Source organism: Tasmannia lanceolata, unplaced genomic scaffold, assembly GCF_043159265.1.
Source record: "Tasmannia lanceolata isolate RefF3 unplaced genomic scaffold, GAP_Taslan_0.1 ptg000019l, whole genome shotgun sequence".
Lineage (NCBI taxonomy): Eukaryota > Viridiplantae > Streptophyta > Magnoliopsida > Canellales > Winteraceae > Tasmannia > Tasmannia lanceolata.
Window position 1 is genome coordinate 15,105,634 of NW_027518696.1, and position 72,089 is coordinate 15,177,722.

General features: G+C 38.4%; 3 protein-coding genes across 7 annotated transcripts; all 3 read left to right on the forward strand.

Moving 5' to 3' along the window:
* The first annotated feature begins 17,524 nt into the window (after positions 1-17,524).
* Positions 17,525-19,160, forward strand: LOC143853337 (putative glutathione S-transferase). The gene is made up of 2 exons (XM_077363074.1): positions 17,525-17,904; positions 18,673-19,160. The coding sequence occupies exons 1-2, from the start codon at positions 17,596-17,598 to the stop codon at positions 19,033-19,035; spliced, it is 672 nt and encodes a 223-aa protein (XP_077219189.1). The 5' UTR covers positions 17,525-17,595; the 3' UTR covers positions 19,036-19,160.
* A 4,802-nt stretch (positions 19,161-23,962) lies between these two features.
* LOC143853557 (uncharacterized) lies at positions 23,963-36,555 on the forward strand. 5 transcript variants are annotated; one of them, XM_077363371.1, is made up of 7 exons: positions 24,001-24,116; positions 26,514-26,827; positions 28,136-28,190; positions 28,551-28,890; positions 33,244-33,346; positions 35,873-36,065; positions 36,190-36,555. In XM_077363371.1, the coding sequence occupies exons 4-7, from the start codon at positions 28,801-28,803 to the stop codon at positions 36,194-36,196; spliced, it is 393 nt and encodes a 130-aa protein (XP_077219486.1). In that variant the 5' UTR covers positions 24,001-24,116; positions 26,514-26,827; positions 28,136-28,190; positions 28,551-28,800; the 3' UTR covers positions 36,197-36,555. The 5 variants fall into 5 exon arrangements, with proteins under 5 accessions (XP_077219484.1, XP_077219485.1, XP_077219486.1 ...); XM_077363369.1 differs by lacking the exon at positions 28,136-28,190 and having other exon boundaries at positions 23,963-24,116; positions 26,567-26,827; XM_077363368.1 differs by lacking the exon at positions 28,136-28,190.
* Positions 36,556-41,099: 4,544 nt separating this feature from the next.
* LOC143853019 (uncharacterized) lies at positions 41,100-49,890 on the forward strand. The gene is made up of 3 exons (XM_077362715.1): positions 41,100-41,852; positions 48,340-48,528; positions 48,742-49,890. Exons 1-3 carry the CDS (start codon positions 41,673-41,675, stop codon positions 49,132-49,134), a joined length of 762 nt encoding a protein of 253 aa, XP_077218830.1. The 5' UTR covers positions 41,100-41,672; the 3' UTR covers positions 49,135-49,890.
* The last annotated feature ends 22,199 nt before the right edge of the window (positions 49,891-72,089 follow it).

Here is a 72,089-nt window from a genome sequence, read left to right on the forward strand (position 1 = left end):
AAAGAGAGCAACCATCGCTCCATCAAAAGATAACCAGTCCAAACCTACCTGTTCTAGACCTTCCTCTGTCTCTAGACTTGTCTGTCATTTTGACTCACCTATAGCATCCAGATAATCTTTATCCCCTACACTTGAGTTACCTAACTCATCTGAGTCTGACCTAATGGCTGATTTAACTGATCCCATGGTGGTTATACAAGAAATGCTGAGAAACATGTCTCGAGATATCTCGGGATTGAAAGATGAAATGGCCGTGTTAAAATCCCAGAATACTCCCAAGACCTCTAATTCTAGAGCACCTGTCATCCAACCTACTCCTGCTACATTTCCTAACCTCAATAGACCTCATATTCCTCCAGTGGAGACTGACCTCGATGAGGATCAGTATGCCGAAAAGTACGGTGCTCCACAGACGAATAAGGGAAATGAGTTATTCAGTATGTGTCAGAAGATGGCTAGGGACATTGAAAGCATGAAGTTCCAAGGGCCAAAGAGGTTCGATATTTCTGAATATTTTGAGACCCCTAGTGTCACTTTAACGCCAAAGTTCAAGGCACCAGATTATGATAGGAATATGGAACTGGGTGCCCTAGAAATCATGTCAGATGGTTTATTACGCTATCTCAGCAACATGGGTTGAGTCGTGAACAAATGGCCCAGCTATTTCCTATGTCTCTCATAGGGATAGCTAAAAAGTGGTTTCTGAAATTGAAGCCTGAGGAAACCAGAACTTTGGACGATATATCAAACTTGTTTGTTGAACAGTTTTCAACGGAGGGGATTGAAATAACAAAGAGAGACCTGAAGCAGTTAAAGCAAGGTCCCCAAGAAACTTTCACGTTGCTTATCAGGCGCAAGTCTGCACAGTTGAGTCTGAGGATGCCAGAAGAAGATCAAATCAAGTTAGTGATCAAAAGTCTATCCCCGCAGTACTTTCATTTCATAGCACCACAGCATTATTCGAGTTTCGATCACTTAATAAAAACTGGCACCCAGACAGATGACGCTATAGCTAAGGGCCTCAGAGCAAAGACATTGTCTGATGTGTGAGAAGGCAAGAGGCCTATGGCCCCACCTAAAGAGGTCCATACAGTGAATTATTTTAAGCCAGCTTTTAGACCAGAGGTCAAGGCTGTTACTGAGGTGGCCAGACCAGTAAGGAAAAATGTTTTTAGGCAATTCGATCCACTCCCTTATCCTTTACCCATGATATTGAAAAAGATGATAAGGGACAAAAAGAAAAAACTGTCGGATCTGAAACCTGTGCCAAATTCATTACCACCATACTAGAGGCTAGATCAACATTGTGAATATCACAGGAATTCAGGTCATTTGACTGAAAACTGTCTCGCCTTGAAGCATGCAATTCAAAATATGATTGATAAGGATGAGCTCGCAGTTAAAGGGCCAAATATTACTCAGAATCTTCTCCCAAATCATCGTGCTGCTCCTCCTCCTGCAACCAATGCCATCTTTCTGGATGAGCTCGTCCTTGATCCCTCTACTCTTATATGTGCTATCATGTTAGATAACACATATGTTTTGGAGTTTGATAAGGAAGAACTTGAGGATGTGAAAGGGAAACAGCTGTATGTATTGTTGTGGACCCCGATCCGAGAGAGGTGGGGGACGAGCCCCCACGAGAAGGAAGTCTCTCTCTAGAATCATCCACGTGAAGGAGAGCTCTACCAAGGAACTCTCGAAAGAAGTGCCTCTCACAGCATGAGTGGCGATACAAAGGGAAATACCTCTCGATTCAGGGACTAGCCCAGATTCGAGGCGTACCTTAAACAAAGAAGAGTCGCCATCAAAGGAAGTGAGCCCTGGATCCCATACTATGTTCTGTTGCAACGGATAACCAAAGATATAAAAAAGAAGGTTCGTGCCTGGTTCCGAATTTGGAAGGTCCGAAGAGCACCTCGTCCGCCCAAGTGCAAACACCTGGTCTCTTATGCCATTTACTTATTGATTTTGAAGAGTTTTGGGCGAAAGTCATATGAAATGGGAACACATATCTCCGATAAAGACGTCTACCTAATCATGCATGTCTCGGAGATGAATAATAAGCATACACAAAATAAATGAGAAGAAGTGTCACCTGAGAATAACTAGGTTATGAGTGTCATACCTAATTGGTGTCTGAGTTCTGGTGTGCAAACACATGCATGCTACAGCTAAAGGTATAGGATCTGTACATGAAAGTAAGAAAACATAGCAAAATACACAACACAAATCAATTCTATACATGATTGGACAAGACAAATCCTAAAACTCTAATGCAATACTTGACTCGGACCAAGATGGCCGTCCATCCCAGCTGTTCTACGTATTCCGGCCTCGGGAAGAATCAGAGTCGACGTAGTTCGATGACCTATTTTAACTACAATGCCTAACCATCTAGAACCGCTATGCTAGACTCGATCCACTAGACTCGACTGATTTTTAAAGTTTTTTTTGTACGATTGCTTAATTTCAAGTGAATTGTAATTTTTAGGACTCTCTACATGCCCTAACTAATGCAAGTTGGTTAGCTTTAAGCTAATGCAGGTGGGCCTATACCCTATGTGTATATAGGCTGTGCATTCTAAGGAAAACCATGGGCTGACTATATGCTTCCTAGTCTAGCCATTAGTTCGACTAAATGTCTAACCGATCAACTTGAGGCCTCCTAACTCTAGGGACACTCACACGACAGGACACACCATATCAATACAAATCAGGACAGCCTCCTAACTCTAAAGCATCCCAAAAATCTAGGACAGACCCCTAACTCTCGGGAAGATCTTTTTGAAAAGGTTTTGAAGAATTTTTGTATTTTTGAAAAGTTTGAAATGTTTATTTTTAAAGGTTTGGCTGGACCTGGGAAGTGGATCCCAAGCTGCACTACGTACCCCGTGGAGAGGGATCAAACCAACGTAGTTCGGAACAGAATTCCTATGACTCTTGATTTTTGAGATTTTTGGTTTTTAGATGTTTTTGAATTTTCAAGTGTTTTTTACTCAAGATGACAAATTCCTATCATCATAAGAGTATGACAGGATCCTGATATCCCGCAAAGGTTGGACAGCATCCTATGCTTTGCGGGGGAAAAATGACAGAATCACGACTCTGCAAGGGTTGGACAGCATCCTATACCTTGCAAGAGTGGATAAAAATCAAATGATTTGATGAGGGGTTGGAAAGAATCCTAACCCCTATGATGATAGGACTAACTCCGGAAACTGAAGGACCGACTCCTATACTAAGACTGACTCATAAATTGGTGACTCTAAGAGAGGGGTGCTATATAGACAAAGCATGTCTTCTAGAGAAAAGAGGAGACAAGGAGGGGTGTCAATGAGACTAAGCAAGTCTCCAAAAAGAGAGGGGCTCCAAGTATTTTTATCATGGCCCTAGCAATGATGCAAGGAGAGGCAACTAATAGACCGAGTTGGTCTTCTAGTGAGGGTACACCTGCTTGTGAGACTCGGACAGTCTCCTAATATTCGACTCACTAATGAGACAGAGCTTATCTCCAACGGGTTTGATTTCTGCCGAGACATAGCTTGTCTCCTAAAAGAGGGCTCTAGATGACTCTTTCATCGCCCTTGCAATGAATGGGTTTCTAATGTTCAAAGGTACACATCTAAAAAGACTGGGCAAGTCTTCTAAATGAGAGGGGAATGCTAGGTAGGTCTCCTAAGGATGGGCTTGGGCTATCGCCTTCATCGCCGTTTTTGCTCCTTTTAAGATACCAAAATCATGGCCAAAAACCCCGACAAAGTCCGATCCTAAAACCAAACACTATCCTCATACTATTCACCTACACCCCTCGAAACCAGAAATCGAGGCTAAAATTGAATACACGATTCTCTTCCAACCTCCTTTAAATAGGGATGCAGGAACCTCAAACTTCGATAAATCTAAATGACTTCAACTTCAGCCACTTCTGTTAAGTACAAATTCTTGAATCCTAGGGAAGCAAAAGTTGAATTTGGGAGGAGGAAGAGTTAGATTTTTACACAACAACTTGTAAGGAGAAACATTGTGGATTCTGTCACACACTAATACTGCGATGTACCATCAATGATGAACCATAATATCGATAGCAGTACCTTGGTTAGGATGTTGTGACAGATATATGTCCTTGGAGATCATCATAACCATCACCATTTCCTTACTCTAGCCCTAGTCATTCTAACCTTAATCTTCTGGAAGGCTCACTGGAGTCTTCATGATTTTGAAATATGAGCCATACTATACCAGTTCTACTGTCATTTGGCAATGATATTACTTCAAGCACTATGCTTCAACTATACCTTTATCCATACTCATATTTGATCATTAACAAAGTAAAGAGACATCAAAACCACCGTGAACTTCTAACAGGATATAAACTAGTATGACAGACACCAAAAATAAATAAAATTCTAAGAAGGAACTGAGTGTTATTGAACCTGCAAATGGGTTAATAAGCCTAATGAAAAGAAGGGACAAAATATGGCTGTGCAATTATATAAGACAAGCTTAAACCAGGTAGATAATTAGACATGATTATGCTAATATCATTCCCCTGCCATCCATTACATGAAACTTCATTTTTTTCATTTCAAATTCTATATCCAATCTTTCAAGCACTTTTCATCTAAAAACTGAGCATTATATGCAAGTTTTACTAAAAAAAAAATTTTTAGAGAAGGCATTTATTAGCCAATCTTTACATATGGCCAGCCACACATATCATCCCCTAATTAATTTCCGTCTTGTTCAGTTAATTCGAATTAGGGCTGCTCTCATATACAAAGGAATTGGTTGATAAATGGCCTTCTGAGCAATTAACAAATGAATTCAGTTGATGAAAATGAAGCCTTAGTTATCTTCCTCATTAGGCTACTATCATTTACCTAAAATTAAGCCACAAATTCAAGAGAAAGCACATGTTGTTCATTACCAAAGAAGAGTATAAACAGAGCCAGAGAAGAAATTTACCTTTGCCGAATTGAAACTCGAAATAAAATGCGATCCTCCTTGTTGAAGCGGGTGGATGGCGACTATGAATGACCGGAAATTGCAGAGGATTCCCGAAAAAGAAATAACTCGCCGGAAGGATAAAAAAATGGAATTTCTGTCCAGATTTATTGGAAATAAAAAAGATCGGAGCTCCGGCAAAGTCGAATCTATGAATTTTGCAAAATTAATAAAGAACAATGGTAGAGAATGGATCTGGTCAACCGGAGCAATAATGACAGAGGTTAGGATTCCGGTGTAGCCGCCGGAGAAGGAGACCAAAGATCCTTTCTCTCTACTCTCAATTTCTCCTGATCTACTCAAATCTCTCTAATAAAACCTTAACTTCTCTGTGTTCTTTTGTTCCAAATCCCCAAAATGTAAAAGAAGAGATGAAGATGATGATAGCAAACGGATCTGATGGAAAACGCATCAGAATCTGAGAAATTCCATTCGGAAAATGGGTTAAGGTTCGCAGGTTTTTATATATTTGAAAAAAATGAGGTTTGAGGTTGAAGAAGGTGCAAATAGTGGATGGATCTTGTAGTGGTGATGATGGAGGTGTTGATGATGACCGGCCGGAGAGTGAAATCCCGCCGGAGAAGATGGATTATGATTGAAATAGTAGATGTTGAGGAAACGGTTGAACGGTCGGATCTCCGGCGAGATCTCCGAAGAAGATGATCGGAGATCTACTCCTTTACTCTCTCTCTCTCTCTCTCTCTCTCTCTCTCTCTCTCACGGAAATCTCTCCCTTTTTCTGTCTTTCTCTAAGACCACTTTCTCACTTCAGATCTAGTCTCTCCTCCATCGATCTCTACTCTTTCTCTCGGATCTCGAATCTCTCTCTGCAATTAGGATTTTGAAATGGGTTTAGGGTAAAAAACGGTGCTGGAATCCATGAAGATAGCGATGATGGCGAGGCTAATTGCAAGGGGTGATGGCGAGGGTAAGGAATCGATGGAGACCCGACTGGATTCCGATAAGAATTTCGCCGGAGAAGATGAAAAAGAGGGTTGATCGGAAAAAATGGGTTTTTGTGAGATCTGTTTTCTCTCTCTATCTCTCTGCGAATTTTTTATTTTTATTTTTAATGAGAGAATACGTGATATTTATAAGTAAATTCAGAATTGATATTCACACCTCAACTTGATAAAGCGCGCGAGAAATTGATATGGCGTGCCCGCCATTTTTGTCTTATTCAGCTCGGGCGTGTCCCCCAAAGGATAAATTCACCCCCTGATATGAATTTGTACTACGACAGTGCTTGGTTCGTTCGCTAGGCAAACGTGCTCAGATTTTGACGAAATTTTGCGGGAACCTTGGTGGGATCCTAACTTAGCTTAGGGTGAAGTTTGACCCTAATTCATTCATTTGATGGGGTTTTGCATAAAATTGGAAGGTTAAGGACACGGTCAAAATGGGGTGTCTACAATTGTCATTCAGTGACATCGAGATTGCGGAGTCTTCTTCATCTCAATCATATATTCCTCATTATGATGACATGGGGAAAGGAAGGAAGATCGCATACGTTTTAGGGATGGATGACTTCGAGGAAGAAAATGTCAGTGGAATTCCTTACGTTTTGAGTATGGATGACGATGAATTGTTGCTGCTAGATGATCAGTGTGACGAGATGCGTCACATGACCAGGGGAAGGCGAGTCTTTAAACCTCCTGAGTTGAGCGCTGATAATCCGGCTGAGATTGCAAGGGCTGCTGATGGTCAGAGGCAGAATAGACTCGTGATAAATGAAGAAGATGATAATCTTCTGAAGCAATTGAAGAAGACTCAAGCGAAGATCTATGTTTGGGGTCTCTTAATGTCTTCTTCAAGGCACCGAAAAGTGGTGCTGAAAGAGTTAAACTCTGCTCAGGTGTCTGTTGAGATAACTCCCGACGAGCTTGTCGGCATAGTTTCCATGGCTAAAGCAGCGAAAACTCTATCATTTACAAATAGTGATTTGCCACCAGAAGGGAGAGTTTATTCGAAACCACTCCGGATTACTGTCGTTTGTAACAAGAAAAAGGTGCCTGAGGTCCTTATTGATAATGGGTCTGCACTGAATGTATGCCCGCTCAGTACAGTGACTACTCTTGGTTTCGGACCTGAGAGCTTTGTCCCTTCTGACCAAGGTATTCTGGCTTATGATGGGACCAGAAGAGATGAGATCGGGACTCTAGTTACGGAGGTACAGATAGGAGGAGAAGAATTTGATATCGAATTCCAAGTGTTAGATATTAAAGCCTCATTTTTGTTGCTCTTGGGGCGTCCATGGTTACATAAAGTCGGAGCTGTCCCATCCACCTTACATCAGAAATTGAAATTCATTTTGAAGAATACGGTAATCACTGTTAAGGGAGACCCAGATTTTGAAGTGGGTCAGATTTCGCAGGAATTGACCATGGGAAAGGCGGGAGATATTAGTTTGACTGGTTTCTCCTTAGAAGTGGCGACTATAACTGTTGAAGAAGCAATGAATGAAGAGATCTTTTTCCTGAGCAGTACAACTTCCAAAGTCGTCAGAATGATCCGTCTACAAGGTTACATCCCGGGTGCAGGACTGGGCAAATACCATCAGGATATGGCTGAATGGCCGGTGTTTAAGACCTTTAATGGTTTGTTTGGGCTTGGGTATGAACCAACTAAGGCAGAGGTCATAGAGATGAAGCGATACATGTTGAAATGGTAGAGTGTCGCCGTAGAGGTTTGGACTTGCCGATAGCACCGCTTGATTTGACTATGAATGGGAGATTCCGAAAAGAAGGATCTGATATCCCATTCTGTGGCTTTGCTGAGGCATGGAAAGATGAATCTACCGGACAGTAGCTACCGGGCTTTGAGATTTTCTTTGACTTAGAGCTTGATGATGAGTTGATGAGTCTACAGGGCACATGAACTGAAATAGAGGCTGAAATAGACTGGACAAATGCAATGGGGTCGGATGCACTGAGCTCCCTTTTCCATGAGAGGTCACAGACTGTGGCCGTGATCAGCAAGAGCCCACTCGTACTGAATCTCACTCATCTTATCACCCTGGCTGATGGACCTTTGACTAACTGGACCTCTCAGGTCCTACCTCAGGTTACTTTTCAGTCCTGTCATTCTCTCTCAAAAGAGTCAGTTGTTCATAGGTATGAGTTAGTCTCTGAGTCTAATTCAGAGTCTTTCATTTCTAATGATTCTTTTAATGCAGGTACCGTAGAGGTCAAGTCTATTTCTGAAGTCGGTGATGAGTCCATTTCTCCTAGTGAGGTCAAGTTGGAGGATGTTTCTGCTGATGGGCCTGACGTTTCTTCTTTGCATCTGTTTGAGTCAGTTAGCACTGAGGTCAACTTGTCAATCGAGTCTGTAAATACATTTCATGAGTCCATTATAAAGCCTGATGTGGGCCATTCATCATTGGATGTATTCAATTCTACTTTCAATGAAATAAATGGGTTTTCTTCTGTGTATATTCCTGTTTCTGTTTCATCTATTGAATCGCGGCCTCTGGATCTCCACAGGAGGCTCTAGATGTAGAGGAAGAAATTCTTTTCGTGGAAGGGGGAGAAATGGTGGAGAAAGAAATCAATAATATGAAAAAGATGAAGGTGGTTCTTCTACAAGAGGAAGAGGGAGAGGAAGACCTCTATCCCAAATTCAATGCTATCATTGTCAAAAGTTTGGTCATACCGTGAAGTATTGTAGAAAGAAGATTGTGGAAGAAAGCAAGAAAGACTCCCTCTTCATGCATGAGAAAGAAGAAAGTAAAGAAGAAGACACAATTTTTCTTGCATGTAATGTGCAAAAAGTGGCTCTTGAAGAGACGTGGTATATTGATAGTGGTTGTAGTAACCACGTGACCGGCAACAAAGGGGTATTTGTAAAGTTGGATGAATCTCTCCAAAGTGAAGTTCGAACGGGTGATGACAAGAGGGTTTCCGTAAGGGGAAGTGGTGATATTCTTGTTCAAACAAAGAAATGCGTCAAGCGTATCTCCAATGTTTTCTATGTTCCCGGTCTAAAGCACAATCTCTTGAGTGTTGGGCAACTTCTAATGAAAGGGCACGATGTTCATTTCAAGGAAGATGTATGTGAAATCAAAGACAAGAATCATGTTCTCATAGCCAAGGTGAGAATGACTCAAAACAAGATGTTTCCTCTAAAGTTTCAAAGTGAAGCTTTTCCTTGCTTCAACACTATTGTCAAAGATATGTCATGGCTATGGCATCTTCGCTATGGTTACTTGAGCTTTAGCACTTTATCTCTCATGAACAAGAAGCATATGGTGAGAGGCATGCCGAATATCGACCGCCAAGATCAAGTGTGTGAAGGATGTGCAATTGGAAAGCATCAAAGAGACTCTTTTCCCATTGGAAAGGCATGGAGGGCATCAAATCCTCTTGAGCTAGTGCATTCGAATTTATGCGGGCCTATGCAAACAACATCAATTGGAAGTAATCGATATTTTCTCACCTTCATTGATGATTATAGTAGAAAGCCATGGCTTTATTTTCTTAAAGAAAAATCGAAAGTCTTTGGATGCTTTAAAACTTTCAAGAGCTTGGTTGAAAAGCAAAGTGGTTTCATGTTGAAAACTTTGCGTTCCGATAGAGGCGGTGAATATGTTTCTCATGAGTTTGAGAATTTCTTGAAAGAGAATGGGATTCGGCATCAACTTACCACTCGGTACACACCTCAGCAAAACGGGGTTGCCGGAAGGAAGAATCAGACGATTATGGAATTGGCTAGAAGTATGTTGAAAGCTAAAGGGATGCCTAATATGTTTTGGGCGGAAGCCGTTGCATGTGCTATTTATCTCTTGAATCGGGATCATCAAAAAGTGTTCAAGGTATGACTCCTCAAGAAGCTTGGAGTGGTCATAAGCCTTGTGTTTCTTACGTGAGAATTTTTGGTAGTATTGCCTACTCTCATTTGCAGGATGAAACAAGAAGAAAGTTGGATGATAAATCTGAAATATGTATCCTTGTTGGATATAGTGAAAGTTCAAAAGCGTACAAGTTGTTCAATCTTATGACTAAGAAGATTGTCATAAGTAGGGATGTGAAGTTCAATGAAGAAGAATGTTGGAATTGGAATCAAAGTGAGAAGAAGAAAGAAGTTTTGATAGATATGGATGAAAGCAAAGATACTCATGATGGTGAAATTGAAGAAAATGAAAAGGATGTGGCTCCTACTATCACTCCATATTCTTCGGCTCCATCATCTTCATCGTCTTCAACAAGCCCCGACTCTCCTCCAAGGAAGACGAAAAGTATAAGAGAAATTTATGAAAAGTCTAGAAGAATTACCGATGAAGAGTTGGCAAATTTTGCTTTGTTTGCCGATGCCGATCCGATTAGTTTTGAAGAAGCATGTTAAGAAGAAAAGTGGAAGCAAGCAATGAATCAAGAAATGTGTTCAATCCAAAGGAACAATACTTGGGAGCTAACAGAGCTTCCAAATGGGCAAAAGACTATCGGTGTGAAGTGGGTTTACAAGACAAAGTTGAATGCAAGTAATGAAGTTGAAAAGTATAAAGCTCGCTTAGTAGTAAAAGGCTACAAGCAAATGTATGGCATTGATTACAAAGAAGTGTTTGCTCCCGTTGCTCGTCTTGAGACAATTCGTACGGTTCTAGCTTTGGCGGCATAAAATAGTTGGAAGGTTTATCAAATGGATGTCAAATCGGCATTCTTAAATGGGTTTCTTGAAGAGGAGGTATATGTTGATCAACCTCCCGGTTATGTGAAGAAAGGTGAAGAAAGCAAAGTGTGCCGATTGAAGAAGGCTTTATATGGCTTGAAACAAGCACCAAGGGCATGGTATAGTCGCATTGACGGATATTTCATGAAGAATGATTTTAAAAGGTGTCCTTATGAACACACCATCTACATCAAAGAGAACACTAAAGGTGAGCTTTTGATTGTTTGCTTATATGTTGATGATTTAATTTTTACTGGCAATAGTTCAAGTATGTGTGAAGAATTCAAAAGAAATATGATGCAAGAATTTGAGATGACCGACATGGGTCTTCTCCATTTCTTTCTTGGTATTGAGGTCAACCAAAGAGAGGATGGAATTTTTATTTCTCAAAAAAAGTATGCAAAGGATTTGCTAAAGCGGTTTGGAATGGAAGGTGCTACACATATTAGCACATCTATGGAAGTTGGTTTGAAACTATGCAAGAATGAGGATGAAAAAGGAGTTGATGCAACTCTTTATAGAAGTCTTGTCGGTAGTCTCATGTACTTGACGGCTACAAGCCCGTATCTTATGTTTGCGGTGAGTATGTTTAGTAGATTTATGGAATCACCAAAAAGAAGTCTTTGGGAAGCCGGTAAAAGAATCCTAAGGTATGTAAGTGGAACGGTTGATCATGGGATACGTTATGGAAGAGTTAAAGATTCAAGTTTGATTGGTTATTGTGATAGTGATTGGGGCAGAAGTGTTGATGATAGCAAGAGTACTTCAGGCTATGTTTTTAACATTGGTTCTGGTGCAATTTCATGGGCATCAAAGAAGCAATCGGTTGTTGCTCTTTCTACGGCAGAAGCGGAGTACATTTCATTATCTTCGGCGGGTTGTCAAGCTCTTTGGCTACGATGGATATTAGAAGAACTCAAACATCCTCAAGAATGTGGTACACATTTATTTTGTGATAATAGTTCGGCTATTTCACTCACAAATAATCCAGTTTTTCATGGCAAAAGCAAGCACATAAGAATCAATTATCATTTCATTCGAGACTTGGTAAATGGTGGAGTTGTCAACGTTCATTTTTGCAAGACTCAAGATCAAGTTGCGGATATTTTTACAAAGGCTTTGAAGACCGATACATTCATCAAGATGAAGGCAAAACTCGGTATTGTAGTGGTCTAGCTTAAGGGGGGCTGTTGGAAATTAATCTTGACCACTAGATCATGATCATCTATCCACTTGACTTCTTGGCTTGGAAGATTCTTGACCACATTGGAAATCTCCTTTGTGGCATTTAATGGCCTAGGGACTATGTTTTGTGTTTTGAAATTGTGCTAGTCATTTACTTTTCATGTGATAGCGTATTAGTGGTACTTAGGGAAGCTAAGATTAGTTGAGTCTTATTAAATTCGGATTTTGAATGTAGGTTATGTTTTAGACTATGTATCTTCTTCATTTGTAAGTTCTTTAAGTGAATTTTGAAGGGTTTTGAGTAGTACAACAACTTGGGTTACTTTCTTTGTGTGTTTGATATCAAGAGAACAATCTTCTTCTCTTGGAACTTATCTTCTCCCTCCAACCTCGTTGGTTTCATTCCAACAAGGTGAAGGTCCTCAGAGAGTAGAGCGGTGCCACGGGTGACCATGATTCCTTCCTTGAGTGTTTCTTTATCGATCCACGAAGGCAGTAATATGAGTAGGTTCTTGTGCAAGATGAGTAGCATGCTCAAGAAAAGTTCATGACTAAGGAGGAGAGAATATAATTCACTAAAACTAGGTAAGTGGCTGGCGAACCGAAATGGTCATGCTAAAGCTAGTGTTTTCACTCTCAAGCCCTGTAAGGGTTGAACATAACAAGAGCGGAGTCGGCCACAGGATGTTGGATGATGGAGAGAGCAATGACTATGTTCTTGAATTGCCGAAGATAGTCAGTCATGGAAATGGTGCTTTGCGCAGGTTCTGAAGGTCCTGATGGAGTTGGATGATACGAATGAGTAGAAAAGGACCTTTAGAGGCAGGGGCGATGCCACTTGTAAGGAAAGGGGGACAATTGCCCCCCTTATTTTTTGGGAAAAAAAATACCTTTATTTTTTAATATTTTTTATACTTACCTCTTTTTTAAAAATATGCCCCCCTTTCCAATCATCCCTAAGATAGAAAATAAGTTTAAATTTTTAATGTTACCATTTTTATTTCTCTTCTTTGTGCAAAATTTACTATAATTTTTGCCCCCTTGTGCAAAATTTTAGATAGAAATTTTTTCTATCTTAATTTTAAGATAGATAAAAAATTACTATAATTTTTGCCCCCCTTTGCAAAATTTCTGGCATCGCCCCTGTTTAGAGGGCTATCCAAACGGCACCAGATGTTTCGAGGTTGACGGCTTGAGAGAGAACATGTTTCGTTAATGTTGCATTGAAACAGCTGAGAAGGGTCTAGTCAATTTGTTCCCAGCTAGTATAGTGGGGATTGGGAATAGGAAAAGCAGAAGAGTCTGTGAAAATAAACTGAGGTGGGGAAGGAGATGAGTAGGGGTGTAAACGAGCCGAGCCGAGCTTGGCCAGGCTCGGCTCGGCTCGTTAAGCTCACCAGTGAGGCTCGGGTCGGGCTCGGGCTCGGCTCGGTCAGCGAGCCTTACCGAGCTTGGGTTATATTATGTTCACACCCCTCATCTTCCCTGGACAGCCCTACTAGTGTAATTTGACTACTTTTTTTACACTATGGGGAGTGGTCCTAGTAACAAATGGGGTTCCAAAAATGAAGTGACATATTTTGCCCCCCCCCTTTTCACTCCATGGACAACCCTTTTAATGTATATATTAATATATAATATATATTAATATATAATATATATATATATTTAAATATATTAAATTCTTAACGAGCCTGATGAACACATTTATGTGTGAATAGTAGTGATAGGAAACATGCATATTTTATCATTTAAAGCGGTACTACTAAGGTATTTTCTGTGTTTTTGGTGTTTCATGGATATTCTCGAATTTTACGGAATATGGAGCTAAGAAGATGAGAGCGCAACACATTTATCACAATGCCAATATTGGGGCCACAACTAATTTGCCCACAAGACGAATGGTTCGGATCATCCATTTGATGGCTCACCAAACGGACCGTTTAGATCATCTCATGCCCCCCTATGGACATAATTTAATGGGCGCAACCCGTCTACGCCGCGGCCCCAGTGAATGAAGGGCTGAGATTAGCTTATGGAAATGATTTAGATGGAGCGGTCACTTGATATTGTGTCCCAACACATAAGCGGTTTAGATCAATCAGTGGATGGTTAGGAATCAGCCCATGTAAATGATTTGAGGGCCGTTATTAATTTACATTGCGACCACCAAATTGACGATTGGATTATCCAATGAATACCAATTTGGGGACTTTTAGATGAACGGTTTGGATGATCCCATAGGGAATTATTGGGGGTGCAATCACTGTATATGATATATGATCGGTCGGATCATCACAGAAAGTATACGAATTGAATTTTTCTAGTCATGGCTATTCGTGGGACCCACCTTGATATATACAACTGCATGCATGCAAGTTGTTTTGGACGTTTTCAGCCTTGGTTTCCATCTCTATTCACAGCAGCCCTCAACTTTGGCAATTGCCATATGGTGTTATAATAATAGTGGGACCCACATGGAAGTGGACAAGCAAGCAAGTTTTATTTGGTGGGACCTACAATCGAAGAGAAGAAAAGAAGAAAGAATTGCCACAGACAAGAGTTGCCAAAAATTTTACGCACTTGGGGGTTTTGGTTTTATTCAATACAAGGGCTGATTATGGAAACTTGGGGTAAAAGGAAAGCACCAACCATTGATTTTTGCAACTGCCAATTCACACACAAGCAGCTCACGTTTCTGTTTTTATTGGATTAGAAAATGGTATTTTCTAATACTATATTCCAAACACAGACAACACATGAGGGACCCACATGGGATTATAAAAGCAGGCACTTGTTTTGGAAAGACGACAGCTCACGTTTTTCTTTAGAAATTAGCACTTTTTAATTGCTATTAGATGCAAATGTGGGGCCCACTTTAGGTGAACAAGTTTCATCTCTTAGATAAAAGATCAATGGTTAAGTAAAAGGTTTGCTTTTGGATCAATTTCTTTTAGGAAATCTGTGTTGGAGTTGGACACATAAAAGCAATTAATATAAAGAAGGAAATTCTCAACGAGATAATTTTTTTGATAGTTCCCTACCGAATGACCGTTCATTGTCTCTCAGTGTTTGGGCAATTTTGTGTTGCACCCAATTTGGAATGTCTCTAAGTATTTTTAGCATTTAAAAAGAAGAAAGAAAGAAAGGACACTAGCCAACGAAAAGGGATATGTGGCTGCATAAGAAAGGGATCTTAGGACGAGATATTTTTGGTATATTGATATCTCTTGAATTGGAATTTCGGCAACTTTTTCTTTGTGCTTATGAAATGGGAAGTTTCTCTCATCTATTCCTGACTTTTAGAAAGCAACTTTCGTGGGTTATTTTGTGGAAGGTGGGTGACATAATACATAGTCTCTTGCCCTTTCTTCTTCCTGGCTCTCTCCATATCTCGTTTTCTTTTTCTTTTTTTTTATTCTCTCTTTGTCTCTAGCTCTCTCTCCCATACTCTTGCTTTCTCTCTCTATGCTTTTGCTTTTCTTTCTTTCTTACTCCTCTCTCTCCATTCTACTCATTCTCTCTACCACTCTCAAGCTCTCTCTCTTAGGGTTCTTGTTCTCTTTTTCTTTTTCAAGTTTTTATCTCTTCAACCAAGGATCAACCATCCAAGGCTCCACTCCAAGGTGACATCAAGAGACGGAAAAGGACAAGTTGGCCGTTGCTCGAAGGAGAAAAAGACTAAGTGTTCTTTAATTTCTGTTATTTCTTTCAATCCTAGTTAACTGTATTTTTGTTTAATTTTAATTAAAAGAGAAAATACTTTGTGTTTGATTTTTCTTTTCAAGTTCTTAATGGCAATTCTCTTCTCTATTCTCTCTATGTTCTTTGTTTCTTTCCCCTTCTCTATGAATAACTAAATCCATCTACTTGGGGTTTAGATGAAGCCATGGGGAAGGAGAAAGATGATTAATTAAAACCAGTGGCTTATATAACGACTTATGTAAGGATTTGTATTTGTTGGATCCCAATCACGTATGCCACTGGCTTTCCCCAGTCGTATAAGTGATTGCCGATAAATAAATATAATTTCTTATATAATATCTTTAAATTGAGTAGTATATTTGATAAAACACTCATGGGCAATGACATCAATAGATCTTATTCCCCATAGACTAAATTTATCAAATACACTATCCAATACAGAAATTGGTTTGATTAATAATATAATTCCAAACCCGTGGTGGATTCCAGACCCTAAGTACGTTTTTAATCTATCTTTTATCTCTTAAACAAATCTTAGTTTTAGTGGTTTCTTTTAATTCTAGGTTTCAAGTTTGATTTCAAGTCCCACTATTTCCGTTTTAGAAGCCAATTTTGGACAGATAAACGACCGAATCCGTAAAAATCATAAACATAAAAGTTGTAGATCTTTCAAAATCCTTCGAAATGAGTACTCTTGGGTTAAAATCCGAATTGTGATGAGTGAGATACGACTGTTTTACTAAACGTTATTTTTAATTCCAGATTCTGAAATTCAGGTTTTAGTTTTTTTTATTTTCTAATTAGAATAGTTTTAATGTGTTTGTTAATTAGAACTGATTTCTCTCATTAATTAGAAATGATTATTCTTATTTCATAGATACTTAATAAAATCATTAAATCTTTGGTACACTTTGCCTAAATTAGGATTTTAAATCACAAAGAACTTAGTTGAATTTGATTCTTAGATTGAATAGAATATACGCTTATATATAGTGTTGGCTCCGAGGTCTAAGTCCACGGAAATCCTGAGTCCATTCCAGGCAACATTATATCATAGCTAGTATTCTAATCGGTAAAAGAATAGGATTGACAACTAGATTTCTCTTCCTTGAGTTCGACCCGTATTTACACGATCTGTGCACTTGCGGTTATTTAATTTCTCAATCAGAGCCTTAACTCGGGCTCAGCTCGTTAAGGATTCGAGCCGAGCTCGAGCGAGCTTCCGAGCCCGAGCCAAAATTGACACCCTTAGAGATGAGCCATCAACAAAAAGGTGTAAGTCTTGGCTGTGTAGTACTGGGAGAAGTTGACTATGCCATAGGAGGAAGTTATTGTGATCGAGACAGACAAACACAAGAGGTAAGATATTTGAGACCAGAGGGAGTGCAAAGGGAGAGAAAGATAAGGTGGAGAGGGAGGACATTGGAGAGAGGTTAGCAAGGTTAGAAGATATGCTATTGTAGTGTCGTTGGAAGAGCCATTAGAGTGAAGGTTAGCAACGTTAGATTAGAATCTCTCGGTAAAATCCTAAACATGGCTCGATGGCCTAAATGCCCTAGCATAATCCAATCAGGCTGTTCTCAATTTGGCCTCGGAATGACCAATCTAATGATACAAACAAGGCAGAAGTGGGACCCAATAAGCAACTTTTAGAAATGAGAATACATTGTGTCCTTGTTGATAGTGAAAGTGACTTTCTCTGTAGTCTTTCTCAATTTCATATTATTTATGCTCAAGAGGAATTTTTTGAAAGTTCTGAAACTACAATCCCAACGTTATATCATAATCTTAAATGAACAGTTTGGAAAGTGAAACGACAAATGTACAAAAAATCCCTCGAAATTTACGCATGCAATGATGTCAAGAGAAGGCAGACTTTAAAAAGTATCTGAAGGCCCTTGAATACTTAATTGCACAGTAGTCTCTCAATGCCTTGGAATATTCACATCTTAGACGGAGAGAAACTGCCATGGCTCACTAGAAATTGGAGGAGGAGTGAAAGGGCTTCTACCATCCGAAAATCTCATAACTATGGAAGAATTGAAGTTGTTTGGATCTTTTATAAGCCCTTTCTCCCGTAGAGTTGAATGGGCTTTGAAGCTTAAGGGGATTGAATATGAATTCATTGGAGAAGATATCATCAACAAGAGTCCATCTCTTTTGAAGTACAATCCGGTCCACAAAAAATATCCGGTGCTCTTGCACAACGGAAAACCAATTGTGGTGTCGCTCGTAATCCTTGAATACATTGAGGAAACATGGAAAGAGAATCCGTTACTGCCTGATGATCCTCATGAGAAAGCCATGGCTCGCTTCTGGGCTAAATTTATTGATGAGAAGGTAATGGTTTTATACATTATTTTTCTTCAGTTTTTCCAACCTAATATGATTTTGGCTGTAATTTTGGAAAATTGCATCTAAAATCCAAGTGGGTTACAGAGCATTCCCAATTTTATTTTTTGGTAAGGTAACAATTTTATTCATTTAAAAGGAGAATGTAGTACATGTGATGTGGGGTGGTCGGATTCCTTGAAAAGTCAGAGTCCTAGTTAGAATTGAATTCATAATTGTAGATAAGAGTGCTAGTAATTCTAAACATTGATCGTTTGGTGTGCTAATGCAGTTTTTATTGAATAAGAGTTGCCACTTCCACTGGGCCAACATGAAAAGGGCATTCCCCAATTTGACGCCCAATTAGTTAAAAAAGTAGTGTTACTTCAGATCCCCCACCCCCTATCTTTACTTTGAGCAGCCCCCCAAGCCCCCTCTAAAACTAATTTAGAGCGGCAAATGCGGGGAACATTCCCAACTATGGAATGCCGTTCATCTCTTGAGGAATGCTAAACTCATGGGCATCCTTGCAAAAATCAGCTCAAAGGGTGCCCCGGGGCAGGTCACCAAAGAGCATTTAATACTCTTTGACTTGCACCTTGGTGACCTACGCCCAATGGGGGCAGCCCTTTGAGCTGTTTTTTTTACAAGGCACACCTGAGTTTAGCATCCCGCTTATCTCTTTAAGCCATGAACACTTTGCTTTAATCCTCGTGAGGATCTCTGTTTTGATTTCGTATCTAATTAAATTTCGTTGGTTTATTTCTCTCAATGTAGTCTTTGGCTCTCGGGAGAATAGCATTCTTCTCACAAGGTGAAGAGCGAGAGAAAGCATTAGAGCCGACATGGGAGGCACTGAAAACTCTCGATGAAGAGATCAGAGGGAAGAAATTCTTCGGCGGAGAGAATATCGGGCTTGTGGATTTGGTTGCTGGTGTTATTGCTTATTGGTTCCCTGTCTTTGACGAAATCGCGGACTTGAATCTTCTCTTTGAACAGAAGTTTCCATCTCTCTACGCATGGAGAGAGAATTTTATCAACGTTCCTGCCATCAAAGAGAACATTCTACCTCAAGACCAAATGCTTGCTATCTACCGTGAACGTCAGAAAAAATTGCTTCAAATACCCACCAACGAATGACAACGTTTATTATAATTGATGCTTCTTTGTGTTTCATGTTCAGTATATAGAACCCAATAATGAAAATATCAAAATCAAATAAATTGGTGTTAGAATATCTTTTCTTCTTTATAAAGATAAATGATATTTGCATAGTCTGGACCCTTCATTCGCAGCAATGCTTAGGTCACCTATGTTGGCAATAACATGGATATTACCCAGGCATCTTCATGAGCCGAACTACTATTTTGCTGGATAGACTCTCCTCCAGTGCCTTACGTTGACCACAATGAAGGACTCTAGCTGAAATTGGTCACATTCTTAGCTAGAGATGCTATTTTTATTTTTATTTTATTTTTTGAAAATTTACTCCCAGAGTAAGGGTATTTTGGTCATTTCAGTTATGGCGGAGGCTCTTTCTTATCTTCTTGCACTTGGGTTACTGTTTTAATGAACAAGACTAATAATGGATGAGTTGTTATGGGCTAGTTTTGTAAATCAGTTGTGATGAAAGATGGAATTACTCTTTCGAGGATGCACCTCACCCAAATCGAGCAATTGTTTGGTTTATCAGGACCTATCATTGATAGGACCTACTTGAATCCCAAATGACCCATCAAGCAGATAGAGGCTTGGAAAGGTAAACTACTCTCCCAAGCTAGAAGATTAGTTCTCATTAATCACGTCCTGTCCAGCACGCCAATTCACATATTATCAGCAATTTGTCCTCCCAAAGCAGTCCTTAAGAGGGTAGAAAGCTTGTTATCTAATCTCTAGTGGGGTAATAACGAATAAGGAGCCAAAACACACTGGGTATCATGGAGTCGCATCTCCAAGCCCAAAGTTGAGGGCAACTTAGCAATTAAATCACTTTCGAAACTAAGCTCAGCTTTCATATTAAAGTCTCTTCACCACCTCGATGCCGACAACTCTTTATGGAGCTCACTACTGAGATCGATCTACTATAGAATCCAGCACATGAATATAATTGAACCAACTCGCTGGTGTTCAAAAATGTGGAAAGAATTCTTATCGGTCTGAGGAACTTGGATTCAGTATTCGAGATGGATTTTTGGAAATGGGTCCATCTCCTTCCGAGCAGACCTATGGATGGGTAGCACCCCATTATTCTTCTTGGCTAAAAAACAGAGAATGCATAGACGTTACAACAACCATCAAAGACCTGCAACTACCAACAGGGGGCTGGAACCTAGAGATCATTGCACCACACTTGTCAGCATTGTGGATTGAGGAGTTGTTTAACACCAAGCTCCAGCTGAGTGAATCTCCAAATATCTGATCCACGTAGAAGAACCCAACTAAAACTAGGATTGGAGCCGCGTAGATTCCTTTTACCTTCTTCATGAGTTTTTTCTAAGTGATTCATATAGCCGACCCCAACTAGTTTGGGACAAAGGCTTTCTTGAGTTGAGTTGAGTTGTGATTTGCTGTGATTCTTTATCTTTTTCATTCCCTGCCGCTAAAAAATTGGTGGAATCCCTTCTTATGATAGTTGCAGAACACAACCTTAGTTGGCAATGCCATTTCGGTTGGTTTTTTTTGTTTTTAATTTTTAGAGATGATGCTACATGATTTGGATTTATTTTTTTTTATTTTGATAAAATTGAAAAAAATTTAGACAGAAAATGTTGCCCTAAGAAATAAATGGAAGCTCGATGTAGGAAAAGCTTATAGAAAAATTGGTTATAAATCATTGTCTTCAACCTGTGACAAGGGCTTTAAAAAACTTTCAAAAATTTAGATGTGCTAAAAAAATAAGATTTTTGTTTCTGTGCTTTAACCGTCCCATTTAATTGGGAAGGGTAACCTCGTAAGAATTAAAACAATCATAATTTAAAGGTAAAAATGAGATGAATGACATCAAAAGTCCAATATTTTTATTATTCTTGTGGTGCGGGGTTGGAATTCTCAATATAAGAAGCAAAAATGACCCCTGGGTGCAATTAAAGTGGAGGGAAACATTGGTATGTTTCCCACCCCAAGAGGTGGTATTTTGTTTTTTTAGGACGGTATCCCCACTCCATTTGGGGCAGGACTAATCCCAAAGGATGCACTCAATCACACGTAAACCACATGCATCGGGTAAGCCTGGGGGATTCGAACTCGTGTCTATGGGACGCAAACCCATGATTAAGGGTGTCAATTTTGGCTCGGGCTCGGAAGCTCGCTCGAGCTCGAATCCTTAACGAGCCAAGCCGAGCCGGCTCGCCAGGCTCGTTAAGCTTAACGAGCCGAGCCTGATTTAGGCCAGGCTCGGTTCGGCTCGTTAAGAATTTAATATATTTAAATATATATATATTATATATTAATATATACACTGAAAGGGTTGTCCAGGGAGTGAAAGGGAGAGGCAAAATATGTCACTTCATTTTTGGAACCCCATTTGTTACTTGGACCACCTCCCATAGAGTAAAAAAGGTAGTCAAATTACACTAGATAGGGCTGTCCAGGGAAGATGAGGGGTGTGAACTTAATATAACCCGAGCTCGGTAAGGCTCGCGAGCCTGACCGAGCCGAGCCGAACCCGAGCCTGGTTCGAGCCCGAGCCGAGCTTTTGAGCTTAACGAGCCAAGCCGAGCGGCCAAGCTCGGCTCGGCTCGGCTCGTTTACACCCCTACCCATGATGCTAGCTGACATGCCAACCCCACACGGGTTCTGGCATTTTGATTTTGCTATGGATGAAATTATGTTTTTATTAGATCTTTTCATATTAAGTTCTAATTTTATTTTATTTTATTTTTCATTTCTTTTATAGGAGAATTAAAATAGGAAGCCAGTTCTGAATCTTTGATTCATGCAATCCAAATGCTGCCTTTTGTTATGTAGGAGAATCAGGATAGATGTGTTCCTTCCCAAAAGACGTTTTTGGGGCCATTGGATGCACACAAAAATCATAAGTCAAGCGAACTTTCATTTAGCTCCCTTGTAAGATGATATTAGGCCCGTGACTTGTCATTGATTAGATATATCCATTTACCAAGGTCACGTGGTTCATCTCACGATGTTATACAAATCCTTACCAGTTTAGAGTTTTTTATAAATCCATTAAGTTATTACTTGTGAAGAGGTTATTTCCTGGTTCCATTGTACATATGCTAAGTGGTCTTTTCTATTTCTTCATAGGAAAATATTTAAGAATACATTATTGGATAGAGTTTTTGTATGGTTGTGTGCATGTTTTATTTTTTTCTGCAAAATAAATAAATAGGGTTGGACACATCTTGTTTAAAGTTCCGAACCTTTCACATCTTGTTCGTAGATCCAAACCAATCATTTGTTGGGTCCCAACGTAAAATGGCTATGTCCCGAATATCAGGGGCGGAGCGAGGAATTTACACTTGGAGGGCGGACTAATTTACACTTGCCCGCATTGGTCATCGTGGCGGCATGGCCACTAAACTATCTTAGAATGCATGTACAGCAAAAAACCATAAAAGAGATTTTGCAAGTCATTGGCCCCTCATGCTCTATGTGCCTCCGTGCCTCTGCCGAATATCATCTCCATAAAACGCTCATAGACTTTTGATATGTAGAGGTTCATATTATGTACCAATATGATCTGTGAGCTTGTTTTTTTTTTTGGGAAAACCATGTGCACCTATTCAGGGGCACCATATATAAAACTGAGGGTGCAACTCAGATCGGGCTTAGGCAACCCTAGCCCCACCTGAGGTAGAAACCTAACCGTAGCGTTTAGGTTCCCGTGCTTGATGGCCGGGGCCATTTGGCCATACCATTACACTTTCAATGTAGGACTATTCATTTTAAGGGAAATAGTGAAAAAACTTACTCTTGAAAAGGAGTGGAAAAACTGGAAATAATTATAATTAAAAAGCAAAGCCTTAAATAGTTGGTTGTATTAAAATACTAACATTAGTTACTTTTGCTTGGATACCTTTTACTGGGTGTAAATTTTTTGGGAGATTTTCCTTTATGTTGTTACTCAATATTGGCCAAAATAACTAGGACACCTAATTTTTAGGTAGATTTTTCTTTATAATGGGCATGGGTGGGTTATTGGTAATATGACCTTGACATTGCAGCATGGATGGGTTATAAGTCGTAGCGCCTTTGTTGATTCCTTCCAACTAACAAGAGTTCTTATTTCAATTTACTTGACAAAGAGAAAGATGAAAAAGATTTCATGCTTTGGTGGTGCTGTTATTCTAAACATTAACTTTAGTGACTCCTTATGGATCTTGGGCATTCAGATAAAAAAAATTCAAATATTAACGATATGGGTTAGAAGTACCTTTCGGCCCGCACCTCAAGCTTTGCAATCCGACGAAGACGTTCGCTTTTCCGAGCATTGACTCGTCCCAAAAACACCCTTTGTTCTTCTCTTCATTCTCCTCACCACCAGGATTATGGGAAACCTCTAATTATTTATACTTTCTCAAGAAAGAGATGGAACACTTATGGTGAGAGGAAGAGGGACCAAGAGTCTATATATTTATAGGATAAGAAGCTCCCATTAAACTTCTAAAAATAAGTTAAATTCGTTTGGATACTTAGGCACAAGATTTGTAAGAGTTACTAATGCTAACTTGCCTTACTAAAGCTAACTTGTCTTCAAAAAGTTTCCAAACTTAACGGATTAGACACTAAATAAAAAGTTTGATTAAAATGCAAGGGCACATTAGTTTTAGAAACTCTAAAACATGGAAATGTTTAACTCCACACTAAGTTTAGAAACGTGTAACAAGTGCATCTTGGAGTTTTCAATTTACAAAACTTTTGTTTCCAATACTAATATGACTTGCTAAACTAGAATTCTATTCATGAATAAAATACACCTAGGTAGAAAAACTTAAACTCCCTCTCCACCTATTTGCCAACTATTCAAGTAAATATGTGGGCGCATAATCCAATAGTAGGAGCGAAAAAATCATCAAAGTGGGCATAGACGGAAAGACTCCACAAATGAAAAACCCCAAAATCAACGACTAGGATCTCTCATTAGCTAACGGCTAGCATTAATCGAAGCAGCATATGAGGGTTTTCGCCCCGCCTATTTATACCTCTCTACCTCTCAAAAAACAGCTACCTCTAAAGCCTTCGCTCCTTCTCTCTTCTCTTAGGTAAAACCCTAGCTTCCGAATAATACTTTTCTTATTTTTCTTCCTATTTTCATTTCTTAAATTTCTGCATTTCTTCGATTTCGCTGAGATCAATAGCATTTCTACTGTTTTCTGATACTCTCTGTAATGAATCCCTAATTTTTACCGTGTGGATTTGCTGTTGCCGTGTTTTTTTTTTTTTTTTGAGACGTATTGTTATGTAAGATTCGTAGATCAAGAGCTGAGTAAAAGCTTTAGATCTATTTTCTTTTTTCGGAAGAAATGCATGCGAATTCATTGATTTTTATTTTCCTATTTTCATTCCTTAAATTTCTGGAACTCATTGATTTCGCTCAGATGAATAAATTTTCTACCAACTTCTGATAATGTCTACATTGAATACGTGATTTCTTCACATGTGTGTTTTTATTTTTTTGAGGATTCCGAGATTAAGAGCTGGATAAAAGCTCTAGATCTAATCTTTTTTTAGGAAAAAAAATACATGCAGATTCATAAGTGTATTGTTATGTTGGATTCCTAGGTCAAGAGCTGAATAAAAGCTTTAGATCTAATGTTTGTTTGGAAGAAATACATGTAGATTCATTGTTTTTATCTATTTTTATGTGAGATTTTTCAAAAACAGCTAACAGTCCTGATCTGTGAAAGTTTTCCTATTCCTGTTATCTTGTTATCTTTCAGTTCTTCTAAGGTCTGTAGTATATTTTGTTTTCTGATTGTAAATTAAGTTTTCTGCAGCTTGTTTTATCGATGTCAAGAGCATTTAAGGCTTATTTTCTTCGAGATGAGATTCGGAGGGTTCTAATGTTTAGATGATTTTTTTTTTATGGATCTGAGCTTTAAGACTTTGTGTTAGTAAAATTTATTTTGTGGCTACACATGGTCTTCTAGTTCTTGCTTTAGTATTATTTTGCTCTTGGTATATGTTATGGATGAATTCAGATTAAGTTGTTTTTTATATTATAATGAATCTGTTAATCTACTGTTTATTTATCTATCTGAAGGTTGCGATGTAGACAAAAAGCAGAACACCATCTAACATAAATGCGTGATAACAGTTTGGGTATTGATCTTGTAGTCACTGTATATGATATTGATGATGATCTAGTCTTCCGGAAACGATTGCCTAAGCAGGAAATTTTGGTGGTAACTTAAAACTACTTTAAGAGCATAAGTGTCTAGAATTTTGTTTTTCTTATTTATACTCCAGAGTACCCTGATAATGTGGAGGCCCGATATTTTATAAAAACATGGTAATAAGTCTACTGTACTCATGAAAAAATAATCAGATTTCTGCTCTAGATCATGAAATTTATGTTAGATTCCTAGATCAAGAGCTGAATAAATGCTTTAGCTGTATTTTTTATTTTTTTGGAAAAAATTCATGCAGATTCTTTGATTTTGTCTATTTTCCTATTTTCATTTCTTAACTTTCTGGAACGTTTCAATTTCGCTCATATGAATAGCTTTTCTACAATTTTCTGATAATTGATTTTTTCCGTTTGGATTTGTTTTTTTTTTTCTAACTTCCGGGGATTATTGCTATGTCAGATTCCTAGATCAAGAGCTCAATAAAATCCTTTACCTCTAATGTTTCTTTAGGAAGAAATACATGCAGATTCATCGTTTTTATCTATTTTTATGTGAAAATTTTTAAAAACAGCTTATGGTTCTGATCTGTGAAAGTTTTCCTATTCCTGTTATCTTATTATCTTTCGGTTCTGATCAGAAAATAGGTAAGCAGATGTGTATAATACAAGACCAATTATGAATGAAGACATGATTTTTGACTGCTTATTATGCAAGTGTCCTGTAATGTTTTATCTCATCGAATAGATAATTGCGAAATCAAATTTGTTGGATGATAAATTGTTGCTTCCAATTTCATGTTTCTTGGGATATATATTTGACGTATTCTCTTGGTTCTTTCGCAAGGTATCCAGACAGAATAAGTTGGCAGTGTTAGTGATGTATATTTTCTGATCTTTCCACAATCAATAGGTGCATTGGTTTTATTTTTTTATATCTCCTTTCTAATATGCCCAAATGAAAATTCTAACATATGGACAGTTGTCCATGGATGTGTGTGTTTTATAGTCATGATTTATGTCAATTAAATTAGCCAGTACGTTTTCTTTGAAGTCTCTTGTCTTTATCAATTTAAATAGATTCATAGATTATGCTTTCTACTTTCGATTTTTCTAGTAGTTTTCTTATTTTAAACTGTAAATTGTAAACCATATGTTGGTCCCATTTGTTTTGGTCACATTTGTGGTGTAGGCTTTATGTGGACCCCAGTTTGCATATTAGGACTATCACAATTTATGTTTTACATGATACCCAACAGATTTCTATTGAGTTTCTGTGTGACTGAACATATCTTTCTGTATTTTCTGTTAGTTTCTTTCAGGTTTTCTAGCAACAAAACGCTCATCTGACAGGTTTTTTATTAGGTTTCTTTTCCTTTCCTTTCCATTTTACCACGTCAATTTCCTTCCATTCCCGATAAGTGAACGGAGCAAAAACCATTTCGCCTCCAAACACAACCAAACACACAATGGCTAGAAATTGATTCCCTTATAAATAGAAACCCTACTTGAAAGGTAAGACTTCTTCCAGACCCCTTCTCAATCAAAAGGCCGACGACGAATCCGACGTCCTCTCTCACAAAGGCCTTTCAATTTCCTTCATTCTCTTGGTTGCAGTGCTCAAAGGTAAATTTTCCCCATTCTTCCGAAAAGGTTTTATTGGGCTTATGCAATCCATGTCTAGATGGGGTTTTGTTGGTTTTTCAAGTTTTTATTTAGCTGAAATTTGTGGGCTTTCTTCGTTTCGACCCAAATCATGTTTCTTCGAATACCTCTGAATGCAACGTGCTCTCCTTGTTTTCTTGGTTTTGACGTAATGTTTTTTTGTAATGTCTTTTTTATATCTTAACAGTCTTCAGGTAACATGATCAATCTAGCAGCGGCATGATTATCTGCTTTTGGATGTTTTTTCCGGTCCCTTTTGAGCGAATTTATTTGGGTTTTTATTCATAGTGCTATGATATACAGAGGATTGAACAGTACTTTTTAGATGGTGTTCAAATCACTGGATGAAGCCACGAGATCGTTTTTCGATGGCCTCTATAACAGAATTCAGAATGTATTGAAAACGGTTTCTATTTTCAAATTATTGTTTTTCTATAAGATAAGCTTCTAAAACTGAATGAAACAATGTTTATGATTTTCTATATGCTGCGTAGGCTTAAAATCTAGGATTTAAATTGATCTTTTTAAAGTTTAAACGTACACACATAATCAATCGTTGTATTCAGATTGATTCGGTCCTACATGGATATTTTATGTTGGATTTCTGCACGAGGAAGATTCTTACTCATAATTATTCTAAGGTGCAAAAACCCCAATTCTGCATGGATTTTCTGGGTTGTATACCCTCAACTCTGTACAGGACATACCAAAATTTGCTAACTGACTTCAGATTTAATCTAATCCAAACTTGTGTTGTTTTGGGCTTTTTAGTGTCGACATTTTCAGCAGTGATGAGCGTTTAGTGCTTCTTTAGGATCTGTACCTTCTTATTCTTATGTGCTTCTATATTCAAGGTTTTAAATGTCGGTTTGGTATGCATGTTGGTCTCTACGGAACATAATCATATCGGTTTTGGTCATCATAGATCTCGGTAGACTTCTTGTAAAATCATGGAAATTTATGAAAATGCATGTAAGTGATGGAAATGCTATATGATACTTGAGAAAATGATAGAATAAGCACATATATCATGAGCAGAGAGTGGATGAATGAACCACAATAAATTATGAAGTACCTATTTGTGCAGGACATTATCATGAATAAATGGATGAATGAATACATGGACATGCTTTGTAACCTCCAAAAGGCAGGGAATATTAAATTAACTCCGTTTATCCTGTGAAAATAACCTCAAAATTCGTCTTGATTGGTACTTATATTTCAGTTTGAAATGAGTGATAATAAAAAAAAATTATATTATATTTACAGGTTAGTAGGAGCTAATAATTGACAATCAAATTGTCTTTTGGCTTTGATGTCCAAGGTAAAGAGTTTCTACATTGAACAAAACATATAATTCAAGGCTTGTTACACCTTGCTAATTGTTCTTGTACATGTTTTTAAACACTGAGATGAACAGATTGAGTTCAGCCTTGAAACGAGACTATAACAATCTTTTCAGAAGAAGAGCAGGGAAATCTGATAGCGTCATTGTGATTTTAATAGATTGATTGAGTTTGGCTTTGGAATTGGATCATTGCTTGATGATGAATTGAAACAATGAAACAATGGAAAGTGAAGCCATTTAAAGAAATTCATCGTTATAAGTTGTAGTCAACTTTCATGCTTAGTGCATCTTGTGCAATTCTTTGGTATTTTCTAAGTGATTGTTGTAATTTTGCAGGTGTATACAAGGTGCTTCTTTCTTTGGAAACTTTTATGAGAGTTTGTACATGGTGGCTCCAATTGATTGTGGTCAGCATGTGAGTGAAGAAAGCTCATCTCTCTATAGGAATCAAACATCCTTTAATCTATAGATACGCTCCCACAGGAACACGAAATCAGATCCATCCATCAAAAGGAAGAAATCTCATCTCTCTCTCTCTCTCTCTCTCTCTCTCTCTCTCTCTCTCTCTCGGAATAAATAAATCGATATGTCTTTATCGGATGAAGACGACAGAGATGCCAAAAATTCTTGCCCAGAAGATATGGCCTGGCTCTCATCCCTCTCCCATTCTGAGCTCGTAAGTAGAAACTTTCGTTTTACTCTTACATCTTACGTACACACATGCTCAGTGTTTCTGGCCTGAAAAATACTCTTAAGATGATATTAGGTTGTTGTAGATATTCATGTCATTTATCTAAAAGTAGTCTGGAATTTATAGCGATTTTATTTCCTTTTTTTTTTAATAAATGAATATTTTTTAAAAGACATCCATTTTATTTCTTCATGGAGAACAATTCATCAACATGTTTCTATTCATTAAGAAATGATTTTTTGCTTTGTTTTCAAGAAACTTGTTACTTGTATAGGTTTTATTTGGCGTTCCCTTATAAGGAGGTATTCGACTCCAACCTTGAGATGGGGATGGCTTCAATTGTTTGCTTTGTTTTCAAGAAACTGGTCTAGATTTTATTTGGTGAGCCCTTTTAACGAGGGATTTTGCTTTGTTTTCAAGAAACTTGTCTAGATTTTATTTGATGAGCCCTTTTAACGAGGGATTCACCTCCAACCTTGAGATGGGGATGGCTTCCCATTGTGCTTTTGAGGAATTGAAGTTCAGTTCAGACTCATGGATGTCAACAGTTTCATTGAATGATCTAACAAGGCATGAATCAAAATCCGCACCTTGCGAGGTTCACTGGTTGGTGTTGAGAGTATCACCTTCAACTATTAGACAAACCCTTCCAATTAGGCAATGTATCGCAGAAATCTACCCCAAAAAGAGCTTCGCATCCCATCAATAGTCTTTGATCCCTCTAGTGGGCGAGTAACACCACCTCCCTATGAAGAGCCATGGAAAGTCACACCAAGTTTTTCTATTATCTATACCACAGAGTCAGTAGTAACCCAGCTCCGCTTGCTGGAATAGATGATTTAGGTAAGGCTTAACTTACCTTTAGGACTTTCCTAAAAAAAACCTTCGAGTATTGATTGTATAAACGTGTCATTGCTACTGCATTCAAGAAGACCTCCTTCGTAACTAGTTTAAAGACATAGGGATCCATCTAGATCTCGATATCCATATGTGTGTATGTGTGTATGTGTGTGTGTGTGTGTGTGTGTGTTCATACATATATATATATATATATATATATATATATATATATAGAGAGAGAGAGAGAGAGAGAGAGAGAGAGAGAGAGAGAGAGAGGAAAAGGATTGTACGCTCGACCGTACCTAAAGTTAGGTACGGTAGAGTGCCAAATCACATGGGTCCCCCATTTTTGGTGGGCATCTAAACCATTCATTTGCAAGGCCCCATCATAGATAGGGTGCATACCAAAAATCAGCACCATTGAATCATCCTAACCCCTCCAAAACTGGAGGGCAAAATGGGCAGATTTGTGGACAAACACTGTCTGTCCATTTTGGCCTCCACAAATGGATGGGTTAGGATGATCCTATGGAGCTGATTTTTGGTATGCACCCTATCTATGATGAGGCCTTAAAAATGAATGGTTTAGATGCCCACCAAAAATGTGGGACCCATTTGATTTGACACTCTACCGTACCTAACTTATATATATATATATATATATATATAACACATCCACATAAGTTATCTACACACTAGCATAAAATACAATGGAGGCCATCATTGTTTGGGTGATCCAAACCATTCATTTGATTGGCCCTCACATTGATAGGGTGTCTACAAAAAATCAGCTCCATAGGGTCATCCTAACCCTTTGAACCGTGGAGTAAAAAAATGGACAGATTATTGAAGGTTTATACACGTCCATTTTACCTCCACAAATCGTAGGGTTGGGATGATCCTATGGAGCTGATTTTTTATGGACATCCTATCTATGTGAGGGCCCATCAAATGAATGCTTTGGATCACCCAAACAATGTGGGCCCCACTGTATTTTAAGCACGTGTGTAGATAACTTATCTACACATGTGTGTAGAAACCGTTCTCTCTCTCTCTCTCTCTCTCTCTCTCTATATATATATATATATATATATATATATATATATATATATATATATATATATATAAGCACTAAACTTAAGTTGAATCTGCCCTTCAAGAGGAGGAGATCAAACTATTCTAGATTTTTCTTTTGAATGGTAAGAGTGATTTTATTAACTATTCTAGATTTCTAAGGAGAAAGAAATATCTACAAATTGAAACCAATTCCACTATACAGGAGAAGGTGAAATACCCATAAGACATTTTAGACTGCATGCTTTCTACATATGAGAAATTTTTACAAATGAAACCTTTATGATATCAATTGCCTTTTTAATGCAAAGAGTCCACTCGGGTAGCAAAGAGGAACGTGAAGCTTTCATTGCTCGTTGGAAGGCACCAATAGAATTGTAAGCTAATAGTCTAAAGATGATCAATCCATTTTTTCCAAAATGCAAGTGTGAAAAGTATCACATCTGTTCTGGAAAAGGCTATCCCGTTTTAGGATCCCATGTGAGAAAGTGGGTTCTCATAGGTTGAGTTCTTTATTGGACCTCCGGAGTTGCTAAGATGTTTGTCGGAAAGAGATTCACAAGACCTTGTCATCAAGTTATGGAATTTTATCAATTCATCATGTTTATAATGCATCGAAGATGTTAAACGATATTGGGTTGGGAGTGAAGATTTTGTGGTGTCTGATCATTTGCCCCCATGAGGGATCTTGTTTTCTTTTGGCCTTCATTTGTTGCCTTGGAGCACCTCGGTCAAGGGTTTGGGTTTTGCTTTTCAATAAAATTCACCTTTCAAAAAAATGTTGATATAACGTGAAAATTGAAAGGCCAGGGTTTTAGGGAGGTTGATCTATAACAAAGGTTCAGCACTTGACTTCTCTTATGGACAAGGTTGTCTAAAGCCATTTATGTTTGATTCAGAGTTTTCCTACCTAAAGAGATAACAAAGGCTGTCATGGACTGGATTTATTGAGGGAGAGAGTGCTCATAAGGAGCTTAAACAGGGGAGGAAAATTAATAAAGATTAACTAGAGTACCTCCATTATTGTGCGCTGCTTTTAATTCTTGTTCTTATTTTGACCAAGTTTTGTGAAAAGTGAACATTGGGTATTCCTTCCCTTAATCAATTATTAATCTCATATTATTAGTGGATTTTCATGTCATCTCTCTTCCCTCTTTAATTTCTCTGATATTGTGTATTGCAAGTCAACTGAGGTTCTACTGCTTCTATAAGCAATGAGCCACATTTTTCTTTTGGGATAGCGTGGGGAGGGGGTGGTTATTGGTTACACAACTACCTAAGGCTTATTAGGTGTTGTCATGTGTCTAGAGGAGGGAGACACATGGAAAATTTATCCCTTATTTGACTCTCGCAACCCTTAATTTAAGGTGTATATAGGTTTTATTCAATTGAAAAGACCTTGTAACGGCTTGTTTAGTGGGGAAACGGGTTGATATGTTTTGAGGCCCTCATAGGAGTGAAAATCGTTGGTTTTGGATGCTGTTCACGGGGCATGTAGTGTAGCCATTGGGGCTGGCAATATGGCACAACCTGCAGTTGGTGCTACATTGGGTTTGGCCTTGTAGGACACACTGCATTTAGTTGCCTTTGCAAGAAGCCTCTTAGATGCAAGCCCGTGAGACATGTGGTATTGCCTGTGGTAGGTTCTGCATTGGGATCGACCACGTGGGACAAACCCAAGATTGGTTTTACTGTCAGCGGCTCTCGATTGAGCTCATTGGACATGTGTTGCAGCCTGTGGTCGGTTCCCCATCATCAAGTGCTCGTTGGCCAAGCCCACAAATCGTGTGCATAGTCTGCAACCAATTCCAGGATGATACTAGCCAGCTGGTGCAGTCGACTTTTGTTTTCATCTTCTACTTCTCCCCCAAAATATCTTTTAATCATCAAATGCAAAATCAATTCTAACTCTAGTTTCTTGAAAAATATGTATTTTGTTAATCTATTGCTGCTTTTTTTTTTTTATATGCTCTGGTTGGATGTGAGGTGGGGCATGGAGGTTCCATGCTAGCATTTGATATATATCCATCTTCTATGTACTTTGGGCCTTATTATTATTTTTTTTTTTTTGTGCAAATATAATTTTGTTGCCTTGGCATTGATATGATTTCTTTTATTATATTATATTTTATTTTCACAATCTTGAAAAAAGAAGGGTTAAGCCTAATTTATATGTGTGTGTGTTCTAGGAAGTAATTCTGTATGCAATTCTTTCTGTAACATACATGGTCGTGGTTTTAGAAATGGTACTAGCATTGGTACTATATAAATGGAATTACAATTTGATAATAAGTTTACTTTTCCATGGTGGATTCAGTTTGGTTCATACCTTATTCTCTCAACAATTTCATGACACATCTCCTCTCTATGTATGATGATGTTTAATTTATTAGGCCTCTTAGAGTTAACTAAACACATTTGCAGGATATGCTGATTAGCTTAAAACAAATGGCTATTCAACGTGCAAAAGTTATTGGTTGTGAGAGTATGGGTAACAAATTTATTGTGAAGATACTCCGTGCTCTTGGTATGATCTACTTTCCTGAAACTTCAGTTAAATCTCTATTTCTTTGAACCTGAATTTAAAATACTTGTGCATTACATTTCCATTTATTGACATGTCATTTCTTTTTTGTCTTTACCAACTTGAGATTCTTTCTAGTAAAAATAGTTGGGGGAAAATGCTTGTGTGACTAGTAACACTCAACTGAGGACCATCCACTTGTTAGAATTGCAGGCCATCAAGGAGGAAATCCCCCATCTCTCTAGAGCAAATATCTAGAATGATCAGACTCCAAAGTTGTTGTCAATAGCATGAATGGAAGCCTTTAACTGCCCTTAGCAAGATAAAAACCTTGTTTCTGAGATCCATCTTCTTCTAGGTTGGTTTCTAACTTAGGTCACCAACACTTGGAGTGAGGCAAATTGTAAAACCCGTGAAAGCTTCTCTCCTTCAAAGTTCTCGGTTTAATGCTTCACTGAAACCCTCCAAATCAATGAAAGCCTCGGGTTTGCAACTATTGGTTTCCGGCTCTGAGTACCCCTTATTAAGAACATTAATATTTTCTTCTCTTCGCAAAACGGAATTGTAAAAAGTTGCCAAACACTTAAGCCACACTGGAGCTATCACTAGCCAATAGAAAGCTGTGTATTCTCAAGTGGCTAGTTAGCCGCTTGAGTCTCGCATTCCTCTATTTTATAATATTATAACTATTTTTATACTTTTTATTGAAAAAAACTTTATATTTTCAAAAAATTAATATGATGTTTTTTAAGTATTTATTTGTTCTTATTCTAGTATTTCCCAAAGTTTATCTTAAATTTTCATCATTTGCACAGACTTCCACGAACCCAACTAGTGTCAGGATTAGACTTAGTCAATTTGAACCGGGTAGATCCTTTCACCTTCTTCATGAAATTTTTTCTAAAGGATTCATTAGCCGACCCCAACTAGTTTGGGACAAAGGCTTAGTTGAGTTGAGTTGTATTTGCACGGACTTCCATGAACTTCTATAATTTTAACAGAATCTCTATTCACTTCCGTGACTGAGGTCGACCTACTTCTACTTTCGTGGGGACCAAAGTCCCTACGAAAATTGGCATTTGAAACCATCTACCAATCCAATTACAACACTACCCTAAGTCAACATTCGCGTCAGAGTCAAGTTAGGAAGCTGCTGTAAGTCCGATTGTGATTCTCTTTCCAGGTTTTGGAGCTTATGTAAATTCACAATGCCTCAACAAATGTAACAAAGAAAGAATAACCAAGATTAAGGTTTCACCAAAGGAAGCTGAGTAAGGGTTTTTACTTTATTTTTTTTGAATAACTAACAGTGAGTCTGATAGACTTGCTAGAGAGGGGGTGGGGTAGCTGGGGTTGGAGATGTTTGATTTCCTTCCCCCATGATTCTTGTTTTCTTTTGTTTTCTGCTAGCTTATTTATGTTCTCCTTGTAGCTTCTCTTTGTACTTTCTGGATGATCATCTCGGTCTTCCTTTTCCTCTTTGAATGAAATTGCAGCCATTCAAAAAAAAAAGCTTGGGTTTTCAGTCCATAGTTGCCCGATTGGGAAGCGGAAGTGGGAAGCGAGGGATTTGGGAAAGAAAAAATGAGGGAAGCAAAAAGTTCTGGGGTCTGTTTGGATGTACGTAATATAGAAGTAGAAAGAAAGGACAAAAGATTCATCATTAGAAAAAAAAAAAGGATAAAAGATTCCTGTTTCTTTCCTTTTTCTCTTGATTTGTGAGGAAAGTCAAATAAGGTTATAATAGGTTAGAGAGGAAGGATTAATGTAAGGATTACGATTACCAGAGAAGGCTTTGCGACTGAATTATAATTACAAGGGTTAGGGATTTATAGTTTTGCTTGCTTTATTCCTGTAGATTTAATGTTAATTTTTTTTTTTGTGGAAAAAAAATCCATAGAAGTTTCATTTCAAACTTAAATATACACTTTTTTGTTAAATATACGCTCCTTCGGTATTATCAAAAAGGGAAGATACTCTTTTAGGAAAAGAACTTAGCTTTTGAAGTGAATTAAGAGAAAACGCGTATGGCCCGCTGTGACTGTGTGAAGCGCGCTTCCCCTGAATTTGACTAGGAAGTTTCTAGTAACTGTTATTTTTCACTTTATATTTTGAAGTTGATTATTGAACAACTGTTCACTTCTACATGCATGTAAAGAACTCCTTGAAACGGTAACTGGTATTGTCTTATAAAGATTGCATATTTTAAGTAAATTAAATGTTTTTATTTTTTTGAGAAAGTAAATTAATAAATAAATTAAATGTTATCATTGAACCGACTTGAACATGGGCTGTTGCTCTTTTTTTTTTTTTGACCATCCATTTGCAAGGTATTGGTCAGGTAGTTGGGATCATCTAATAACTAGTTTCTAGTCGTGTTAATCTCCATGAACTGGGCTGCCAAATGAAGGGTATGATCACAGTACTGTCATGTGGGTGGACCCATGTCGAGCTTCTCATAGTATCATTCGATATGTACATACTCCAGGTGTATATTTGATATTTTCTATTGCTCTGAAACTTCTGCAGGAGTTATATTGCGGGAATATATCAAAGAACGTATTAAGAATTTTCCATCTTCAAGCGTGGCAGAGGCTCCCACGGTTTCAAATGGCTGCCACTTAGCAACTTCTAATCATGAAGTTGATTTTGAGTCTATGGGCATTGAAGATGTCACAACATCAACTAAAACCTGCCCAAAACGGAAGAGAATTAAGAAAAGGTACATAAATGTGTTGATCTATTTTGCACTAGTACGACTGTAGAATTTCACGTGGACTGAAACTAGGTTCATGATTTTGGCAGTAGCTCACTGTTTTTTTTCTCCATCTTCGACATGAAACCAGTGTTTAAAAACGCGGATGTGACGCGGAATGCGGACAAGAAAAATCCTTGTCAACTCGGCGCGGACATGGCCAAGAATACAGTTGACGCGGTCAATGAGGTTATAACTCGAGAGAGTCAAAGGAGTTTTTATTGACTCTAAAGGGGCAAAATGTGGAACACGGATGTGTGCGACGCGGAACGCGGCCAAGAAAAATCTTTGTCAACTCGGGCGAGTTCCTTGTCGTGTCATGGAGTTTTTAAACACTGCATGAAACTGTTAGTACTTTTTGTTAAATGCACCAAATCCCTGTGACATACTGCATAAAGGTAGCATGTGAAATCAAGTTAAGAGTGAAAGACATAAAAAGAGGACTCTTTGGCGTAAACTCCTTTCATTTTCATCTCCACTTTCTTCTCCGGATGAATTCCGATTGGTAACGGATTTACATTGTCAGTCTGATTTCTACTTGGAGACATTTTTCTTGTCTTAGTTTTCTCTTGTAACATTGATTTCTAATCAAAGGATAGTTGAGATCTCCTGGAGCTAGATTTTCAGGATCTTTCACCTTCTCTTGTAAGTGCAGGGATCTAAGGGTGAAACTCTACCATCCCTACGATCATTAAGACAGAGGGGCCATATGGCCAATAGGCATCTGGAGTCACTTATAAAAGCCATTTTGTCGTACAGTGAGGCATGCCTCCCACAACATACATAGTGGGTTGCCTCTTTGAATGATCTGAACTGTCCATTTTGATAAAGAAGATCCTGGATGCTAGTGTCAATGTAGCTAAAAATCAGGAATAAAAAAACTATACTCAAAATCGGTATTACCTTTTCCCTACTTTTAGTGCTGGGAACACTAGTAGCCGGGATTGCGATTTCACCCTCATCTCCACTTGGAGATTCTAATTTATCATGAATTTCAGGCAACCAAACGTTCCCTAAATAACGCCAACTGCAACAGCTTTAAGCTTCTGGAGCAATTGGTTGTTTCACATGGTATCATGTTCTCGGACAACCCAAAAGTGGGGCCGCAAGTGAGGGGAGTTGAATTATAAATGATTAACTAATACCAACTCTAACAGCTTAAGGTTTTGGCGTAATTAGTTGTTTTACAATCCTAACCTCAAATAATGCTTATTTTTGGTGGCTGAATGTGAAACCTAGATGTAGTTTCTGACCGTCCATGTTCAGTGAGGAAAGGTACATATTATTGGATGTTATAACGATGGTTGGCATGATTTTGTTGGCATAGGAGATCTGAAGCAATATCTGTTAAGTGGGAGTGTTAAGATCATTTAAAGGTGGGCCCACTACACTTTAGTGAGTTCACCTCATTGTATTACAATGTGGTCATACCCCACTCTAGAATTCCTTCTTAACTACTTAATATGACATTATCTTTAAGCATAGAAAGGTAAAAACAAAATATAATAGAAAGCATTATGTACAACACCACAGAATTTATTTATTTTACAAATAGTTTCCATGGAACTATGGGAGGACAATGGGTTCCCTTGCCTTGACAAGCAAAGAGCATTGTAGATAGAGGTGTAAACGGATCGAATTCGGAGCGGATATGGCTATATCCGAATTCGAATTCGGATTCGACGAATATTTAATATCTATTACCGAATTCGTATCCGTCGGATATTGTTCGAATTCGGATATTATCTGTATCCGTTTATCCGGTAAATTCGAACATTTTACTGCAGCACTTTATCTTTTTTCTCCTACTTACTCGAATTAATTTTCCAAACCTTAAAACTAGACCTCTACATTCTCTTCCCAAAATTAACTCTCAAATCCTAAAATATATGAGATCCTCTTCTTCCTTTTAAAACAAAGGCAGAGAGAGAGAGAGAGGCGATGGGGATGGGGATGGGGATGGATGATAGTGTTGGTAGTGGTCTTTGGGTTTTTCCTTTTTTTTGTATATGATGGAATGGGTTTGGGCTATTTTTATTTTTATATTTTTTTCTAAAAAGAATATTCACTTTTCTTATAGAAACAAAAGATAGTGTGTCATTAATAAAAATAAATATTAATGATATTATTAATAATAAATAAAAAGGATTTACTTCTCGGATTCGGATGTTAAACGGATCGGATATACCATTTACCAGATTCGCATCCGCTAAGAGCCGGATATCTCATAAATGGATTCAGATAATATCCGCTTGAAACGGATTTGGATAATATTCGCTTTAAACGGATTCGGAGGCGGACGGTAATCGAATTTCCAAATATCCATTTTCACCCCCAATTGTAGATGCCCTTTTGAACCTCTCCTTATCTTGGATGTTTTATGCTTTCTCTCTCTACCTTTTATCTTTGACATTCAGTTATATGCAATGGTTATGTAGGTCACCAATTTTTTAGTCCCATTGTTTCTCAACCGTTAGCTTGCAATTGCTTTATTTTCTCTTGTATTAAGTAACTCAATTTCATAAGGCCTAGGTAGCTAATAATTTATTTTATGGTTTGATGCCATATTTGACAAATTAGTCTATGTTTTACCATTTGCCTTTTGTTTAATGTTCTAAAAAGCATACTAAATCGGCCTGTCCAACTTGGTTTGACCTGAATCAGTGCAAACCAAGCGATCTTAGTCAGTGAAAGATTGTCTCCCAAACATTGAAAAATCAATCAAAAAATTGCATTTAGAAGTTTGATTGATCTTGTGCCCATTAAAGTACGTTTTGTTGTTCGATCGGTATCTCTGTTCGGACATCTTTGATCGATGCTGGCCTTGTTCCATTGATGGTGGTGGCTTTTGATGGTATTTATTTAAATGTTTAGCTCCTAAATAATACTACTTATCTTATTGTCATTGGTTATTTTGATTACCAAAACAGAGCAAAATTTTAAAAGCCTTTTTTAAAAGAAATAGATAAAATATATTGAGGAAATAGTTTGTGAGTAGCTGCTCACATAAGCTTATCTGAGTAGAGCTCACAAACCACAGGAGGGGCCACATTTTGGGGGTGATCCTAAGCATTCATTTGGAAGGCCCCATCATGGATGGGGTGTGTACCAAATATCAGCTCCATTGGACTATCTTAGGGTGTCCATTTGTGGAGGAAAAAATGGGCAGATACTGTTTGTCCACAAATCTGCCGATTATTTCCCTCCACAAATGGAAGGGTTAGGATGATCCAATGGAGCTGATTTCTGGTACACACTCCATCCATGATGGGGCCTTCCAAATGAATGCTAAGGATCACCCCCAAAATGTGGTTCCCCCTATGGTTTGTGAGCTCTTATCTGAGCAGCTGCTGACAAACCATTTCCTCAAATATATTTTAAGACGAGAATCATTACATGACATGGACCAACTGTGATGGCTATGACGATGAGGTCCTGAACGTTGTTGGTCAGTACAAGTCTAGCATATTGTACCTGATCCCACCTTCTTTGCATACTTGATTCAAAAAATGTATTTAAAAATGTTGCACTGATCAAATGAGATTCAAACATTATTTAATTGTAAGAGTTTTTTAAAATATTTTGTTGAAATGAGCTAGAGAAGGTGGAAAATCACTTACTTGACAACCTAAAATGTCCAAAGTCCAAACACCTCTTCAGAACCCTTTTGATGCCTAGACCTTTGATCAAACATGTTAAAAAGACAATTCAAGGAAGTCTTTAGCATCTGGCATGAATCGATCTTGCGTCTCATATATTTGTTTTGCATAGGACAGGACCATTGCGTCACCCTTTGATGACTCATCTTATAAAAGGCCCCAATCATCAGACACATATGCCATGTGTGCATTGGATCATGGTCTTTTCCACTCAAGATAAGAGCATATTCCATATGCCATGTGTGCATTGGATCTCCGTCTTTTCAATTCAAGACAAGTCCCACAAAGGAAAGCCTCTACTCATTTCCAACGGAAAATGATGTTTTCACCCCCATCGGACCAACTCACCAAGTGCATTTATTATTCCTTTTGTTTTATATTTAAAATTTTTTCATGTAACATTATAAAGGCACTTTGATGAAGATGATGTTTTCACCCCACCTTTGTAGCTGTTTTATTATTATTTTTTTTTTGGGGGAAAAATACACTTAGACCGCCTGTGGTTTCGAACACATTCAACTGAACTCCTAATGTTTAAAAAGTTACAAGTAGACCCGCTGTGGTTTCAATTTGTGTAAGTTAGACTCCCTCAGTTGACGGTTCATCCACAGATTGAAGGGTTAGGATGATCCTATGGAGCTGATTTTTTGAGCACACCCTACTATGTCAGGGCCCATCAAATGAATGCTTTGGATCATCCAAACAATGTGGGCCCACTGTGTTTTTGGTAGTGTTTGGATTCGGGTATGGGGTTTGAAAGCGGGTATGGGGTCTTTATCATTGATAGTGTTTCAAAAGAGGTGGCCTACCTTATACAAATTGAAACCACAGGGGTCTTAGTGTATTTTCCCCTGGTATTTTTTTTTTTTTTTTTAATGTGTAAGGGCATCCTTCACTTCAGCGTTATTCTTTAGAAAAAAGACAAATAAAAGAGGGTGGAAATGCTAGATAAAGGAGTGCAAATCATTCTCCTCCCTTTGGTAAATATCTTGCAAGGAAAATCCATGTAGGGATATAATATATTCTCCCCCTTTTATTCTCTGGTCCACCCCCTTTTAGTGTTGAAAACAGTAAAAAACACACTCAAATGGGCGCCCGGGGGAAGAAACGTGGGCTAATGAATATATCACTTCCCAGGTCTCACAGGGCCTTGGGACATCAAACATGGTCCACAAGTTTGTCTTTTACGCGTCCGTACCGGATCTTTATCACCTCTTTCTTCCATTTTTGAACTTCCTGGAAGGTGCCCTGAAAGTTAACACATGTAAAGACAGATTATAAATTCACACCGCTGTAAGATGATTCACTCCCCTGTTACACATAAAAAAGCGTTAAGCCTTGCAGAATTCGTTACAAGGGATGCGAATATATCATTGCCCATGTAAAAACAGAGCACAATCATTGCCTCGAGTTTTGCCGCTGTTCCCACACACCTCCTATAAAAAATAAAACCCGCTCTCATACGAAAACCTCCGCCTCTTTTCTTTCCCTCCACTCCCTTGCAAACTAAAAAAGAAGAAAAAAAAAAAACTCCAATTTTCTAGGGTTTCTCGAACTCATCTTCTTTCGATTCTTCTTTGATTTTCTTATTAATCTCTCCCTCTTACTTTTAGATTCATAATCTCTCGATTGTTTTTCCAATCAAATTTCATAGATCGAGGTCCGATTTAGGGTTAGGTTATCCATCTCGATCTCAGCATCAAAATTTCATCTTCTTTGAAATTTCTTCGCAGATTATCGAGTCTTTCGCAGCTCTTTTGTTCTTTTCTTTGTCAAATTGTTTATCCTTTCCGGATTTAACCGGAGAGATCAATTTTAGGTTTTGATTGAGATCATTCTTCCAATTTTTTCTCCTTTCCGTATTTAATTGGCGAGATTGATTTTAGGTTTTTATTGAATTAGGAGGGAATAGATAATGGCTGCAGTGTCGATTAACAAGATTGAAAGAGCGCATCAGATGTACAGGGATGGACGGCATGCAGAAGCCCTAGGGTTTTACACAGACGCGCTTGCGATGGCAAAGACTAAGGGGCAGAGGATTGCTCTGCATAGTAATCGTGCCGCGTGCTATTTGAAATTGCACAATTTCAAGAAGGTGCGGATTCGATTTAGCTTTGGGCCATTTAATCTTTATTTATTTGTGATCCTTCTATGACTCTGGCAATTAATTTGTTTCGACTTTCTCTGCTGTTGGCTCTTTGGTAACCTTAAGCTTAAACCTTTAAATATCAAGAAAGAAAAGAAACCACTTATAATGTCCTTTTTGCTTTAGTTCACTGTTAGAAGACTTTGACCCTGAATCTTTGACAAGACTAATGATGATACCAATATAGGCATTTCTTTTTGAAACTAGTGGTTGGCCACATGCAACACCGTGGAGATCTGGAAGGTTTGTGTAAAGTTTGTTTTGCATAAGGGAAGTTAAGAGTGCAGTTACAAAAAAAAATAAAAAATCAATCATAGAACTTGTTTTTGTTAGCGCTCACTTTGGTCGTTCAAACATGTTTGTTATTTCTGTCATTGGACTGGGTTTAACTGGTTGGCTCTATTGGAGATTCATACAAAACTAGTTTACCCATCCTCTTACTGATTATTTTATAGAAAAGATGTTTCATGTTTTGATACTATAGTAAATTACTAAATTACAATAAAATGTTAAGGATAGAGAGGGTGGATTTGTGTATGGGGGAGGTCTGGTGTAGAGCTGATCCAATCTTAAAACACTTGTTCAGATCCAGGATGACTTATTTTAGCTCTTTAGGATTTAAGCCAAATAACAACTAGAACAACAAGGTTCATGAGAAGGAATGATGCTTAATATGAAAGATGGGAACAAATTCTATCCGAAACATAGAAGAACTCTCTGCTGGATTTAATTTCTCAGCTTGAGGCCTTGAGGATTTGGTGGAGAGATCTCACTTCAGTTCGAGAGTATAGCCTTGTATGCAGATTTTTTAATGCAATCTGAAGATTTAAATCTCTGATTTATGCTATGATTTGTGGACACGGACACGAGTGTCGTGTGTCGACACGGACACGGAGTGTGGGACACGGCAAACCCCCAAACTTTAGAAACGGGGACACGGCTAAAATAGAAAGTTTATGTAATCATGATTTGTGGATATGGATTCGTGTGTCCAGTTTCGACATGGATACGAGTTGTCTAAATGAGGTAAATACAATATTCAATAAAAAAACAGAATGTCACACTTGACACGGTACAAAAACAAGTCCGCACACCCACATTAAGTCTAACACTTCCAGCTATACAAGTAAAAGTGTCCAAAGGAGTGTTGACACGTGTGGACGTGGGTGTCGTGTCGGACACGGCAGGACACGTGAGTTGGGAATAAATTCGAAGTGTCGGCCAAATCATAGGATCTATGTAATACGAACAATCCTCTGCAGATTTTTCCTTAGGTCTTATAGATCTAAAGTGGATACAACTCAGGAAACCGTGGATCCTGGTGAGGAGAACTCTGAGCTAAGAAAGAACGTAGAAGAGCAATGAGAAACAATCTATACTCTCAGCAGGATTGTAGTAATTGGTAACCTGGAATTAGAAGTGTTTGTTCTTGAGAAGAATCACAGATCTGTGCTAGCCTTTGGTAGAACTCGCAGATCTATATGGGTTGTTATCTCAGGGAGTGATGGATCTCAAAAGGATAGGAACAGATCAATGGCAGTTGGAAGAGCAAGAGGAAACCGAGACTAAGTTGTTTTCAAGTTTTCAATGAAAGTACCTGAAACTTCATTCTTCTAATCTCGAGCAGATCAAGTCAGTTCCTTAATAGATCTATATGTAATGAGATCTCAGATGATCACTTTAAGACAAATCGGACGGAAGTTGTTGCAAGAACAGAGAAAGAGCAATCGCCTGAAGCACATGGCAGCAGGTTCAGCAAAGTGAAATGTGCGGTCATGTTCAATGAGATCCTGCAATCTAATTCAAGATCTGAATTTTAAAACTCAGATCTTTCTTGAATTTAAGCTATCAAAGAAAGTAATAGCGTAGATCTTAGGCAGAAACAAGGGTGGATTCGAAAGAGAGAGAAAAATCACAGCAAGAACATTAAGTTGGGAGAGATTCATGACAGGAATTCAAGGATTGAAACCCAAGAACAAGAATGACTTTTATTCAAATGTCTAAAGGAAACAAAGATGATACCATTCGAAAAACAAAACGGAGAGAAAGATGGAGAATCATACTCTGAAATTCTCTTCCCATTCACCTTCCATGGAGGTGAGTCCTCCTTGAGCCCAAGGCTCGTCACAAAAGGAACCCAGACTCTCTCACAACTCTAAAATCTCTGTCAAAACTAAAATTTACACCCTACTAATGCCTATTTTTAGGAAAGGTAAGACGTCTCTAGAAAAGCTAGTTATTGCTAGCTGTGGGCCACCCGTAAATGGCGATGTAGCAAGGGAATTAGTTATGGGACAACTTTCCCCCTTGGCGATGTGGCAACTCACTTGCTTGTCTATATGGCAGCCCATTTTTTCATTTATTTCAGCCCCTACCATACTTTATTCGACCAACCCTTCTATCTTATGATTTCTTTCTTCTCTCCCTTACCCAATTAAAACATATACTCACGTACACATACACCAACCTATCTACACGCTTGAAAGAAAGGAAATAAACCTATCTAGCCTTGGTTAAGTGTTGCCCATACTCTTTGGCTGGGACCCACCATACATCATGATCAAAGATTGAGTGATACACCTTTTCTTTGGTTTGGTAAGGACAAGGAGTGGCGCAACTGAAACTCGTATGTGTTCAAATTTAAAGGCGTGAATATTGTAGATCATTTATATAGTTATTGTGGAATTTTTTTTAAAAAAAAAGACTTTTCAAGATAAATCTTACATATAGACCATTAGAGCCAAATGCACAAACACGCCCACATGTGCGCTCACGCACACACGTATACATGGATTCAAGCTTCTAGCTAAATGTTTCAGTTTCCGCTTGCACTCACACGTAACTCTAATGGAATTGTTTTAGTACATAGCTGGTTGAATGTACATGTGATGTGACCACCGAAACAGTCGAAACACGATAAAAAACGTCGCTCTACAGCGCTCGTGATCATCATACAATTGATTTTTCTAAAAAAACTAAAAACAGTTGTAAATAAAAAATCAAAAGAAATGTCGAAAATGATATCTACAAAGTCAGTGCCTTGCATCAATCGATTGTTCTTCTCAGTCTCCATCTTCTTCTCATTTTTATTATTCATCAGATCTCCCACCAACATGAGCATATCATGGGCTGCCGTCGAGATCATATAATCATCGCAAAAAAACAGCAAGGTAGTAACTCTTTCTTCTTCTTCTTCGACCAGAAACTCATTTTCTCTTCGCCAGTTGGTGGTAAAAGGACAGGAAAGAAAACCTAACCCGTAATCCCTATATCTTTGTCTTTATAAAATGGACTAATACCAGTACTACCATATTTTGATAGTGACGATACTTTCTTCATTGTAGTCTTTATCTTAAGGTTAAGTCAAAACTGGTTTGATAATAAGATGGTTCGGTTTGTGAGAGTAACAGATGAGTTGAGAAAGGGTCAAGAAAGGGTTATAAATCGATGGGAGGTTGGTTGGTGGTAAGTTGGTTTAAGGTTAATTTCTGCAACAAAACTAATTTACATGAAAACCTTTTGAGTATCAGTTCAGATTTTACATGTAAATAAGGGAATGTCCCCCATTAGAATTCACTAAAAACACTCCCAGATCTAAATTCCAAAAGAATAAATAGTGAAATTTTCAGTTCTAGTACGAAATCCATTTTTAGGGGTTGGGTCAAATTATCTATTTTGCCAATTTTAAAAGGCTTAAAAATTCAATTATACTCAAATATGAATAAAATCCATAATCGGTGAGAAAAATCATTTTTCCCCTAATATTTCTAGTTGTTAACCAGTGCACAGGGGAATTTTCTAAATACATGTCAGTTCCTTTCAAAATAGTACTCTTTTATTAATGAGACCTTCTATAGGTGTTGTAAAATCTATTTCATTTTTGAAATCCAGTGCTCTTGGACTTTCCTTTGAATATCCTCTCTTACCTTCCAGGTAGCGAGGCACAATGTCTATAAAACCTAATGCTTCTACCTCCATGGCCAAACCAAAAAGGGACCAAATTGGGCACTATAGCTTGGAAGAAAACTAACAATGAATGGGAATGTGATGAACTGATTCTTTCATGGCACGACACATCACACAACGGTTAATGATAAATTGTTTACTATGAATAAGTTGATCCACAATTAGGATATTGTCAAGACATGTGTTCTAACAGAAGGCAATAATACGAGGAGATTGGATAGATCACGAGTTGTAAGAAGGTGTGCGCATCTCACCAATCCCCAAGTTGCAGTAAAAGTATCTTGATATAGCAAAAACAAGGGCCAGATATTAAATAATCTTGTTTTAAGAGATTAGAGAAGAAGAAAATAACATGAAGTAGAGAGTTGGAAGGGAAGAAACCAAGGGGTGTTCATCTGGTCTGTACAACCAGATATCGGACCGAAAAGCACCCTCACAATTTCACCAACTTGTCAATAATGAAGTATTTGCCACTCGTAACTCCCCCTTTATACTTAAGAAAACTCTAATAACAATCCCAGCCATCAGTCTAATCACTGCCACACATTAAATTAAGTGAAAATAAAATAAAAGATTCAACTACCCATACTAAGTAATGACTTAATTTTGTGGCCCCCCACTCTTAAGTCAACTATACACAAACCAAAATAAATAAAAGAAAACATAAAAATACTACTTCATCAACGCCTCGACTAAACTTGTGCCCCTGCATAAGATCTTACCGAGAAAGAATCCTTAGGGGCCGTTTGGATACGCGGATTTTAGAATCCAGGTTTTTAGTTTGAAAACAGTGTAAAAGATGGTTCACAATCAAGCTGTTGTATGCTGTCCTGGCCAAGGTTGCCAGAGCGGGAATCGGAAGCGGGAATCGAAACGAGAATCGAAAGCGGGAATCGAAGGCTCCCAGGGAAGAATCCTACTCAAGGTTGCCAGAGCAGGAATCGAAAGCGGGAATCGAAACGGGAATCGAAGCTGGAATTGAAGGCTCCCAGGGAAGAATCCTGCTTCCTTGGTCCTGGCAGCGTTTCTTGGATTTTAAGTAAGAAAACCAGGTTTTAGAAACCTCTCCCCCATCCTGAGATTCCTAAAATTTGGTTTTCTTACTTTAAATCCAAGAAACTCTTCCAGGACAGCATACAACAGCTTGATTGTGAACCCTCTTTTACACTGTTGTCAAACTAAAACCCCGGATTCTGAAATCCGCGTATCTAAATGCCCCCTGAGTGTTCCACTTCCCATTGGAGCTATCTTGCCCATCTTTTCTTAGCTATGGTTTGTTTGGTTCAATAATTGTGGAACATAATGACATAAGCTAATGAATCGCCTTGCACATGAATTATCAATATACATTCTATTGTAAGGAACAGACATTTGCATTCGTTAATGTATACAAATACAACTTGTAAAATCATGTCAGTAATTTGTAATAACATAGCCATGAAATTTGTAGACAACCACACAGTTTATTTTCACGCAGTTAGGAGTAAAGTACCCTGCAATTTATACTGGTGCGGCTATGGAGTAATGCTACTGCTTTTTTTTTTAATGGTGCTACTGCTCTTTTTTTTCTTTGAATGAAAAATGCTACTGTTCTTAAGCGTAGTATAATTTTAGGAGACACCAGTTATGTGGGAATCGTTCAATCATCCTTGATGATAATTAATTGATAGGTGCCATTTGTAAATGCTTTTTTAACCACAAATTTCTCTCACTCCTTTCTTCAAATTACCCACCTGATTGTCATGAAATTACCATCAGTCTTTCGACTGCAAGAACTAAGTTACCCTTTTTGAAGGAATGCCTTTTAACCTTCTTGTTGAAAAACCATGGACATCCTCACTTCGTGGTAAGTTTCTAACTTCTCTGGTGATTCAAGCCATCATTCATTCAAGGTTTTAAGCCCTTGTGGCCTCTTCACAATTTCGGTTTTCCTCTTTACTAGGAATTTTGAATTGCTATTCTAAAAAATGATGCCTCTAACCAAGATGCAAAATAACATCATCACAAAATTCCAAGTTATAAAATGTAGATTGAGCTGGTATATGATGTGGTGTCTGTACAACGGGGGGTTTAGAAGCCTTTAACCTCAGTCTCTTATTTTTTGAGACCTTTTTTCTACGAAATTTGCAAAGCCTTTATTAAAAGCTTCAGCGTGACATTGGGTGGTGTATGATAATTGATGAGTAGACTTGTTTAATATGGACATTGGATCCTTGCCGTAGCTTTATCCAGGTAACATAGAGAGACTTTGGTTTTAGCTGTCTCGGATGATGCGAATGGGCGCATGTTTTCTTGAATCCTAAATACTGTCTCATCCAAACGTAGAGAGGGCCTCAAACTGTGCAAACTGGAACTTTACAGCATAGCACCAGGAAACATAAAATCATGATCCATGTTTTCTTTTTTCAGTGTTTGGTTTGGCTTTACACATTTTTGGTGCATTTAACTGACGGGCCTACCAACACCTTAGGCAGCAGAGGAATGTACATCGGTGCTTGAGCTGGATCATAAGCACACTGGAGCCTTGATGCTGCGTGCACAAACATTGGTCACCCTTAAGGAGTACCAGTCTGCTCTATTTGATGTCAACAGGCTTATTGAGCTGAACCCTTCATCTGATGTGTATCAGAACCTACAAGCACGAGTCAGAACACAATTGGTATGCTTCTCACCTGCTTTATTCTCCAGGATTGATTCCCTAAATGTCCAATTTGGATGGATTCAGTGTGTCACAGAGATTGATGCTTCAAATAGTATTGCCCATTCATGATTAATTGGCTTTGGCAATTGAAAATTGAAACAGCAATCGGTGATTCAATTGTGAATTAAGTCTGCTGGCTGTCTAGTTTAAGGATTCTTTTTACTTGTGAAGTCACTTGCTCCCATAATTGAGTCGGAAGAAGAAGAAGCACTGGCATCTGAGCTTCAAGAAGAAGAGGCAATGGTTTCAAAGGCAGATGACGATCACAAAACTGAGCCTCCAAGCACTAATCCCGAAGTTCCCATCACTCAGGCTCGCAAAAATGAGCCTCCAAGTACTAATTCCGAAGTCCCCACCACTCAGGCTCAAGACTTCAAAGATTCATCTGATTTACATTCCAAAGGATGGGAAGCAATCCCAAAGCCAAAGGGTCACACCAGGCTGGATTACTCACGGTGGGATGTGGTTGAAGATGATTCAAGCGAAGAGGAAGAAGAAGAAGAAGACTCACAACCTCAGTATCGGTTCCGTGTTAAAACTGTTGGGGTTCGACCTGTGAAGTGAAGGTCTTGTCAATAGTAAGTCGTAGATGAATAGAAGGGTGATAATTTCATGGCCATTATGATGGTCTCCTGCTTCATGGGGTGCGAACCATAACTCTCCACAGAAAAGATTGGTACGACTCCCAAACTGACTACTTCCAAAAGCTTATAACTTTGATGAGTAGGAGAAAGATCTGTTGCCATCGTTGTCGTGATTATTCTAGATAGAAAAGCTCTCTCATAATGCAGAAACTAAACTAGTAGAAGTTGAGATCTCTCTTGAAGAATGAATCCTCATTTTTGAAAAGGCTTCATTATCTTTCGTATTGTTGTTCACCGCCACCATCACTGAAAAGCTCTGCTAAATGGCCAAAATTCATAGTTAAAAATGAGAATAGGAGGCTCGATTCAGCTGCATCCTGATCGGAGTCAAACTTCAGCTGACTTGGAATGTCTACGTGGATGTGTTAAAGGCTAAAAGTTTGGTTCCATGCAACTTGGATCTTTGTAGAACTTTCTTGCATGTTACGGTGGTTCTTCTGTTGTGCTGGAGTGATTGCTTTGAAAGTAATCTAGATGGATAGAGGCCTCCATTCATATGAAAGTTGAGGTACGAACAGGGCAAATAGAGGAATTGTAGCATCCTGGTTGCTGTATATGTCCATTGACTGGGACCGTGTATATGATTCGAAGATTCACATGTTCAGGTATCTTCCGCAAGGTTGATTTTATATTTCTTTTATTTCAAAGAAAAAAAAAGATATGGTTACAATCGTAAGGTATCTTGTATCTACATTTCCTGAACTAGGGTAATCTATGCAACTTACCACATGATGGGGCAGACTGTTTTACAGTTTACACCTCATGTGATTATGAGTGGGGTCCAATAATTTATAATCATGCCTACCATATGTGGGGCCACAATTTTATATCGGGCCCACTATCTCTACCCAGGCCCATGCATTAGGGTGGGGGCTACCATTTACCCCTAATGTTATTGATGGGTGGGCCCTGCAATTTTACACCCATGCATAGCATCTGCCCCGGAATACTAGTGTACCATTATATCGGGCTATCCACAAGCAATATCATGTCATGACAATTAACTTATAAAACATTACATGAGTTTGTTTCCATACTCATTTTAAGTGGAAAAATGGGTGTATAATTTGTTTTATCCCATATTACATTGAAAGGAACGGAGCCTTAACAAAATAATAATCCAAAATCTGCTAGAAGATACTACAAAAAAAAAAAAAAACCAGATTCAGGGTTAGTGGCAGTTTGAAATGGTCACATGCCTAAAAAATGGGCTACAATATGTTTATTTTAGCAGTCATTTCAAATTGTGGCTTCCCATAGTATCTCTCATATTTTCTAATGGCAGTTGTCCATCTGTAATAACCCCTTTTTTTTTATCACATTGCCTGAAAAAGGGAACATTACACCATCTCATCATGCAACTATTATAACAAGGCGAAAAAAGAGAGATCCATTTTTATTTAGGGCAAACCGCACAAGTAATTCTCAGAGCCGGTCTAGATTTCCAATGCCCGAAGTCTATCAAGGGCTATTTTAAGTAAGGCTGCAACTTGGGTCGCCCGACCTACATCGACCTGACCCGAAATAACCCGAGTCAAGTTTGGAAATCATGGGTCTTGAGTTGAGTAGGGTTTTAGGTTGAAAACCCCGGTCGGGTCGGGTTTAAAGAAAGAAAAAAACTCGAAACCCGACCCGACTCTTATAGGTGCATTGGTTTTTTTTATATCTCCTTTCTAATATGCCCAAATGAGAATTCTAACATATTGATAGTTGTCCATGGATGTGTGTGTTTTAAGTCATGATTTATGTCAATTAAATTAGCCAATCCGTTTTCTTTGAAGTTTCTTGTCTTTATCAATTTAAATAGATTCTTAGATTATGCTTTCTACTTTCGATTTTTCTAGTAGTTTTCTTATTTAGAGCTGTAGATTGTAAACCATATGTTGGACCCCTTTGTTTTGGTCACATTTGTGGTGTAGGCTCTATGTGGACCCCAGTTTGCATGTTAAGACTATCACAATTTATGTTTTACATGATATCCAACAGATTTCTGTTGAGTTTCTGTGCGACTGAACACATCTTTCTATATTTTCTGTTAGTTTCTGTCAGGTTTTCTAGCAACAAAACGCTCATCTGATAGGTTTTTTATCAGGTTTCTTTTCCTTTTCTTTCCATTTTACCACGTCAATTTCCTTCCATTCCCGACAAGTGAACAGAGCAAAAACCATTTCGCCTCCAAACACATAATGGCTAGAAATTGATTCCCTTATAAATAGAAACCCTTCTTGAAAGGTAAAACTTCTTCCGGACCCCTTCTCAATCAAAAGGCCGACGACGAATCTGACTTCCTCTCTCACAAAGGCATTTCAATTTCCTTCATTCTCTCGGTTGCAGTGCTCAAATGTAAAATTTCCCCATTCTTCCGAAAAGGGTTTATTGGGCTTATGCAATCCATGTCTAGATGGGGTTTTGTTGATTTTTCAAATTTTTATTTAGCTAAAATTTGTGGGTTTTCTTCGTTTCGACCCAAATCATGTTTCTTCGAATCCCTCTCAATGCAACGTGCTCTCCTTGTTTTCTTGGTTTTGACGTAATGTTTTTTTACATCTTTTTTCATATCTTAACAGTCTTTAGGTAACATGAGCAATCTAGCAGCGGCATGATCATCTGCTTTTGGACGTTTTTTCCAGTCCCTCTTGGGCGAATTTATTTGGGTTTTTTTCCGTAGTGCTATGATATACAGAGGATTGAACAGTACTTTTTAGATGGTGTTCAAATCATTCCATGGCTTTATAACAGAATTTGGAATGTATTGAAAACGGTTTCTATTTTCAAATTATTGTTTGTCTATAAGATAAGCTTCTAAAACTGAATGAAACCATGTTTATGATTTTCTATATGCTGCCTAGGCTTAAAATCTAGGATTTATGATCTGTTTAAAGTTTAAGCGTACACACGTACTCAATCGTTGTATTCAGATTGATTCGGTCCAACATGGATATTTTATGTTAGATTTCTGCACGAGGAAGATTCTTACTCATAATTATTCTAAGGTGCAACAAACTTGTGTTGTTTTGGGCTTTTTAGTGTCAGACATTTTCAGCAGTGATGAGCGTGAGCGTTTAGTGCTTCTTTACCTTCTTATTCTTATGTGCTTTTATATTCAAGGTTTTAAATGTCAGTTTGGTATTCATGTTGGTCTCTACGGAACAGAAATATATCGGTTTTGGTCATCATAGATTTTGGTAGACTTCTTGTAAAATCATGAAAAGTTATGAAAATGAATCTAAATGATGGAAATGTTCTATGAAACTTGAGAAAATGATAGAATAAGCACATATATCATGAGTAGAGAGTGGTCAAAGTAACTCATTGTTTCTTACAATTGCATAAGTTCATTGAATAAACCAACCTATAGGATGAGCTCGCCTTCAGTCAGCCTTCTGCTTATCCTGAACCCCTGCAAAACATTGCAGATGTGTGAGGTTGCACCAGTATCTACACACCAGGAAAATGCAGGACCAATCATATTGGTTTCAGCAACAAAAACTTGCAACAAAGCTTGAGAAGGATTGTCGCCCTGCTTGCTAGCTAAGTAGCTCCTGCAGTTCCGCTTCCAATGACCAGGTTTGCCACAATGGAAGCACGCATCGTTGCCCTTGCTTGACTTTTTCTTGAAAGTTTTCTTGTTCTTTACCGCTAGAGCCTTTTTCTTTGAGCCTTGGCCTTTTCCTTTTCGTTTTTCCTTACCTTTCGGTTTGGAGGCTGAAGGTACACTATCCTCAGCTATGAAAGCACTTTTCTTATTTGTCTTCAGCAGGTCCTCGGTTGTCTGTAGTTGGCTCAACAACTCAGCCAACGTCATCGTCAACTTGTTCATATGGTAGGTCATTACAAACTCTTTGAATGACCCTGAAAGGGAAGCTAGAACAATGTCAACCTGCGTCTCTGCATCTATGATGGCCCCCAAGATGTCGAGTTCATTAAGAAAACCCATCATCTTTAGCATGTGGTCCCTAACCGGGGTTCCCTCTACCATCTTAGTCGATACAAGGCCCTTAATCGCTATCAGCCTAGCTGTGCGATTCTGCTCCCCAAAAAGTTCTTTTAAGTTTAGCATTATTGCCGAGGCCGTCCTCATTCCAATATGTTGCTGTTGCAGCACATTGGACATAGAGCCAAGGATATAACACTTCGCCATTTTATTATCCTCGGACCACTTCTACCTTTTTCCCCTCACATTTTGTGGGGCATCGGCAGATGGCTCTTCTGGCTCATTAGTGGTTAGAACCTAGTAAACTCTCGTAGCTGTTAAAACCAGTGTCAAATTTCTTTTCCAGTCTATATAGTTTGGGCCGGTCAACTTATTGTCATCTAGGATCCTAGCTAGTGGATTGAAGGAAGCCATTGATTTACATACAATAAAATGAGAAACACACATTAGCAAGACTACTAAATTTAAATTCATTAATTTCATGACATATTTCCATCGGATTTGGGTTTTCGATCTACGATAGTACCACCCATTGTACGTCTCATTCACGAGTCCCTCAACCCTGTGAATCAAGAGAAATCAGTGATCTCTCCAATGGATATCGAAAACTTATCCAAATCTTTGAATAAGTGGATTCTTCTAATCCATTATGTCTCACATAACATCCGATTTACGTTTTGGCCTCCAAGCATCATGGTATGTTTATCCTTTGGGCATCAATACCTTTTGCTTGGTTAAGTTAGACCCACTGCCTCATAAAACCATACAAATGTACAAAGGCTTCTGCTTTGGCATGTGACCTTTATATCTTCACACATTCCCTTTATCCCCATGGGAATCTAACGGTTACTCTAGCCAAGGGAATAGAATCGGCTTTTGCTTTGGCATGTGACCGTTCTATTATCTTGACTAGCCAACCACTGGAGGGCTATGGAAGGCCATGGAGTTTAATTCTTTCAATTTGAACTCCATTATCAACTTAATATATTTAAGAGGGAATTCTTATAGTGGGAGAGTGATAACAATATGTCATGCATGTTTCAACATAAGTAACCATCTAATGGAAACAATAACATACATCAGAAAAACAAACCATTCATCACATGAATACAACCATCAAACCATAAACTCAATTTGGTATTTGGGTTGTAGGGAACTCCCACTGACCTTATTTGAATAAGGGTGTCCCCATGTAGACACCCCATTTTGACCGAACCCTTTATCCTTGTGTTTGAGCAAAATCCCACCAAATCAGTCAATTAGGGTCCCAAATTTCACCCTAGGGTGGGTTAGGATCTCAAGTAGGTGCTCGCAAAATTTCATCGAAATCCGAGCAAAAATGCCTAAAGACGAGCCGAATTAGAATTGTAGTTCGCAAGGGGAGTGAAATATCCTGTAAGCCAGCCAATTTTTACACTAGAGCAGAAAGAGGGGTGCATTATTCCTGTAATGTCGCCCATGAAGAGTTTCATTTGAAAATACCCATCATGTAGTTAAAATACAACATATACATGAATAGGAGGTTGTCCAAGGTAACTTAAGCAGCGAAAAGTTTTCTTTTAGTTAATTTTTCATTAAACTTTTTCCAAATGGCCACCCTTTTGCAACCAAAATCAAAGCAAAATTTTTGAAAATGGGTTGTCCTATAAACTAATGGGGGACAAAAATTAAGGAAAAACTCTATAAATAGAGCATTTGGGCTCTTATTTGAAAAAAATTAGGGCTCTTAATCTAATTTTAGAGAGAGGGAGAGAGCTTTCTAGAGAGAGAGAGAAGATTCTAGAGAGAGAGCTTTCTAAAGAGAGAGAGAGAGAAGATTCTAGAGAGAGAGATAATTTTAGAGAAAGAAGGAGATCTACAGAGAGAAATAAGGAGATCTAGAGAAAGAAATGAGATCTACAGAGAGAAAGAAGGAGATCTAGAGAGAGAAATAAGCTTTCAAGGAGAGATCCAAGAGAAGAGCACAAGGTTAGTAGATTTTGAGTTTTCTTTGAAAATCTAGCCTAAAATGGAAAATCTAAGTGGAAAATGCTTAAAAATGGTTAGATCTAGCAACCTAGTGCTAAAATCAACCAAAATATGTTTAAAATCATGTCTCATATAAAGATCTAAAGCAATTCACTTTAGATTCTAAGTTTTAGTTGAATTTCGATGTAAAAATGATAAAATAAAGTGCTGTCCGGTTCATTTTTACCATTTTTCATCAATTTTCAGTTGGAATTCATAAAATTTTCTCACAAGGAGGTGTAGAACTCGTTTAGATCTTCGATTTGGCATATAATGGCCCAAAATTGGCCATGAAACGAAGAAGTTATGCCAATTTTAAGATTTCAGCTGATAATTAGGGTTAAAATGATGAATTCTTGGATGATTTTTGTGAAAATCTTAAGATCTGATGTGTTAGGCTTTGGAATTCAAAATTTTATATGTTAATATGTGTGTGATGTGAATATTCAGTGAAATCCATGATAGATCTAGGGTTTTGATGTGGACTGCTCTTGCAAGATGTTGAAAAACTTAAAAAATATATGCTATCCAGATTTATTTTTTGAGTTTTTCACTAAAATCCGGTTAGAACTGAGTTTTGTACTTCACAGTAGAGTTGTAGAGCTTGTCGAGATCTTCGATTTGGTGTATAATGGCCCAAAATTGGCCAAACAATGAAGAAGTTATGGCCGTTTTAAAAATTTTAGCTCAAAATTCGGTGAAAAATGGTGAATCTATGTGTGTTTTTGTGAAAATTTCTTAAAGATCTTCAAAACTGAAACTAACATGGCTAGATCTAAGCCTAATCAGCATGTATTATCATATATTTATGTTAAATTCACATAGATCTTGTGTTTCAATGAAATTTTGATGTGAAATGTTATGAAATTGTATTGAATTACATGCTGTCCAGATTTCATTTTAAAATTTTCACTAAAATTCGGTTAGATCTAGCAAAAGTGTACACACGGAAGTTGTATATTTTTTCTGAGATCTTCGATTTCACATCTTCTGGGCCTTGTAACGAAAATGTATGATGATTTTAAGATATCAGTCAAAAACACTACATTTTCAGATTTTGACTTGATCGGAAATGGCCATTTTTCGGCCACTTCCGGCAAGATCCATCCAAAATTGTCAACGGAGAAAAGTTTATTTGATCGATTTACTAAACCTTTGTAGTTGAACATTTTTCTTGAAAAGTTATTTTTGGTCTCCTGTTTTGCAAAACCAAATCAGAACTTTTGAAAAGCAAAACTGCAGAATTGAAATATGAAATCAGCCCAAAGATGGCCGTTTTCCAACCACTTCCGACAAGAATCAACCAAAGTGCGTAACTAATCAAATGTTTCCTAATGTGTCTCCTACAGCTTAGATGCGTATCACTTTTGCTAGTTTTGCCATTTGGATAGTGTAATTTTAAATACAAATGTTCAGCTTCCATGTAAAATGAAAATACGTGCTTTTGATGCTTGATTCATGCTTAGCCTATAGGGCGATGAAGGAGTTAGCCCAAGCCCATCCTTAGGGGACTTATTTAGTCCGAGTAGCTCTCCCTTCTCTCATTTAGAAGAATTGTTAAGTCTTTTAGACGTGTTTAAACCATAGAATCCTTCGTTCATTGCAAAGGGCGATGAAGGCGTTAGCCCAAGCCCATCCTTAGGGGACTACCTTAAGTCCTAGGAGCATTCCACTCTTGTATTTAGATGATCCTCTTATTCTTTTTAGATACCTTTAAATCTTAGGCCCTTTTCTTCATTGCAGGGGCAATGAAGGCGTTAACCCAAGCCCATTTTTAGAGGACTTGCCTAGTCTTGATAGCGTTCTCTTCTTTCTTTGAGAAGACTTTTCAGTCTTTTAGACATGCACCCTTGAACATTAGAATCTCCTCTCTCATTGCAAAGGCAATGAAAGAGTCATCTAGAGCCCCATTCAGGGAGACAAGCTATGTCTCGTGTAAACAAAGTCACACCCATCTAGAGAGACATGTTTTGTCTCATAGAAAAGCTTACCCTCAGGGAGACAGGCTATGTCTCATGCAGAAAAATCATACCTTAGGGAGACAAGCTATGTCTCAAGTAAATCAAGTCACACTCTTATAGGAGACAAGCCATGTCTCATATAAAAAGTCATATCCTTTAGAGACATGCTTTCTCACTAGATGTTCATTCTTATGTAGGGAAACTCGCTCAGTCTCATTCTCTTGTCAATTCTTCTCTTCTAGGAGACAGGCTATGTCTCATTGATCTTAATGGTTATTTTTATTTGAGAGACATGCTTTGTCTCATCTGCACACTCTTTCAGAGAAGAGCAGCGCAAGACTTCATTTTGATTTAGTTCTTCTCCCTTCTCTTAGGGTCTAACTCAGTCTTCTTTGGTTTTCACACCTTCTCAGGATTTCATCCATTCTATCATCTATTTGAGACACCGATTTGCTTGTTTAGGACAACCCTTAGGCTAAAAGAGTTCTGTCTTTTCATCTGACACTTCTCCAGGCTATGGATCACAGGAGTGTTCTTTTCGTTCTGGTTGTCTCCTTATTTCCCTTTGGCTAAAAGGGTTAAAACTCTTGAAAATCCAAAACATCAGAAACTCGAAAAAAGCAAAAACATTAAAACATTTCAAAACAGCAAAAACACTTGAAAAACATCTGAAAAACCAAAAGCATTCTAAAATGTCTTGAGTCATTAGGAGTAGTTAGGAGAGTTTGTTTCCGAACTATGTTGGCTTGATCCTCTTCCACGGGGTACGTAGGCAGCTTGGGATCCTTATCCCAAGTTCAGTCAAACCTTTAAAAAATAAACATTTTCCAACCTTCCAAAAATACAAAAATTCTTCGCAAATTGTTTTCGAAAAGATCTTCCCCTAGAGTTAGGGGTCTGTCTTAGATCTTTAGGGTGTCTTAGAGTTAGGAGTCTGTCTTGGTTGTGTTTGTTCTAGAGTTAGGAGTCTGTCCTAGCTAGGAGTATGTTACGCCTCTGTCCGGTCAGTTGGTGATCCACTTTGCCGATTGATGACTAGACTAGGATGCGCTAGTGAACCCATTGTTTTCTCTAGGGATACAGCCTAGTTATACATAAGATGTAGGGCCCACCTGCATTAGACTAGGTTAACTTGCATCTAGTTAGGGCATTAGGGAGTTCTACAAATTCACCACTCACTTAAAGTTAAATAATCGCAAGAAGCTTTAAGAATAGGTCAAGTCCTCTAGGTCGAGTCTAGGATAACAGTTCTAGATGTGTTAGGCATCATAGTTTAGAATAGGGCGACTACATTGTCTTGATTCCTGTAAGAGGCGGGGATACGTAGGCTTCTTTGGATGAATATCAGATCATCTAAAGACTCGGGCTTAAGCATTAGAGTCTTAGGGTCTGTTGTTAGCACTTTAGGGCTTGTTTTTTTATATTGATGATAATTTTTGCATAGGATCATGATAGTGTATGTTCATTTCTTTGCTTATTCACATGCTTAGCTGCAGCTTACCTGTTTATTCACATGCTTAGTTGTAGTAGTTACTTGCTTACTCACATGCTTAGAGATAGTTCTTTATTCACTTATTATTATTATTGTTATCATCTACTGACGTTTGTTCACTGTGCATATCTCTTTAGTTATGGTTGTGCATGTGTATGTTTACCGCTTTCTTAGATGCGTTGTGTTAGGATTAGATATGATTGATAGAGATTAGTAACATGGTTATTTGTTATTGGATCAACACTAGTATTCTACGCCTCTCTGAGAGACGGCGAATTCTAGTATTCATTCTAATAATAGATGAAACTGGTACTAACTCTCTTTAGGTGTGGATGTTAGACATGATGTATGGAGACAGGTAGCAGGGTTATCTAGTATTTGATTGACTCTAGTCTTCTCCGCCTCTCTGAGAGACGGTTGATTCTAGTATTTTTTTCAATGTCAGATAATTATGATATCACTTCTCCTTAGGACTTATGTGTTTTATTTTCTTTATCCCTCCCCGAGACATGCATGGTTAGATAGACGTCTTCTTGGGGATATTCGTTCCCTTTCATATGGTTTTCGTCCAAAATTCTTCAAAATGAATAAATAAATGGCATAAGAGACCAAGTGCTTGCACTTGGTGGATGAGGTGCTCTTCGAACCTTCCAAATCTGTAACCAGGCACGAACCTTTTACAGCTCTGGTTATCCATTACAACAGAGCATAGTATGGGTTCCAGGGCCGACTTCCCTGGATGACGACTCTTCTTTGTTTAAGGTACGTCTCGATTCCAGGCTAGTCCCCGAATCAAGAGGTATCTCATTTTACATCGCCACTCATGTTGTGAGAGGCACTCTTTCGAGAGTTCCTTGGTAGAGCTCTCCTTCACGAGTGGAGATCTCAGAGGATCAACGTGGATCTCGTATCCACACCACCTTCCTCGGGATCGGGGTCCACACTCCACAACTCAACGGTACCAAACCGAGGGTGAATTTTGGGCAACTTAGTGCTTTCGCACTAGGGATATTCTCCGACCTTAAGGTGAATCATCCAAAGGGGCAAAACTCATATATATATGCCTTATCATATAAGGCCATGTACATCAGCAACATTGATGTATATTTTCGTCATTGGTCGAATCAAGAGCCGCCATCATCTTCTAAACCATCTGAAGCATCTCCATGCCACGGTTGATTTGATTCGTTCGCCGGCCTCCAAATGAACGATCAGATCTTCAATTGAAGTTATATGAACATGAAATAAACTACTCTAGTGTCCTACACTAGCCTAGGTAATCTATACATCATGATCAAATCTCCATGGGAAACCAGTTGTCCGCACAACTGTCCAGAGGGAGTATAACAATTAATTAAAATTAAAATTAATACATTGCGGACAATATGTGGGACAAACCATGAATGGAAATAATTAACATCCACATCAGCACATAACACATAAAATAAACTCATGCTTGAAAGTGCACGAGTTGAGGTCCAAACTTCCTTTCTGCCCAATATTCACCTTAAGCGATTATTTCGCACTTTTAATGGGTTGATTAATTTTTAATTGATATACAACCAATCTGATTTCCTTTAGAATCATCATAAAAAACTTTTATATGATATAAGAAATCATCATAAAAAATTTTACGCTAAAACAAGATCGTTTGATAGGAAAAACAAAAATTTGTCCTATACCGGGGACATAATCCGGATAGCATGACCTTTCGGATAATTTTGAGTGGGATTCAACTATCCGAAAGACCTACCATGGTTCTGATCATGCTACAAACTCCCCAAGACATTGCTTGAAAAATTCATGCCTGGGTTACAGGTTTTTCAAACTTGTTTGGGGTGAAAATCAAAAACCCGTTTTGATTTTCGCACCAAAATTTCAGCAATTCAAGCAAATTACATGCAACTTCAAAAAATCATATCTCCGAATCTGCCCTTCGGATTTTGATGATTCTTGATGCATTGGATTCGTATTCGAGTGTGCTATCCAGCCATGTTAAGCGATCATCCGAAAAATCCAGCAAGTAGATCAGATCCGCCGTTTTCTAAAATAGTCCTATGTCTATTAAAATCACATAAAAACTAAGAACCTTGGATAGCCGGGATAAATGTATGGGCTCACAGCGGGTAGCCTCATGATCTATCTTTGGTTCGTTAGCCTCCTAATCTATTCCCTAGTTGCTCTGATACCACTTGTTAGAAAGGGTCGTATAACCCCCGGGCAAAATCGCTATGCACAGCGGAATCTCATCTCATAGTATAATAATAAGTTTTCAATTTCGCCCTTAGCCTAGGATTTTTAGGAACTAGATTATAATTTTTGGTGATAAAATAAATAGATAAAAGTCATACCTTTAAAGTAGTTACCATGAAGAAGTTCGTCTGCTTGATCTACTCCTCGAATCGTCACGAATGAACCCTTCGTCGCGAACGCCGCAAGTTGATCCGATGGGATCCTTTGATTTTGCACAAGAAAAATAGAACAATATTTGTTCTATGTTAAGAACTGATCCAAATCAGCCCTTTTGAATTTGGGAATCTAAAGTATAGATGGAGCTTTTACTTTTTATTTCAATCTAGATCTTTTAATGAGAACTAGTATTGAACTTGAGAAGCACCAAAGAGAGAAAGAGATGGACGTTTTATTATTATACAGAGGAACAAAATTTTCACTCTCCCCTTAAAATTATCTTGGACGTTCCAATCTATGTAGTGTTTTTATAGAAATCCAAATTCAAAATCCCAAATCCCTCAAAACACTCATAATAGAGATTTAGTTCAACTAGGAAACAATGTTTCCATAAATTGGTAACTACAACACAAAGCCCAACTAGAGTTGGACATTTTTCTCTCCCTAAAAATATGTGATATAGTTTAGTAGCTTTCCAACTCCTAAAAGATCTCCCCTCTTTTTGGATAAGGATGAAATTTAATTTTGTAGGGCACATAATCTAACAAATAAGTTATCTACACCCTAGGCTTAAAATTCAACGAGGGCCACATTGTTTGGGTGATCCAAAGCATTCATTTGATGGGCCCTCACATAGATAGGGTGTGCCCAAAAAATCACATCCATAGGATCATCCCTTGTGGAGGTAAAAATGGAAGTGTATAAACCATCACAAATCTGTCCATTTTTTGCTGCCATAGTTCAAAGGATTAGGATGATCCTATGGAGGTGATTTTTTGGGCACACCCTATCTATGTGAGGGCCCATCAAATAAATGCTTTGGACCACCCAAACAATGTGCCCCCCGCTGTATTTTAAGCTAGGGTGTAGATAACTTATCTACACTAGGGTGTAGGAACTCTTGTCTCATATTTGATCTTTGAATTTGGACATTGTGTGCCCATACTTCTCTGAATGTTCAAATTCTACAACCTAAATTAATTAGATGCTAAAGTTGTCCAATTACATTATCTTTGGGATATTAGAAACCAACTACAGTGCCTAATTAAAAGATGGGTCTCACAATGGGATAGTATGACGCCTCATTCTATTAGTCTTGTTTTCTTGGTGCTTTCTCATTAATTCATAAGAAAGCAAAACCAAAAAGGACTCCCTCTAGTACCTTTCCTCTTTGTAAAACCAAATAAAATAAGGGCCCATTTGGATACCTCATATTTTGTATTTGGATTTGGAATTGACTTTCGAATACAAAATGAATAGATCCGGCAGCTCATGTTGAGGGTGACAGAGGGAAGGGGGTACTTCCTAGTGGAGGAGAGAGGTTGAGGAGCAAAGAGGGAGAAGGAAACTGCCAGATCTGTGGATTTCTGTAGACACCCCATTTTGACCGAACCCTAATAGAGTCGTTAGGATGGAAACCCTATCAAACTAGTGTTTTAATGTCCCAAATTTGTTCCTAGAATAGGTTAGGTTCTCATTGAGGTCCCCGTAAAATTTCATCCGAATCCGTCGCAGTTTGCCTAGTAAACGAGCCGAGGTAAGTGTCGTGGTGCAAGTTTATAAGGGTGGCGATTTAGTCAGAAATAGAGGTGCGCTGGAACTTGGAAAACCAGTTCAAATTTTCCGTAATGGGTTGTCCAGGGAGATACAGGGGGTATACGGATTAGTGTGTAACAAAATTAGTTAGGGGAGAATCTTAGGAAGCTTCCTTGGCTAGAAAGCTTTTGATCTCAGCCCTTCATTGATAAAGGCAATTTGAAAGGCTAGGATCAAAAGAAGGAGGAGATATTTTCACAAATTTTGTTTCCCTTGTTTTCTACTTGGGCCCCCCCTGCCAGTATAAAAAGTCTTAAAAATACACTGGAGTTGGGGCTGTTCATGGAAAGGGGGAGGGGTCAAATACATTATTTTTCGCTTGGGTTTGTCTTACTCGAGGCCCCCCCTTTGGCTGTGAAAAGAGTAGTGATAAATACGTTGGAGGTGGCTGTCTGTGGGAAGAATAGGGGGTCGAACATTTTTTTTTTTTACTCATAAATATCAATTGAATCAGGGCAAATGGGAGAGGCGGTTCTCATTGTTTTTTTTTTCGTTCACAGAGAGGGAGAGAAGAGAGAAAAACTCAAGTCTCAAAACCTTCACCCTTGTCCCTCATTCTCCGATCATCTCCCCCAAAGCTCCGGTCAAATTTCGGTCGAGTTCCGGTCGTGATTTCGCCTTTGTTTCTTCCTATCCAAACCCATTCATCTCAAACCCTCCTCCATTTGGGTAACCCTAGATCTGCCACTACCATTAAATCCCCATCACCGAAACCCCCTCTAATCTCCACCTCATCTTCTCCGGTAAATCATTACCGGAATACGGCCATTCCTCCGGCTAGCCATAGCTTTTCCTCCATTTCTAATTTTGTTCATCATCTTCTCCGTTCAACCCACTTCAACCCTCTTCCATCATCTTCCACCTTCTCAAACACCACCACCATCACCACCATAATCCACCACCTTCTTCTTCTACTCTCCTCTACCGACCCTAGCACCACCTCTCTAAAACCCAATACCCACACCCATTTCACGATCTTCATAAACCCATTCTTGTCTCTGCCATTAATCCGCCACCAATCCAACCAACTCCATTAAATCAGACCACCACCACCATTACACCTCCACCATCATCACCTTCTGATTAAACCCACTCTAATCAAACCCTCATTTAACCCCAACCCCCTTCTCCATTTTGAAAATCACAGTAGAGAGAAAGGAGGAGAAACCCATTCTCGTCGGGGAAAAACAGAGAGAGAGAGAGAGAGAATCCGATTCCCTCTACCCATCTTCTCCGGTGGTTTTCTTGCCGGAATCCGGCCTCATCAACCCCAAACCTCCACCATCATCACCTCTCAGCCGCCCCTCATTCCCACTTCTCAAAATCCCCAAAACCCATTTCATTTTCCTCTCAAACCCTCTTCTCCACCATTGTCACCACTCCCCATCCACATCAGCTCAAACCCTCTTTTCTCCATTTTTAACCATCATCCCACCATTTCCCAGACCATAAACCATTTCTACTGATTCCAGCAAGACCGAAACCCAGTTGTTTCCCTGTTAATTCAATTTCACCCTTCTATTCCACCTTCAATTACCTAATCCGATCCTCATTCCTCTAATCAGCCATCTTCATTTTTTCCTTCCCCTTTGTTCTAATGGACCCCAATGCCATCACCATCACCATAAATCTTTACCCCCATCTTGGCCTCACCTCCATTAAAAACCATTAGCCATCTTCTTCATCATCATCAACCCATTTCAACCCAAATCAACCATCATCATCAACCCATTTCTACCCAAATCAACCATCATCTTCACCTCCATTCCTTTGAAACCCCTCTCTGTGTATTTCTTGCTGATTTTCTAGATTTCTAAGGCTTCAAAGAATCAAAGGTTTGGGAATTGCATTTTCGTTCGAGGAGAGAAGACACCGATTCATCCGAAGAAGTGACTGAAACTGGATCTGTGAATTCAAGTGTCGACTAAGGAAAAGCAGAGTAGAAGGTAATATATCTTTCTTTTCCTTAAAATCTGCTCGATAGATTTTACTCCTTATGGTTTGTTGTCATTTTCTTCCTTTTGATTCTCATTTGGTGATGTATGGTTGTGAATTTGGTTGAGGATTGTGGTGGTTAATCAAGGGTTGTGAAATCCCCTCTCTGCGGTTTTCGTTTGGGGTAATATATGATGAGGATTTAGGTAGCAATTGTGTTAATTGTCTTAAGGTGTTCATCCAGTGGCGTATAGTTATGTTTTTTCAAAGGTTGCGAATTTTTCCCATGATCTGTGATAATTTCTCTTTAATGGTCGCTAAATGAGGTATGGTCATAGTTCTCTCTGATGTTTGGGTAATCATTCCATGGCCTAAAAATTATAATTTTCTTGAGTGCTGATTTAAGACTAGAAAGTTCATGTTCAATGTTGTGATGCCTATAAGAATTTCATGATTTCGTGCATCTTGCCTTTGTTGTTTTGCAAAAGAGAATTAGACGAGACTTGTTTTTCTTGTGTAAATGTTTCTTCCAGTTGATTGAGGGTTGTTATTGAAGCGAAGTAGTATGAATGGGAGTTAGAGTACTCTGTACAAATTCATTCTTACTTTTCCCTGACATGAGTATATTCCAATCCTCACTTGATTGAAGCCATTGAATGTGATCGTTACTGTTACATTTACTTGTTATAGGAGCAATTTTGGAAAATGAGTGAGTCAAATTCTTTCAAAGAATAGAATACATATTTAGTGTTGCACATATTAAACTTAAATAGTATTCACCCAGGGGGTAGGGTCTGCATCTACTCATTTATTGAAAAAATAGTTATGGCTGTGTTTACTAGTCCTTCTTGTCATATCCTATCATCCACTCGGTTTTGACTTGTGTGGCCTTGAATGAGAAGTGTCATCAGTTCATTCATGCACTCATAAATGCTAGGCCTTGCTTTGTATTCCCTGTATATTGGCTTGTAGATTTAGAGGCGTTTCTTATATTTTTCTGAATACAATTTGCGGATATATATATATATATATATATATATATATATATATATATATATATATATATATATATATATTTTGAGGAATAATAAAGATCACTTAGCAATCTTTATAATGTCATAAGATAGATTGAATTGGGGGTAACTCAGGGAGGTCTGTAGTATTGTCATTTCTCAGTTGAAGCTAATCCATGCTATCAGTCCAATTTTGCTTAGTCAATCACTCCCCCCCTACTCGTCTTGTCCTTTCATTGAGGTGGTTGCTTTCTAGGAAATGTAATGATCTTTGGGACAGGTTTGTGAATATTAAGAGACAAGATATTCAGTGAAAATGTTAAGACAAAACTTTGAATGAACAAGTACATCTTAAGCTTTGGAGTGTTATTTTCAATGTGGTAGTAGGGATATCATCATTCAGCAATGGATGAAAGCACTGTCAAATTCTAGCATCTTCATTGGCTTGTCTTCATCCAAGGTAATTCATATTTTCATGATTTTCATAATTAGTTTCGCTTTAAATCTCATGAATGTAATGACAGTAGGCATTTTACGCTCTCCGCATTAAAAATGTAAAGTTTAAATCCCTGTGAGTGTATATCCAGATATGTTGTTGTGTTGTTGTCATCATGGGTTCCATATCATTTGATGTCTAACTTTGTTAATTTAGGGAATACTTGCTGATTTCTTAAAATTTCAAGCGAACAGGACTTAGTTGACATCAGCTACCATGTATACAAATACCTTTTCTAGTTTTATGAAGTTGAGTTCCATTTATGCCCGAATTATGATTTGTCATTACATGTTGGGAAACCATCTGTACAAGCATGTTCAAAGCTTTATTCACATGTTTATGTATGCAAGGTCAAGAGGAAAAGCCCTGGTTTTTGTTATTACTCTGCTTTGTTCTCTTGCAAGTTCTTAACAGATGTATTCTTGTAGCATATGAATTAGTAAGCTTCTTAATATTCTTCATTGTGAATTGGAGAGCTTGTGGTATGAAGCATATTTTCGTGGAATCTTAGTTTCGAACCAATACCTGGAACCTTTAAAATTTTAATGCAATACCATTTATTGGAGCTATGCATCGTATGGTTTTGAAGCGCGGTTCTTGGACATTGACCAAGGTTGTTTGTAGGTTGACCTTTGTGCCCATCCTTTAGAGGACCTACCCTGTCGTGGCGATACCCTCTGTCCTTTTTCTCTAGGTAGAGACCTCTTACCTTTCAGGTACCCTTAAACATTAATAGCCCTTCTTCATTGCAAGGGCGATGAAGGCGATAGCCCAAGCCCATCCGTAGGGGACTCGCTCAGTCCAAGTAGAGCTCCCCTCTTTTGTATAGTAGACTTTACTAGTCCTTTAGACACCGGTAGAAATTAGATCCCTACTAGGAGACATGCTATGTCTCATTAGGCCATGCTCCTTTGGAGGCTAGCCTCATTCAGAGTCTACCCTCAGGGAGGTTACCTTGATTTTGATAGATAGTGTACCCATAGGAGGCAATCCTTGCCTCATTTATAGGGTTCTTCTCCAAGTTGTATCCCAACTTATACCTTTGCTAGTTGAAGACGAGCTTGATCTGTTAGTTGCCTGTGCCTTTAATCATTGCTAGAGCGATGATAGGGATACTTTGAGCCCTCCTTTGTATGTAGGAGACTTGCCCGGTCTCATCAGAACCCTTGTTTACGTCATTTGTGTCTCAGAGACAAGCCTTGTCTCATATAGAGAGTTTCCCCTTTAGGAGGCTTACCTAGCCTCATGTTAGAGTGGCCTCTTCTTTTAGAGCGAGACTTTGACTTGGTAGTGTTATTAGAGAGTCTCTGACTCATTTGTACTCCCTCCCTAGTGTTATTAGTCAGGAGTTTTTCCATTAGAGACTAACTAAGTCATATAGAGCCTTCCCTGCTTGGGATCTTAGATTGTTTTCTCTGTTCTTGGGGCACTAAGTTACTTGTTGTGGATCATCTCTTTGAGGCGTTAGTTGCTTGTTCGGGGTTTCCCCCTTTGGATTTAGGGCCTTGCCCTAGTTTGTGGTTGTGCTTGCGTGTTCAAAAATCCAAAAACATTAGAAATTTGAAATTCAAAAATATTTGAAAACTTTAAAAATATCAAAAGCATTTGAAAAACATTAAAAAATCTTAAATCAGCTAAAGTGTTGAGTTTTATAGCGTATTAGGAGAGTTCGTTTCGAACTACGTTGGCTTGATCGTCTTCCACGAGGTACGTAGTGCAGCTTGGGATCTTCATCCCAAGTCCAGCCAAAATTTGTAAATAAATGCTTTAACCCTTTTTCTTCAAAACCTTATTTTCAACAAGATCTTCCTCTAGAGTTAGGAGTTTATCCTAGATAGAGAGTTTTAGAGTTAGGAGTTTGTCTTTGATTTGTTGTGTGCTTGTTTGTGTTTGTTTTAGAGTTAGGGGTTTGTCCTAGAGTTATAGGAGCGCCTCCGTCCGGTCAGTTGGCGATCCACATCGCCGACTGATGACTAGAATAAGATGCGTTAGTGATCCCATTGTTTTCCTTAGGAAACACAGCCTAGTTACACATAAGTTGTAGGAACCACCTGCATTAGTTTAAGGCTAACTTGCATTTATTTAGGGCATATAGGGTGTCCTAAAATCTACAATTCACTGAAATCTAAATGATCGTTCAAGAAACTTTAAGAACTAGTCCGGTCTTTTAGGTCGAGTATAGGATAGATGTTTAGGTGTCTTAGGCATCCTAGCTTAGAATAGGCGCGAAGAACTACGTTGCTCTGATTCTCGTGGAGGCGGGGATACGTAGGCTTCTTTGGATGAATATCAGACTATCCAAGGACTCGAGCTAAATCGTTTAGAGTCTTAGGATTTGTTGTGTTGTCATGTTGTGTATTTTGGTGTGTTCTCTTACTTTCATGCGCATACCTTATACCTTTAGCTGTAGCATGCATGCGTTTGTCCATCAGAACTTAGACACCATTTAGGCATGTCAATCATAACTTAGCTGTGTTTAGGTGACACATCTTTTATTTTATTGTGTATGCTTATTATTTTATCCCTGAGTCATGCATGATTAGTTAGACGTCCACTCGGGGATATTTGTTCCCATTTCATACGATTTTCGCCCGAAACTCTTTGAGGTTAATAATAAATGGCATTAGAGACCAAGTGCTTGCACTCGGACGAATTGGGGGTGCTCTTCGGACCTTCTCCATTCGTAATCAGGCACGAACCTTTTTGTATCTCTGGTTATCCATTGCAGACAGAGCATTTGTTTTGGTTCCATGGTGTATCCATGGATGACGACTCTGAGTTATTTTTAGGTACATCTCGGTTTCGAGCCCTGGCTCCGGATCAGGATGTATCTCATTCGTTTTGTATCGCTACTCATGCTATGCTGTGAGAGTGGCACCTATTTTGAGAGTTCCTTGGTAGAGCTCTCCTTCACATGTGGAGATCTTTGAGGATTGTAGGGGGATCTTGCGTCCCTCGTCGCACTCGTCCTCTCGAATCGGGGTCCACAATTTCCAATTACTTATTTTCACAGCATATTTGGAAATCTGATTTTTTTCACTGTGAGTCGCTGATTTGGAAATCCAAGCATTTGATCCGGATCCAATTCACAATGCAAAAAAGGCTGCAAATGTGAGAAATTCAAATCAAAATCTTCTTGGCATCCAAACACGCCCTAATAGTTTATATAAAGTTCCTTATATATGGAGTTTTCTTTATGAAACATTGAAACAAAGCCTAACTCCAATGTTTGGAAGGAAAGGAACAATCGTATCTTCGGTGAAAAAGAGAAGTGCGGCAAGAGGGTTGCTATGAATGTCAAGGTGGATCTCATCAGCTGGACAAAAGGAAAAAGTTGTATTAGCTATGGGTTGAGGGAAATTATGAGGAACTGGAAAGCTATTATAAGAGAGAGGAAGATGGTGAACAAGCCTATTCCGAAATGGAAGGCCCTAAAAATCTGGAAACTTTCGCTATATAAGAACCCCTTGAAAATTGAAAAATTTTCTCAAATTTTTGTAACCCCTGTATTATAGCATTTGTTTCGTAATCCCCTAAAAAAGCAACACAAGTTAATGTTAAATTTTAGTAAATCTCTTTTTTATAGCATCTCTCTCTCTCTCACCACTAAAGTTTCCCTTTCTACATGAGCAACGAGGAAAAAAATTTGAAATGGTTTTGGGTCCAAAAGTTGAATCAACATACGAGATTTTGAGATTTAATTGCCCTATTAAGGAGGAGAATCTAAGTGCTTCTACTTTTGAAGACACTATGATTGAGATTTTGTGTAAAGACTCAAGTGGAGTCCCTTATATCCGGTTGTAATCTCGTTTTCATTTAATAAGTCTGGTAGGGGTCTGCCTAACCCCAGCTTACCGACCTTAAAAAAAAACATATGAGATTTTATGTGGTTTTTGGCCGTATATATTTTTAAAAAACGACTGAGATGGGATGATCCAAATCTTTCATTTGCTGCCCCCACAATGTAAATTAGTTGTGCCCCAAAAATCATTTTCATAGGATGATCCTAACCCTCCGTTCAACAAAGGGACAACCTCTATTAGGTTAGGATCATCGATTGGAAATGAGTTTGTGGGCTTTACAGTCCTTTTAGTAAAATGTTGGATTGTACAGTCACATGTTGGAAATGTATTTCCATTTCGGTGGCCCATAATTGATACACCTAAGATTTGGAAAATCTTAGACTTTTGTAAATTGGGGTTTTGGCTACTAAAGATAACTCTCATTAAGAATCCCAGATTAGAAAGAGTATTAGTGAAATTGGGAAACCAATTATTCCCTCAAACATATATACGTGTGTTGCTTAATGGGAGCAACGATTCTATTCTATTCCATTAGAAACTTGGGTTTGGGGTTTTCTCGGATCTACCAAGGAACGGCCCGTGATTTTATTAATCTGAGCAGTAAGGCTTGGATAGATCTGAAGACTAAGTCAGAACGAGTCTGTCGCTGATCATCATGGCCGGAGGTAACGATCTTTCCGCTAAGGTTAATTAAATTTCTAATAGTTGGTATCAAAGCAGACCTCTGATCCGTGATGATCGGAGCATGATGCTTTGATTGAGATAACGAATATGCTATTTTCAATTTTTGGATTTATGGTATGCTCGGTTGGGTCTTGATCTTTGATCGACAGTGATTACTTGAGATAAAAGAATCAATCCCAAATCAACCGATCAATAATCAACTTCTCAGATTTGGAGTTGATAGATAACTTGCTTTAAATCCAAATATTGGAAATAAGGAACCCCAAGGGAGATATAGAGTGTTTTGAATGGATCTTTGGTATCCTTGGTGTCCCACGGGCAGTTGGTTCTGGACGGCTCGACAATGATCAATTGGTTTTTGGACATGGCTCTATTGCGATTTCCGTCACCGCCATTAAGATCAAAGGGCCTTGCCCCATCAAGATGGATCTGTCGTTGTCGTAAAGAACTGGCGGTCACCCCGTTCGGATCTCCGGCCGTTTGCGCCTCTCCGGGCGATATGAATTAGGCCAGCAATGGCCAGCGACCATGGCCATGGGCTACCATTTCTTTTAAAACGTCAAAACTAGTCCTCTTTTGGGTTCTGTTTCGTTAGACAATTAAAGAAGATGAAGGATATAAATTGCATTTAGGAACAAGTTGGAAAAAGTTAGTAATTCCACCATTACTTGGTTTTTCAAATAAAAGGGCTAATGATTTCAACACACTTACATGTTAATTTTTAAAGTATATGGTTTGACTTGTACTTTAAAGAATTCATAGAGGGCATGTTGGTAATCTCATCCACCACAATCTCCTTTAGCATTTAATGCTGTTACATTACGGTTGCTAGGAAATTTGGTGAAACAGTAAGGGCAAAGTTGTAAGCTTGGCAATGGTTTAATTACAATTCTGCCATGTTTCCTATTACCTTTATTGAAATGGATATTTATGACTGTTTGGGCTTGAACTTTGAGATTTGGGCCCAAGGTCCGATCCTTTAGTCTAGTACCTTGTTTTCGATCCAGAAGCTTGGGACCAAGCCCGGAATCAAGGTAACCTGGCTCAAAATCACTGTTTAAGCCCAAACGTAGAAATTAAATGCCCATAATATATTTATAGCATGAAATGGATTTTTAAAGCCCAAAAATGAATTTTAGGAGCCCAAGATCAATTTTTTAAAGGATGCTAAAGTCGATCCTGGGAACCGTTGAAGTAGACCCTTGACTTGGATTCTTGGTTTTAGGCCAAATAAAGTACTCCATTGGTCAACCAACAGTTCAAGCTCAATGGTCAAGATTCTATCATTATGGGTTTTGGTGTATAAAGTTGTTTTGGGACCTTAAGGTTTGCAAAGCATATGTTTTGCAAGGCCCACTTATGAATTATGTTTTATTTTGATGTGTGTATGGATGTGCTTCTAAATGATTAGTATGGGATTATGGTTTGTTTTCTTATTATTGATTCTTATAGAATTGTAATTATGATATCCATACTCTACTGATAGTACCTCCCCTAAGGGACCCTTGTGAACTGGAATCGACCCACTGGCATACGGTTTTGGGC

Excerpts from the sequence above, each read along its gene's own strand:
- LOC143853337 (XM_077363074.1), top strand. The coding sequence starts at position 17,596 with ATGGAAGAATTGAAGTTGTTTGGATCTTTTATAAGCCCTTTCTCCCGT. Across the intron at positions 17,905-18,672 it reads CTAAATTTATTGATGAGAAG|TCTTTGGCTCTCGGGAGAAT; the intron begins GTAATGGTTTTA and ends CTCTCAATGTAG.
- LOC143853557 (XM_077363369.1), top strand. The coding sequence starts at position 28,801 with ATGTCTTTATCGGATGAAGACGACAGAGATGCCAAAAATTCTTGCCCA. Across the intron at positions 28,891-33,243 it reads CCCTCTCCCATTCTGAGCTC|GATATGCTGATTAGCTTAAA; the intron begins GTAAGTAGAAAC and ends ACACATTTGCAG. Across the intron at positions 33,347-35,872 it reads GAAGATACTCCGTGCTCTTG|GAGTTATATTGCGGGAATAT; the intron begins GTATGATCTACT and ends AAACTTCTGCAG.
- LOC143853019 (XM_077362715.1), top strand. The coding sequence starts at position 41,673 with ATGGCTGCAGTGTCGATTAACAAGATTGAAAGAGCGCATCAGATGTAC. Across the intron at positions 41,853-48,339 it reads AATTGCACAATTTCAAGAAG|GCAGCAGAGGAATGTACATC; the intron begins GTGCGGATTCGA and ends CCAACACCTTAG. Across the intron at positions 48,529-48,741 it reads CACGAGTCAGAACACAATTG|TCACTTGCTCCCATAATTGA; the intron begins GTATGCTTCTCA and ends TTACTTGTGAAG.